The 72,089-nt window shown below is 33.8% G+C and overlaps 1 protein-coding gene across 3 annotated transcripts; it reads left to right on the top strand.

Moving 5' to 3' along the window:
* Positions 1–28,616: 28,616 nt before the first annotated feature.
* Positions 28,617–71,702, top strand: LOC143225636 (proclotting enzyme). Of its 3 annotated transcripts, none has more exons than XM_076455414.1 (8): positions 28,617–29,717; positions 58,153–58,258; positions 58,983–59,240; positions 61,913–61,989; positions 63,005–63,123; positions 65,880–66,157; positions 69,577–69,722; positions 71,299–71,702. In XM_076455414.1, the coding sequence occupies exons 2-8, from the start codon at positions 58,168–58,170 to the stop codon at positions 71,455–71,457; spliced, it is 1,128 nt and encodes a 375-aa protein (XP_076311529.1). In that variant the 5' UTR covers positions 28,617–29,717; positions 58,153–58,167; the 3' UTR covers positions 71,458–71,702. The 3 variants fall into 3 exon arrangements, with proteins under 3 accessions (XP_076311529.1, XP_076311531.1, XP_076311530.1); XM_076455416.1 differs by lacking the exon at positions 28,617–29,717 and adding an exon at positions 30,389–30,513; XM_076455415.1 differs by lacking the exon at positions 28,617–29,717 and adding an exon at positions 56,193–56,239.
* The last annotated feature ends 387 nt before the right edge of the window (positions 71,703–72,089 follow it).

Raw genomic sequence — 72,089 nt, 5'->3', positions numbered from 1 at the left:
TAAATAAGATACATTTGAGGAAGTAGAACACAGTAATTCTTAGTAAATAAGATACATTTGATAATTCTTAGTAAATAAGTACATTTGAACACAGTAATTCTTAGTAAATAAGATACATTTCTTAGTAAATAAGAAGTAGAACACAGTAATTCTTAGTAAATAAGATACATTTGAGGAAGTAGAACACAGTAATTCTTAGTAAATAAGATACATTTGATGAAGTAGAACACAGTAATTCTTAGTAAATAAGATACATTTGAGGAAGTAGAACACAGTAATTCTAGTAAATAAGATACATTTGAGGAAGTAGAACACAGTAATTCTTAGTAAATAAGATACATTTGATGAAGTAGAACACAGTAATTCTTAGTAAATAAGATACATTTGAGGAAGTAGAACACAGTAATTCTTAGTAAATAAGATACATTTGAGGAAGTAGAACACAGTAACTCTCAGAAGTAGAACACAGTAATTCTTAGTAAATAAGATACATTTGAGGAAGTAGAACACAGTAATTCTTAGTAAATAAGATACATTTGAGGAAGTAGAACACAGTAATTCTTAGTAAATAAGATACATTTGAGGAAGTAGAACACAGTAATTCTTAGTAAGATAATTTGAGGAAGTAGAACACAGCAATTCTTAGTAAATAAGATAAGTAGAACACAGTAATTCAGTAATTAAGATACATTTGATGTAAATAAGATTCTTACATTTGATGAAGTAGAACACAGTAATTCTTAGTAAATAAGATACATTTGAGGAAGGAAGTAGAACACAGTAATTCTTAGTAAATAAGATACATTTGAGGAAGTAGAACACAGTAATTCTTAGTAAATAAGATACATTTGATGAGGAGTAGAACACAGTAATTCTTAGTAAATAAGATACATTTGATGAAGTAGAACACAGTAATTCTTAGTAAATAAGATACATTTGATGAAGTAGAACACAGTAATTCTTAGTAAATAAGATACATTTGATGAAGTAGAACACAGTAATTCTTAGTAAATAAGATACATTTGATGAAGTAGAACACAGTAATTCTTAGTAAATAAGATACATTTGATGAAGTAGAACACAGTAATTCTTAGTAAATAAGATACATTTGATGAAGTAGAACACAGTAATTCTTAGTAAATAAGATACATTTGATGAAGTAGAACACAGTAATTCTTAGTAAATAAGATACATTTGAGGAAGTAGAACACAGTAATTCTTAGTAAATAAGATACATTTGAGGAAGTAGAACACAGTAATTCTTAGTAAATAAGATACATTTGAGGAAGTAGAACACAGTAATTCTTTGAGTAAATAAGATACATTTGATGAAGTAGAACACAGTAATTCTTAGTAAATAAGATACATTTGATGAAGTAGAACACAGTAATTCTTAGTAAATAAGATACATTTGAGGAAGTAGAACACAGTAATTCTTAGTAAATAAGATACATTTGAGGAAGTAGAACACAGTAATTCTTAGTAAATAAGATACATTTGAGGAAGTAGAACACAGTAATTCTTAGTAAATAAGATACATTTGATGAAGTAGAACACAGTAATTCTTAGTAAATAAGATACATTTGATGAAGTAGAACACAGTAATTCTTAGTAAATAAGATACATTTGATGAAGTAGAACACAGTAATTCTTAGTAAATAAGATACATTTGATGAAGTAGAACAGTAATTCTTAGTAAATAAGATACATTTGATGAAGTAGAACACAGTAATTCTTAGTAAATAAGATACATTTGATGAAGTAGAACACAGTAATTCTTAGTAAATAAGATACATTTGATGAAGTAGAACACAGTAATTCTTAGTAAATAAGATACATTTGATGAAGTAGAACACAGTAATTCTTAGTAAATAAGATACATTTGATGAAGTAGAACACAGTAATTCTTAGTAAATAAGATACATTTGATGAAGTAGAACACAGTAATTCTTAGTAAATAAGATACATTTGATGAAGTAGAACACAGTAATTCTTAGTAAATAAGATACATTTGATGAAGTAGAACACAGTAATTCTTAGTAAATAAGATACATTTGATGAAGTAGAACACAGTAATTCTTAGTAAATAAGATACATTTGATGAAGTAGAACACAGTAATTCTTAGTAAATAAGATACATTTGATGAAGTAGAACACAGTAATTCTTAGTAAATAAGATACATTTGATGAAGTAGAACACAGTAATTCTTAGTAAATAAGATACATTTGATGAAGTAGAACACAGTAATTCTTAGTAAATAAGATACATTTGATGAAGTAGAACACAGTAATTCTTAGTAAATAAGATACATTTGATGAAGTAGAACACAGTAATTCTTAGTAAATAAGATACATTTGATGAAGTAGAACACAGTAATTCTTAGTAAATAAGATACATTTGATGAAGTAGAACACAGTAGTAACATTTGATGAAGTAGAACACAGTAATTCTTAGTAAATAAGATACATTTGATGAAGTAGAACACAGTAATTCTTAGTAAATAAGATACATTTGATGAAGTAGAACACAAATAAGTAATTCTTAGTAAATAAGATACATTTGAGGAAGTAGAACACAGTAATTCTTAGTAAATAAGATACATTTGATGAAGTAGAACACAGTAATTCTTAGTAAATAAGATACATTTGATGAAGTAGAACACAGTAATTCTTAGTAAATAAGATACATTTGATGAAGTAGAACACAGTAATTCTTAGTAAATAAGATACATTTGATGAAGTAGAACACAGTAATTCTTAGTAAATAAGATACATTTGATGAAGTAGAACACAGTAATTCTTAGTAAATAAGATACATTTGAGTAGAACACAGTAATTCTTAGTAAATAAGATACATTTGATGAAGTAGAACACAGTAATTCTTAGTAAATAAGATACATTTGATGAAGTAGAACACAGTAATTCTTAGTAAATAAGATACATTTGATGAAGTAGAACACAGTAATTCTTAGTAAATAAGATACATTTGATGAAGTAGAACACAGTAATTCTTAGTAAATAAGATACATTTGATGAAGTAGAACACAGTAATTCTTAGTAAATAAGATACATTTGATGAAGTAGAACACAGTAATTCTTAGTAAATAAGATACATTTGATGAAGTAGAACACAGTAATTCTTAGTAAATAAGATACATTTGATGAAGTAGAACACAGTAATTCTTAGTAAATAAGATACATTTGAGGAAGTAGAACACAGTAATTCTTAGTAAATAAGATACATTTGATGAAGTAGAACACAGTAATTCTTAGTAAATAAGATACATTTGATGAAGTAGAACACAGTAATTCTTAGTAAATAAGATACATTTGATGAAGTAGAACACAGTAATTCTTAGTAAATAAGATACATTTGATGAAGTAGAACACAGTAATTCTTAGTAAATAAGATACATTTGATGAAGTAGAACACAGTAATTCTTAGTAAATAAGATACATTTGATGAAGTAGAACACAGTAATTCTCAGTAAATAAGATACATTTGATGAAGTAGAACACAGTAATTCTTTAGTAAATAAGATACATTTGATGAAGTAGAACACAGTAATTCTTAGTAAATAAGATACATTTGATGAAGTAGAACACAGTAATTCTTAGTAAATAAGATACATTTGATGAAGTAGAACACAGTAATTCTTAGTAAATAAGATACATTTGATGAAGTAGAACACAGTAATTCATTTGAGTAAATAAGATACATTTGATGAAGTAGAACACAGTAATTCTTAGTAAATAAGATACATTTGATGAAGTAGAACACAGTAATTCTTAGTAAATAAGATACATTTGATGAAGTAGAACACAGTAATTCTTAGTAAATAAGATACATTTGAGGAAGTAGAACACAGTAATTCTTAGTAAATAAGATACATTTGAGGAAGTAGAACACAGTAATTCTTAGTAAATAAGATACATTTGATGAAGTAGAACACAGTAATTCTTAGTAAATAAGATACATTTGATGAAGTAGAACACAGTAATTCTTAGTAAATAAGATACATTTGAGGAAGTAGAACACAGTAATTCTTAGAACATTTGATGAAGTAGAACACAGTAATTCTTAGTAAATAAGATACATTTGAGGAAGTAGAACACAGTAATTCTTAGTAAATAAGATACATTTGATGAAGTAGAACACAGTAATTCTTAGTAAATAAGATACATTTGATGAAGTAGAACACAGTAATTCTTAGTAAATAAGATACATTTGAGGAAGTAGAACACAGTAATTCTTAGTAAATAAGATACATTTGAGGAAGTAGAACACAGTAATTCTTAGTAAATAAGATACATTTGATGAAGTAGAACACAGTAATTCTTAGTAAATAAGATACATTTGATGAAGTAGAACACAGTAATTCTTAGTAAATAAGATACATTTGATGAAGTAGAACACAGTAATTCTTAGTAAATAAGATACATTTGATGAAGTAGAACACAGTAATTCTTAGTAAATAAGATACATTTGAGGAAGTAGAACACAGTAATTCTTAGTAAATAAGATACATTTGATGAAGTAGAACACAGTAATTCTTAGTAAATAAGATACATTTGATGAAGTAGAACACAGTAATTCTTAGTAAATAAGATACATTTGATGAAGTAGAACACAGTAATTCTTAGTAAATAAGATACATTTGATGAAGTAGAACACAGTAATTCTTAGTAAATAAGATACATTTGATGAAGTAGAACACAGTAATTCTTAGTAAATAAGATACATTTGATGAAGTAGAACACAGTAATTCTTAGTAAATAAGATACATTTGATGAAGTAGAACACAGTAATTCTTAGTAAATAAGATACATTTGATGAAGTAGAACACAGTAATTCTTAGTAAATAAGATACATTTGATGAAGTAGAACACAGTAATTCTTAGTAAATAAGATACATTTGATGAAGTAGAACACAGTAATTCTTAGTAAATAAGATACATTTGATGAAGTAGAACACAGTAATTCTTAGTAAATAAGATACATTTGATGAAGTAGAACACAGTAATTCTCAGTAAATAAGATACATTTGATGAAGTAGAACACAGTAATTCTTAGTAAATAAGATACATTTGATGAAGTAGAACACAGTAATTCTTAGTAAATAAGATACATTTGATGAAGTAGAACACAGTAATTCTTAGTAAATAAGATACATTTGATGAAGTAGAACACAGTAATTCTTAGTAAATAAGATACATTTGAGGAAGTAGAACACAGTAATTCTTAGTAAATAAGATACATTTGAGGAAGTAGAACACAGTAATTCTTAGTAAATAAGATACATTTGATGAAGTAGAACACAGTAATTCTTAGTAAATAAGATACATTTGATGAAGTAGAACACAGTAATTCTTAGTAAATAAGATACATTTGATGAAGTAAACACAGTAATTCTTAGTAAATAAGATACATTTGATGAAGTAGAACACAGTAATTCTTAGTAAATAAGATACATTTGATGAAGTAGAACACAGTAATTCTTAGTAAATAAGATACATTTGATGAAGTAGAACACAGTAATTCTTAGTAAATAAGATACATTTGATGAAGTAGAACACAGTAATTCTTAGTAAATAAGATACATTTGATGAAGTAGAACACAGTAATTCTTAGTAAATAAGATACATTTGATGAAGTAGAACACAGTAATTCTTAGTAAATAAGATACATTTGATGAAGTAGAACACAGTAATTCTTAGTAAATAAGATACATTTGATGAAGTAGAACACAGTAATTCTTAGTAAATAAGATACATTTGATGAAGTAGAACACAGTAATTCTTAGTAAATAAGATACATTTGATGAAGTAGAACACAGTAATTCTTAGTAAATAAGATACATTTGATGAAGTAGAACACAGTAATTCTTAGTAAATAAGATACATTTGATGAAGTAGAACACAGTAATTCTTAGTAAATAAGATACATTTGATGAAGTAGAACACAGTAATTCTTAGTAAATAAGATACATTTGATGAAGTAGAACACAGTAATTCTTAGTAAATAAGATACATTTGATGAAGTAGAACACAGTAATTCTTAGTAAATAAGATACATTTGAGGAAGTAGAACACAGTAATTCTTAGTAAATAAGATACATTTGATGAAGTAGAACACAGTAATTCTTAGTAAATAAGATACATTTGATGAAGTAGAACACAGTAATTCTTAGTAAATAAGATACATTTGATGAAGTAGAACACAGTAATTCTTAGTAAATAAGATACATTTGATGAAGTAGAACACAGTAATTCTTAGTAAATAAGATACATTTGATGAAGTAGAACACAGTAATTCTTAGTAAATAAGATACATTTGAGGAAGTAGAACACAGTAATTCTTAGTAAATAAGATACATTTGAGGAAGTAGAACACAGTAATTCTTAGTAAATAAGATACATTTGAGGAAGTAGAACACAGTAATTCAGTAAATAAGATACATTTGAGGAAGTAGAACACAGTATTCTTAGTAAATAAGATACATTTGAGGAAGTAGAACACAGTAATTCTTAGTAAATAAGATACATTTGAGGAAGTAGAACACAGTAATTCTTAGTAAATAAGATACATTTGAGGAAGTAGAACACAGTAATTCTTAGTAAATAAGATACATTTGAGGAAGTAGAACACAGTAATTCTTAGTAAATAAGATACATTTGATGAAGTAGAACACAGTAATTCTTAGTAAATAAGATACATTTGATGAAGTAGAACACAGTAATTCTTAGTAAATAAGATACATTTGATGAAGTAGAACACAGTAATTCTTAGTAAATAAGATACATTTGATGAAGTAGAACACAGTAATTCTTAGTAAATAAGATACATTTGATGAAGTAGAACACAGTAATTCTTAGTAAATAAGATACATTTGAGGAAGTAGAACACAGTAATTCTTAGTAAATAAGATACATTTGAGGAAGTAGAACACAGTAATTCTTAGTAAATAAGATACATTTGAGGAAGTAGAACACAGTAATTCTTAGTAAATAAGATACATTTGATGAAGTAGAACACAGTAATTCTGAAGTAGAACACAGTAATTCTTAGTAAATAAGATACATTTGATGAAGTAGAACACAGTAATTCTTAGTAAATAAGATACATTTGATGAAGTAGAACACAGTAATTCTTAGTAAATAAGATACATTTGATGAAGTAGAACACAGTAATTCTTAGTAAATAAGATACATTTGAGGAAGTAGAACACAGTAATTCTTAGTAAATAAGATACATTTGAGGAAGTAGAACACAGTAATTCTTAGTAAATAAGATACATTTGAGGAAGTAGAACACAGTAATTCTCAGTAAATAAGATACATTTGAGGAAGTAGAACACAGTAATAAATAAGATACATTTGAGGAAGAACACAGTAATTCAGTAAAGGAAGTAAACACAGTAATTCTTAGATACATTTGAGGAAGTAGAACACAGTAATTCTTAGTAAATAAGATACATTTGAGGAAGTAGAACACAGTAATTCTTAGTAAATAAGATACATTTGAGGAAGTAGAACACAGTAATTCTTAGTAAATAAGATACATTTGAGGAAGTAGAACACAGTAATTCTTAGTAAATAAGATACATTTGAGTAAAACACAGTAATTCTTAAAATAAGATACATTTGAGGAAGTAGAACACAGTAATTCTTAGTAAATAAGATACATTTGAGGAAGTAGAACACAGTAATTCTTAGTAAATAAGATACATTTGAGGAAGTAGAACACAGTAATTCTTAGTAAATAAGATACATTTGAGGAAGTAGAACACAGTAATTCTTAGTAAATAAGATACATTTGAGGAAGTAGAACACAGTAATTCTTAGTAAATAAGATACATTTGAGGAAGTAGAACACAGTAATTCTTAGTAAATAAGATACATTTGAGGAAGTAGAACACAGTAATTCTTAGTAAATAAGATACATTTGAGGAAGTAGAACACAGTAATTCTTAGTAAATAAGATACATTTGATGAAGTAGAACACAGTAATTCTTAGTAAATAAGATACATTTGATGAAGTAGAACACAGTAATTCTTAGTAAATAAGATACATTTGAGGAAGTAGAACACAGTAATTCTTAGTAAATAAGATACATTTGAGGAAGTAGAACACATTCTTAGTAATAAGATACATTTGAGTAGAACAAGATTAGTAAATAAGATACATTTGATGAAGTAGAACACAGTAATTCTTAGTAAATAAGATACATTTGAGGAAGTAGAACACAGTAATTCTTAGTAAATAAGATACATTTGAGGAAGTAGAACACAGTAATTCTTAGTAAATAAGATACATTTGAGGAAGTAGAACACAGTAATTCTTAGTAAATAAGATACATTTGATGAAGTAGAACACAGTAATTCTTAGTAAATAAGATACATTTGATGGAAGTAGAACACAGTAATTCTTAGTAAATAAGATACATTTGATGAAGTAGAACACAGTAATTCTTAGTAAATAAGATACATTTGATGAAGTAGAACACAGTAATTCTTAGTAAATAAGATACATTTGATGAAGTAGAACACAGTAATTCTTAGTAAATAAGATACATTTGATGAAGTAGAACACAGTAATTCTTAGTAAATAAGATACATTTGATGAAGTAGAACACAGTAATTCTCAGTAAATAAGATACATTTGATGAAGTAGAACACAGTAATTCTTAGTAAATAAGATACATTTGAGGAAGTAGAACACAGTAATTCTCAGTAAATAAGATACATTTGATGAAGTAGAACACAGTAATTCTTAGTAAATAAGATACATTTGATGAAGTAGAACACAGTAATTCTTAGTAAATAAGATACATTTGAGGAAGTAGAACACAGTAATTCTTAGTAAATAAGATACATTTGATGAAGTAGAACACAGTAATTCTTAGTAAATAAGATACATTTGATGAAGTAGAACACAGTAATTCTCAGTAAATAAGATACATTTGATGAAGTAGAACACAGTAATTCTTAGTAAATAAGATACATTTGATGAAGTAGAACACAGTAATTCTTAGTAAATAAGATACATTTGATGAAGTAGAACACAGTAATTCTTAGTAAATAAGATACATTTGATGAAGTAGAACACAGTAATTCTCAGTAAATAAGATACATTTGATGAAGTAGAACACAGTAATTCTTAGTAAATAAGATACATTTGATGAAGTAGAACACAGTAATTCTTAGTAAATAAGATACATTTGATGAAGTAGAACACAGTAATTCTTAGTAAATAAGATACATTTGATGAAGTAGAACACAGTAATTCTTAGTAAATAAGATACATTTGATGAAGTAGAACACAGTAATTCTCAGTAAATAAGATACATTTGATGAAGTAGAACACAGTAATTCTTAGTAAATAAGATACATTTGATGAAGTAGAACACAGTAATTCTTAGTAAATAAGATACATTTGATGAAGTAGAACACAGTAATTCTTAGTAAATAAGATACATTTGATGAAGTAGAACACAGTAATTCTTAGTAAATAAGATACATTTGAGGAAGTAGAACACAGTAATTCTTAGTAAATAAGATACATTTGAGGAAGTAGAACACAGTAATTCTTAGTAAATAAGATACATTTGATGAAGTAGAACACAGTAATTCTCAGTAAATAAGATACATTTGATGAAGTAGAACACAGTAATTCTTAGTAAATAAGATACATTTGATGAAGTAGAACACAGTAATTCTTAGTAAATAAGATACATTTGATGAAGTAGAACACAGTAATTCTTAGTAAATAAGATACATTTGATGAAGTAGAACACAGTAATTCTTAGTAAATAAGATACATTTGATGAAGTAGAACACAGTAATTCTCAGTAAATAAGATACATTTGATGAAGTAGAACACAGTAATTCTTAGTAAATAAGATACATTTGATGAAGTAGAACACAGTAATTCTTAGTAAATAAGATACATTTGATGAAGTAGAACACAGTAATTCTCAGTAAATAAGATACATTTGAGGAAGTAGAACACAGTAATTCTTAGTAAATAAGATACATTTGATGAAGTAGAACACAGTAATTCTTAGTAAATAAGATACATTTGATGAAGTAGAACACAGTAATTCTCAGTAAATAAGATACATTTGATGAAGTAGAACACAGTAATTCTTAGTAAATAAGATACATTTGATGAAGTAGAACACAGTAATTCTTAGTAAATAAGATACATTTGATGAAGTAGAACACAGTAATTCTCAGTAAATAAGATACATTTGATGAAGTAGAACACAGTAATTCTCAGTAAATAAGATACATTTGATGAAGTAGAACACAGTAATTCTTAGTAAATAAGATACATTTGATGAAGTAGAACACAGTAATTCTTAGTAAATAAGATACATTTGATGAAGTAGAACACAGTAATTCTCAGTAAATAAGATACATTTGAGGAAGTAGAACACAGTAATTCTTAGTAAATAAGATACATTTGATGAAGTAGAACACAGTAATTCTTAGTAAATAAGATACATTTGATGAAGTAGAACACAGTAATTCTTAGTAAATAAGATACATTTGATGAAGTAGAACACAGTAATTCTTAGTAAATAAGATACATTTGATGAAGTAGAACACAGTAATTCTTAGTAAATAAGATACATTTGATGAAGTAGAACACAGTAATTCTTAGTAAATAAGATACATTTGATGAAGTAGAACACAGTAATTCTCAGTAAATAAGATACATTTTATGAAGTAGAACACAGTAATTCTTAGTAAATAAGATACATTTGAGGAAGTAGAACACAGTAATTCTTAGTAAATAAGATACATTTGATGAAGTAGAACACAGTAATTCTCAGTAAATAAGATACATTTGATGAAGTAGAACACAGTAATTCTTAGTAAATAAGATACATTTGATGAAGTAGAACACAGTAATTCTTAGTAAATAAGATACATTTGATGAAGTAGAACACAGTAATTCTTAGTAAATAAGATACATTTGATGAAGTAGAACACAGTAATTCTCAGTAAATAAGATACATTTGATGAAGTAGAACACAGTAATTCTTAGTAAATAAGATACATTTGATGAAGTAGAACACAGTAATTCTTAGTAAATAAGATACATTTGATGAAGTAGAACACAGTAATTCTTAGTAAATAAGATACATTTGATGAAGTAGAACACAGTAATTCTTAGTAAATAAGATACATTTGAGGAAGTAGAACACAGTAATTCTCAGTAAATAAGATACATTTGATGAAGTAGAACACAGTAATTCTTAGTAAATAAGATACATTTGATGAAGTAGAACACAGTAATTCTTAGTAAATAAGATACATTTGATGAAGTAGAACACAGTAATTCTTAGTAAATAAGATACATTTGAGGAAGTAGAACACAGTAATTCTTAGTAAATAAGATACATTTGAGGAAGTAGAACACAGTAATTCTTAGTAAATAAGATACATTTGATGAAGTAGAACACAGTAATTCTCAGTAAATAAGATACATTTGATGAAGTAGAACACAGTAATTCTTAGTAAATAAGATACATTTGATGAAGTAGAACACAGTAATTCTTAGTAAATAAGATACATTTGATGAAGTAGAACACAGTAATTCTTAGTAAATAAGATACATTTGATGAAGTAGAACACAGTAATTCTTAGTAAATAAGATACATTTGATGAAGTAGAACACAGTAATTCCTCAGTAAATAAGATACATTTGATGAAGTAGAACACAGTAATTCTTAGTAAATAAGATACATTTGATGAAGTAGAACACAGTAATTCTTAGTAAATAAGATACATTTGATGAAGTAGAACACAGTAATTCTCAGTAAATAAGATACATTTGAGGAAGTAGAACACAGTAATTCTTAGTAAATAAGATACATTTGATGAAGTAGAACACAGTAATTCTTAGTAAATAAGATACATTTGATGAAGTAGAACACAGTAATTCTCAGTAAATAAGATACATTTGATGAAGTAGAACACAGTAATTTTAGTAAATAAGATACATTTGATGAAGTAGAACACAGTAATTCTTAGTAAATAAGATACATTTGATGAAGTAGAACACAGTAATTCTCAGTAAATAAGATACATTTGATGAAGTAGAACACAGTAATTCTCAGTAAATAAGATACATTTGATGAAGTAGAACACAGTAATTCTTAGTAAATAAGATACATTTGATGAAGTAGAACACAGTAATTCTTAGTAAATAAGATACATTTGATGAAGTAGAACACAGTAATTCTCAGTAAATAAGATACATTTGAGGAAGTAGAACACAGTAATTCTTAGTAAATAAGATACATTTGATGAAGTAGAACACAGTAATTCTTAGTAAATAAGATACATTTGATGAAGTAGAACACAGTAATTCTCAGTAAATAAGATACATTTGATGAAGTAGAACACAGTAATTCTTAGTAAATAAGATACATTTGATGAAGTAGAACACAGTAATTCTTAGTAAATAAGATACATTTGATGAAGTAGAACACAGTAATTCTCAGTAAATAAGATACATTTGATGAAGTAGAACACAGTAATTCTCAGTAAATAAGATACATTTTATGAAGTAGAACACAGTAATTCTTAGTAAATAAGATACATTTGATGAAGTAGAACACAGTAATTCTTAGTAAATAAGATACATTTGATGAAGTAGAACACAGTAATTCTCAGTAAATAAGATACATTTGAGGAAGTAGAACACAGTAATTCTTAGATTCATTTTCCGTTTACTTACGGATTAAACACATTTTATTACAAGTTACAATTTTTACAGTAGAGAATGTTACAGGTGGATTTGATCACTGGTGCGATCATTCTCAAATACACATGTACTCAGTAGTGTTAGATTGTTGGATGTTGATTTATGTACTCAGTAGTGTTTGATTGTTGGATGTTGATTCATGTACTCAGTTGTGTTAGATTGTTCGATGTTGATTTACGTACTCAATAGTGTTAGATTGTTGGATGTTGATTCATGTACTCAGTAGTGTTAGATTGTTGGATGTTGATTTATGTACTCAGTAGTGTTAGATTGTTCGATGTTGATTTACGTACTCAGTAGTGTTAGATTGTTGGATGTTGATTCATGTACTCAGTAGTGTTTGATTGTTGGATGTTGATTCATGTACTCAGTAGTGTTTGATTGTTGGATGTTGATTCATGTACTCAGTAGTGTTTGATTGTTGGATGTTGATTCATGTACTCAGTAGTGTTTGATTGTTGGATGTTGATTCATGTACTCAGTAGTGTTTGATTGTTGGATGTTGATTCATGTACTCAGTAGTGTTAGATTGTTGGATGTTGATTCATGTACTCAGTAGTGTTTGATTGTTGGATGTTGATTCATGTACTCAGTAGTGTTAGATTGTTGGATGTTGATTCATGTACTCAGTAGTGTTTGATTGTTGGATGTTGATTCATGTACTCAGTAGTGTTTGATTGTTGGATGTTGATTCATGTACTCAGTAGTGTTTGATTGTTGGATGTTGATTTACGTACTCAGTAGTGTTTGATTGTTGGATGTTGATTCATGTACTCAGTAGTGTTAGATTGTTCGATGTTGATTCATGTACTCAGTAGTGTTAGATTGTTCGATGTTGATGAGATGACGAATCACATCCTGTGGAATGGCTGTCCACTCAGCCTGCAAAGCTGCTGCAAGCTGAGGTAGAGTCTGCGGTTGAGGTTGTCGTCGTCGCAGACGTCGGTCCAACTCGTCCCAAAGATGTTCGATGGCGTTTAAATCTGGTGATCTGGAGGGTCAGGGAAGAACGTTGATGTTGTGGTGTCTCAAGAAGACAGTGGTGAGTTGGGCTGTGTGAGGACGGGCATTGTCATGTTGAAAACGTCGTTGACGTTCACCATGATGGGTTGCACATGGGGCCTAAGAATCTCGTCGACGGTTGCGTACGGTCTGATCGGAAATCCTACGCAGCCCTGGTATGGTTGAGGCAGTAGACGTCGCAGTGGTGGTCCTATCCCGAAGGTGACGTAACCGCATGTAGCGATCTTGTGCGGGCGTGGTCACACGAGGTCTGCCAGATCGTGGACGGTCACAAGTTGATCCATGTTGTTGGTGACGATTCCATAGCCTTGTGATGGTGCTTGGGTGGACATTCACAGCTCTGGCAACATCTGATCGAAATTCGCCTGCTTCCAAGCGACCAATGGCGTTGTGCTTCAGTCAGTCTTGGCGTATCTGTATTGCGTGTCGGTGGCTTAACACTGAGCTATGGAAACCGAGAACCCGTCACTTTTATAGGGATTTTGCACATTTTGCACTTGCAGAACATGCAGATCTCTCAAACAAATTTATTGGACACGAATGCGTTTTGGCGAAAAATCCGATGTTTTCCTCCGTTTTCAAAGTGCACAACTTTTATTGTCATTTTGGTCTGACAATCAGTGCCTTAACACGTGTAACATCACATACTCTGAGCTTGTAACGTTATTACATGTATATATTTTTAAAATAACGAAAATATCCCTTTTGCGTTTCTTTTTTTGAAGAGTATAAATGTGTGTATGTGACATTGTGTGTACATTAGACAGAAAGTCGGTGTAAGCGGGTGATATATAAGATGAGAATAGATGGAAGAGAAAGTTATGTGAAAATTCAAGTGTAATTAGAATTGGGTATTTTAAAACAATTTCAGATGTGTCACAAGCCTATTTATCCCTAAAACTGTTCCTTTGGTAAAATTCCACAAGTTACGATATTGGAATAATGGAACGTTAAACTCTGATTAAAACTGAAGCCATTTTTTTAAAAAGTAGCCCTAAAATGTGTATAATAATTCACGTAGTTGAAGTGAAATAAAGACATGTTCACTCTCAAAAATATGAAATAAAAATAATTCGGGTTCAAGTTACAGCATACTTAAAATACAACTTTAGTTCATAACCCTAATTCACAGTTCCTCAGATTTCACATTGCAATACGAATGTGCTATACGAAATAATTTACTAATAAAACACTAATTTGTTTAAATGCAGTATCTATAATTTTTGCTGTTATAACGACTGCGCTGAGTTCTTTTGAATTGGGCCCCGGCATGGCCAGGTGGTTAACTGGCACTTGACTCGTAATTTGAAGGTCGAGGTTTCGGATCCCTGTTACATCAAACAAACTCGCCCTTTCAGCCGTGGGGCCTTTATAATGTGACGGTCAATCCCACTATTCGTTGGTAAAAAAGTAGCCTAGCAGTTGACAATGGGTGGTGATTACTAGCTGCCTTCCCTCTAGTCTTACACTGCTAAATCAGGGACGGCTAGCGTAGATAGTTTTCGTGTAGCTTTGCGCAAAATTCAAAACAAACCAAAAACTACAGTTCACGGTGTTATTATGTTTTACTACAAATCAAACACTTCATAATTTCATTTCTATCATATGTATCATTTTTAAGAATAAAACAACACGATTAACATTTTGGATTAGCACGTGAATAAGTCTGACCCCTCTTCCCCTAAATACCTCATAGGCGAACCTACTTACTACCTTGTCACACAAATTCGTCCAAGATCGTACGACCCTGTTTTGTTTTCTTGCTTGATATGCAGTATACACTTAGTAAAGTGTTGTACAGGTAAGTTGTAATCATACAGTTTTCTAAGAGGAATGACTAAGTGGGTTAGGCACTTGTGTGCTACTTTAAGGTAAGTTGAGTTTTCGAAAGGGTAAATTAGGTAGGCGAGCTATATCACGCGAGGATCAGTGACGTAAACGGGTTAGTATTGTAAAGAATTCCTTTAACATCGACCCAGTCTCTTCAACAAAATAAATGGACTGGATACGAAATGTGATGCACAGTGTAAATAATCTTTAAAAATCATACTTAATTTTCGTCTGTTCTGAAAACTCACGCATTTTTTTCCTATCTCAATGGACGTAAACAAAAGACATATTAATATGGTAACGTTTAACCCTAGTTAAACTAAGGGAAAAATACGCAAGTTAAGTGGTAATTTGTCTCTTTATCGAATACAGGCAGTATTTAATAAAGGCTTAACTAATGTTAGGCCTATAACAAGAGGGTTTACAAATGTCGGCATCTGAATTAAAACGTGTATTATTTTAGAAACACTGTATTTAGAGAAGTGCTATTGAAATAAAGATAATAATTTGACCACAAATGTTTTGCTTGTCTGCTAGTCCTTACTAACTTCACAAACACAGTGTGTGTACTTCCGTAGGGCGCTCGGCTGTTGCTTTTCCTGGAGACGTGATGCGATTAGGCTGGCTCTAGTGAGCTCAGAGACGTGTTGTGTGAAAACTGCAAATACCTAGAATTAACGATAAAAAAAGTGTAAAATCAAATATTAAAATAAGAAGGAAAATAATGTATGGTAAAATATTAACACCACTCTGGACTCCAACTTCGTACTTGAAACACTGGTTACATGTTGTTGTTTTTTTGTAAGACTAACATTCGTGAGACCCTTAAAGGTGTTTAAAGTAATACATAAAATAAGCTCAAACATTAGTGTCACTTCACTTTCCACACTAATTATTTGCCCGAAAGGAGGCTCAAGACAGCCTGGAGGGGTCAAATGTTTTTACCACTTACATCAAAATACAGTAGTGTGTTGTCTGTCAGTCAGTAGACACTAAAATGACGTCATATAAGGGACGCTTGACATTGGACTATATACTGGATCACATTGGTTCTTTAAACAGAGTTTTAAAATCTATTTATACACCAGGTTCACCTGGATCCATAGCTTTATTGGTTGCAAAGTCCAAATCAACACATGAATCACGCAAAAAATGTGACAAAAATACCGTTGATATTGTAATTAATCGCGCTAATTATTGTTGATACTTTTCTGTACCACAGAATATAAGTGATTTCATCCAATTTATATGATCAGTTCTTTAGAATAAATGTTGTAACAGACAACAACATAAAATGACTCAAAGTAATGTATTATTTGGACCCCGCCGGTAAGGAGTTTAATTTGTTTTGAATTTTGTGCAAAGCTACACGAGAGCTATCTGCGCTAGCCGTCACTAATTCAGGAGCGTAAAAAATAACTTTCCAAATATCACAAGAAAATTAACTGTAAATAACAACTTGTTTCTTATTATATTTGATTTGTTTATTATACATTTTTATTTATAGAATGGTTATTACGAAACACTAATTTATTTATAAATTATTTATTTTGCTTACATTTTTAAGTGATTTAAATGATTCAATATACAGAATATAAATTGTCAATAAGTTTCAGTTTTGCATTATTTTGAAGTAAGACGAACTGGTAATTGCTTCCTTTATGCCATAGAAGAAGCTATTATAACATTCTGTATACATTGTTTTTTAAATACAAGTAAGAATGTGAAAGTTTATATTCAGAAAATTATTCACGTAAGAAGCATTTTATAGTTTAGAGAATATATTATATAACAAACATATTTTTAGTTAGAAATAAACCCTTTTATAATAGGAAAAAAGCTAAAACCAACTCATAAAAAGGAAGCGTTTTGGGAGTTGGAGTCCAGATTTTTCCCAAAAGTGCTTTAGTCCGCACAAGGTAATTACTGATTATGTGTGGTATAGTGAAGTACTTTCGTATGAATCAATTGCAAGTTCAGAACATCATATTTAGTTGATACTTAAAATAATTTTAACATATATTGAGGAAGCACTGCTTCTCTTGATTCCATGGACCATATTCCTTTGTAGGGGGACTGGTACTCGAAAGGTGGTTTCACTAGAGAGGAGTAAAAATGTAAAATTGTCCGATTACGTGCCACACTAATAAATATTCATTCGACGAGACGTACCTCTTGTCGTTTCTCATCAGATTTTGACAATTTAGGAAAATGGGTTTGATGACGGCTAATGGGGTGCTATGTGAACGTATTTCTTTAAACTTTTTTTTTTTAAGTTTCGCACAAACTACACGAGGGCTATCTGCGCGAGCCCTCCCTAATTTAGCAGGGTAAGACTAGAGGGAAAGCATCTAGTCATCATAACCCACCGCCAACTCTTGGGCTACTCTTTTACCAACGAATAGTGGAATTGACCGTCAAATTACAACGCCCCCACGGCTGAAAGGGCGAGCATGTTTGGTGCTAGGGATTCGAACTCGCGACCTTCGGATTACGAGTCGAGTGCCTTAACCACCTGGCCATGCCTGGCCATTCTTTAAACATTATTTCATTCGATTTTTTCAGTAAGCCTATAATCTCTTCTGATTGATTACACATAAATATAACAGTAAAGCGAGAAATCCATTAGTATAGGAGCTTATTTTAAATATCTTGTTTTTCTTTTCTCTTGGCTTTATTTATTCCAATTTCATTTCAAATGACGGTTAATGTTAAGGCAATTCTGTGCAAGTTCACAGTAAACTCATTATATGAATGTTCTAAATAGGGTACGCGCTCTATCACACGTTGTTTGTGTGTTTCAAACAAATTAACCGTTTTCGTGACTTAATAATCGAGGAATGAAACAGAAGAAGAAGAAACTATTTTAAATAGCCTAAAATAATTAGGTTTCAAGTATCAATAATATAAAATAATTAAGATAATACGCTATCTTTCTGTTGGCAACCCCGGTTATCCGAGTCCCATTTAATAATGCTACAAAATTACCGATAATACGACTGCACATATACTAACCAACGAGCTATTCATGATCGTCACCATTCGTTCACGAGACAGAGAACCACTCAAATTTATTTCGTTACCCTGTACCAGGAATGCACACTAAAAACACATTGAATCTTTCTAGAGAAATTCAAGTTGAAGTTGAATGTCCACGTCAGGAATCAGTGATGTTCTATTGCCGTATTACCTTGATGTGTTCATGTGGTACCAATACCACGGCAAAAAGATGCAGGAGACATTGATGCTCTACTGGAAGAAATTTCAGAATGGTATGTTGTACCACATTAATAATATTTATTATTATTAATAAATATATTCAAGATGGAGGTTAAGTAACTGTATTCTATCACTAAATAACGAGAAAGAGCAGTTTTTATTCGTGTACTCTAACTATAAGATTGGGACCCTTGATAATGTTAGGGCCCGGGATAACCAAGGTTTGCTTTTCTGTCTAATTAAGATATATATTACTCTTAGTATGAGTGGAGTCATGGGTTTTTCCATCCTTAAGTAAAACTTCAGTGTTTGTTTATGTATAACTAAGAACAACTTTTCAAATAGGCGAGTTTTTAAATGGAACTTTAGTATTTTTATTCTAGTTTTTTATTCCACAAATTTATATAGTTTTTCTTCTCTTAGTTTGCCCTTTCATGCGTTCCTTCCTTATTTTTTTTCTCATTTTAATATAAAGTTTCATAAAGTAAAAGTGTTTATAAAAGCACTTTCAAAATGATATCATACGGTTAATTTTTTTTTGGGGAGGTGGGCTGAGGTAAGGCTAAACATGATACAAAAATATAAAGTACCTTTGTTGTCAGTGGCAAGTTAATAATAATAATCGTAGAAACAATAAGTGGATTACTTTCTACCTTTTATAGTATTAAAATTCCAATGTTACTTTAATTAACTCATTGGTTTCCAATACATATTTAGAGTATACTTAATGGAATATTTATACGTGGATTGGGGATTATTAAAGCAGTGCATGGAAAGCATTTGGAAAGAGGGGGCGCGCCTACTCGTGACCTATGACACGATGTCTCTGAATTCAAAGGGTAGAATATAAAATAGTAAATCCTGACCTCTATGTGTGTTTTATCAAAGATGAGATGGCTGGGAATTTTATTCACGAAGTATTTCGACATAATGGGGAAACTTGTTTTCAGAATACGTTTTTTTTTTTTCTGGGAATTGGTGGTACTACACGAAATTTGATGCAAACAATATGCATCATTAAAGACACCACCGCCACCTTTAACAACAACAACATAAAAGGTAAAAAAAAAATCAAAGGAGTTATACGAATACACAGTATTTTGTCATCAACAATGTTGTTTACCAATCTTTGTGCGTTTCTTTAGCAAAGCCACATCTAACTATCTACTGTGTCTACCGAGGAGAATCGAATCCCTGAGTATAGCGTTTTGGCTTATGTTTATGTGAACGCTCCTGAAGAAGCTGTAAACCGAAACGTTGAGTATTTAATTAATTAAAAACAACATTTTAGCGTTCTGAGGTCATTTATTTCAAGTATCAATATGTTTTCTATACACCAATATGCATTACAGAAATTTAATAAATGTAACTTAGCTTTCAAAATGTTCCGTTCGTAAATAATTGTATGTTAAGTAATTAATAATTTGTGGTAATAGTTACTTTATTAGGACATCGTAATAGAAATCCGCAACTTGTTCCACATCAGTAAGTAAACGTTTCTGTATTTCTGTGATTTTGATTATTCTAATGGATCGAGTGAACATTTTTTTCAGAATTTTTCCTTTTTTTTTTAATTGTAATGACAAAAAGGAGATTAATCTTAAAAAATATTTATTTAAAATTCTGATACTTTTCTAAATTTTAAGTTAAAACCGTTAGGGTGCGAAATGTTTAGTAAATGTGGGCTTATCGGCTACTGGCCTGTGGTTTAAAGGTATTTTAAGTCCACTATTGGTAGCACTGGAAACACTAATTTGATTATGGTTAGCGAGGACAAAGCAAGTAGAGAATTTTTAACACATTCACTCCCAGGGTCATATTTAAGGAATTTCGTTTTCACTCAACTTCGTTTTTATATCAAACAGAAATATTCTGCTAGATTTAGGGTTATTAGGTATAAATATGGATTTTATTCATTTCAAAAATGATTAACATGGACTTCTATGAAAGTCAATTTACTTCTAGGATCATGTCACTTACGTTGTTTATGTCCTAACAAGAGGTATATTTCAGTTTTGTAATAAATAACCCTGAGGTGGTTAAGGTACTCAACTCGTAATCCGAGGGTCGCGGGTTCGAATTCCCGTCACACCAAACATGCCCGCTCTTTCAGCCGTGGGGGTGTTATTATGTTTCGGTCACTCCCACTATCTGTTGGTAAAAGAGTAGCTCAAGAGTTGGCGGTGGGTAGTGATGATTAGCTGCCTTCCCTCTAGTCTTACACTGCTAAATTAGGGACGGCTTAGTGCAGATATCACTTGTGTAGCTTTGCACGAAATTCATAAACAAACAATAAACAACTTAGTTGAGAAATAAGAAAAATAAAATCAACAATAACTTATATTTCGATTGTTTGTTTTGTAACACACACACACATAATTACTTTTTTGCATTGTGATATAATACACGTGTAAACAAGTAAGTGTTTTTCTGCCTAAACATTATTTTAAAACTATAACAAAAGCTTAAAAATAAGCCTTACGAACCAAACTCAAATAGCCCCTTACTAAGTATTGTGAAGCATGGATTTAACAGCACGTTGTGTATCACTCATATGTAAGTGACGTAGTACGTTACCGTAAAACCACATCTGCCATATACGAGAGACGCGGGGGCAAAGGTTTTAACAAGTACTATATGTAATCTGGGAATTTTTATTTGTAATTAAACGCATAGTTTCATAAAATGCTATCTGTGCTCTGTCCACGAAGGGGTATCGAAACCCGGATTTTAGCGTTGTCATTCCATAAACATACTGCTGTAGTTGTTAGGGGGAAGCAGGAATTTTTGCATGTTATTGTAGTAATTTCATCGTCAATGTTTTAAATATTCTATGTTCATTTTAATTAAACACTCGTTTAAATTAGTTTTAATTTAATACTGTTAGTAATAACTTATTTAATAACCTGCGTTTAAAAATCAAATTAGTTAGATAGAAAAACAAAACTCTAATATTCGATATTTACCTTTACTAAAAGTATAGATTTTAGACTTAAAATGCATTACTTGTTAGAAAGCATTTAGTTATTTTTTGGTTTTACAGTTATTATGTGTACTGAAATCTTACCACGAGTATATTCTTGTTATAAATAATAGTGCAAGGTGGAAAAATATCAGTAATTTGATAATAGTGCAAGGTGGAAAAATATCAGTAATTTGATAATAGTGCAGAGTGAAAACAAATGTCAGTAATTTGGTAACAGTGCAGAGTGAAAACAAATGTCAGTAATTTGGTAACAGTGCAGGGTGAAAACAAATGTCAGTAATTTGATAATAGTGCAAGGTGGAAAAATATCAGTAATTTGATAATAGTGCAGAGTGAAAACAAATGTCAGTAATTTGGTAACAGTGCAGAGTGAAAACAAATGTCAGTAATTTGGTAACAGTGCAGAGTGAAAACAAATGTCAGTAATTTGGTAACAGTGCAGAGTGAAAACAAATGTCAGTAATTTGGTAACAGTGCAGAGTGAAAACAAATGTCAGTAATTTGGTAACAGTGCAGAGTGAAAACAAATGTCAGTAATTTGGTAACAGTGCAGAGTGAAAACAAATGTCAGTAATTTGGTAACAGTGCAGGGTGAAAACAAATGTCAGTAATTTGGTAACAGTACAGGGTGAAAACAAATGTCAGTAATTTGGTAACAGTGCAGAGTGAAAACAAATGTCAGTAATTTGGTAACAGTACAGGGTGAAAACAAATGTCAGTAATTTGGTAACAGTGCAGGGTGAAAACAAATGTCAGTAATTTGGTAACAGTGCAGGGTGAAAACAAATGTCAGTAATTTGGTAACAGTGCAGGGTGAAAACAAATGTCAGTAATTTGGTAACAGTGCAGGGTGAAAACAAATGTCAGTAATTTGGTAACAGTGCAGAGTGAAAACAAATGTCAGTAATTTGGTAACAGTGCAGAGTGAAAACAAATGTCAGTAATTTGGTAACACAGGGTGCAGGTAACAGTGCAAAAACAAATGTCAGTAATTTGGTAACAGTGCAGGGTGAAAACAAATGTCAGTGTCAATTTAGTAACAGTGCAGGGTGAAAACAAATGTCAGTAATTTGGTAACAGTGCAGGGTGAAAACAAATGTCAGTAATTTGGTAACAGTGCAGAACAGTGCAGGGTGAAAACAAATGTCAGAAAACAAATGTCAGTAATTTGGTAACAGTGCAGGGTGAAAACAAATGTCAGTAATTTGGTAACAGCAGGAGTGAAAACAAATGTCAGTAATTTGGTAACAGTGCAGGGTGAAAACAAATGTCAGTAATTTGGTAACAGTGCAGGGTGAAAACAAATGTCAGTAATTTGGTAACAGTGCAGGGTGAAAACAAATGTCAGTAATTTGGTAACAGTGCAGGGTGAAAACAAATGTCAGTAATTTGGTAACAGTGCAGGGTGAAAACAAATGTCAGTAATTTGGTAACAGTGCAGGGGTGAAAACAAATGTCAGTAATTTGGTACAGTGGGGTGAAAACAAATGTCAGTAATTTGGTAACAGTGCAGGGTGAAAACAAATGTCAGTAATTTGGTAACAGTGCAGGGTGAAAACAAATGTCAGTAATTTATAACAGTGCAGGGTGAAAACAAATGTCAGTAATTTGGTAACAGTGCAGGGTGAAAACAAATGTCAGTAATTTGGTAACAGTGCAGAGTGAAAACAAATGTCAGTAACAGTTGAAAACAAATGTCAGTAATTTATAACAGTGCAGGGTGAAAACAAATGTCAGTAATTTGGTAACAGTGCAGGGTGAAAACAAATGTAATTTGGTAACAGTGCAGGGTGAAAACAAATGTCAGTAATTTGGTAACAGTGCAGGGTGAAAACAAATGTCAGTAATTTGGTAACAGTGCAGGGTGAAAACAAATGTCAGTAATTTGGTAACAGTGCAGGGTGAAAACAAATGTCAGTAATTTGGTAACAGTGCAGGGTGAAAACAAATGTCAGTAATTTGGTAACAGTGCAGGGTGAAAACAAATGTCAGTAATTTGGTAACAGTGCAGGGTGAAAACAAATGTCAGTAATTTGGTAACAGTGCAGGGTGAAAACAAATGTCAGTAATTTGGTAACAGTGCAGGGTGAAAACAAATGTCAGTAATTTAACAGTGCAGGGTGAAAACAAATGTCAGTAATTTGGTAACAGTGCAGGGTGAAAACAAATGTCAGTAATTTGGTAACAGTGCAGGGTGAAAACAAATGTCAGTAATTTGTGCAGTAACAGTGCAGGGTGAAAACAAATGTCAGTAATTTGGTAACAGTGCAGGGTGAAAACAAATGTCAGTAATTTAACAGTGCAGGGTGAAAACAAATGTCAGTAATTTGGTAACAGTGCAGGGTGAAAACAAATGTCAGTAACATTTGTCAGTAATTTAGTAACAGTGCAGGGTGAAAACAAATGTCAGTAATTTGGTAACAGTGCAGGGTGAAAACAAATGTCAGTAATTTGGTAAGTGCAGTGCAGGGTGAAAACAAATGTCAGTCAATTTAGTAACAGTGCAGGGTGAAAACAAATGTCAGTAATTTGGTAACAGTGTAATTTGGTAACAGTGCAGGGTGAAAACAAATGTCAGTAATTTGGTAACAGTGCAGGGGTGAAAACAAATGTCAGTAATTTGGTAACAGTGCAGGTAATTTGGTAACAGTGAAAACAAATGTCAGTAATTTGGTAACAGGTAACAGTGTCAGTAATTTGGTAGGGTGAAAACAAATGTCAGTAATTTAGTAACAGTGCAGGGTGAAAACAAATGTCAGTAATTTGGTAACAGTGCAGGGTGAAAACAAATGTCAGTAATTTGGTAACAGTGCAGGTAATTTGGTAACAGTGAAAACAAATGTCAGTAATTTGAAAACAAATGTCAGTAATTTGGTAACAGTGCAGGGTGAAAACAAATGTCAGTAATTTGGTAACAGTGTCAGGGTGAAAACAAATGTCAGTAATTTGGTAACAGTGCAGGGGTGAAAACAAATGTCAGTAATTTGGTAACAGTGCAGGGTGAAAACAAATGTCAGTAATGTCAAAACAAATGTCAAATTTGGTAACAGTGCAGGGTGAAAACAAATGTCAGTAATTTGGTAACAGTGCAGGGTGAAAACAAATGTCAGTAATTTGGTAACAGTGCAGGGTGAAAACAAATGTCAGTAATTTGGTAACAGTGCAGGGTGAAAACAAATGTCAGTAACAGTGTCAGTAATTTGTAACAGTAACAGTGAAAACAAATGTCAATAATTTGGTAACAGTGCAGAGTGAAAACAAATGTCAATAATGAACAGTGCAGAGTGAAAACAAATGTCAGTAATTTGGTAACAGTGCAGAGTGAAAACAAATGTCAGTAATTTGGTAACAGTGCAGGGTGAAAACAAATGTCAGTAATTTGGTAACAGTGCAGGGTGAAAACAAATGTCAGTAATTTGGTAACAGTGCAGGGTGAAAACAAATGTCAGTAATTTGGTAACAGTGCAGGGTGAAAACAAATGTCAGTAATTTGGTAACAGTGCAGGGTGAAAACAAATGTCAGTAATTTGGTAACAGTGCAGGGTGAAAACAAATGTCAATAACTTGGTAACAGTGCAGGGTGAAAACAAATGTCAGTAATTTGGTAACAGTGCAGGGTGAAAACAAATGTCAGTAATTTGGTAACAGTGCAGGGTGAAAACAAATGTCAGTAATTTGGTAACAGTGCAGGGGTGAAAACAAATGTCAGTAATTTGGTAACAGTGCAGGGTGAAAACAAATGTCAGTAATTTGCAGGGTGAAAACAAATGTCAGTAGGGGTGAAAACAAATGTCAGTAATTTGGTAACAGTGCAGGGTGAAAACAAATGTCAGTAATTTGGTAACAGTGCAGGGTGAAAACAAATGTCAGTAATTTGGTAACAGTGCAGGGTGAAAACAAATGTCAGTAATTTGGTAACAGTGCAGGGTAAAACAAATGTCAGTAATTTAGTAACAGTGCAGGGTGAAAACAAATGTCAGTTATTTGGTAACAGTGCAGGGTGAAAACAAATATCAGTTATTTGGTAACAGTGCAGGGTGAAAACAAATGTCAGTAATTTGGTAACAGTGCAGGGTGAAAACAAATGTCAGTAATTTGGTAACAGTGCAGGGTGAAAACAAATGTCAGTAATTTGGTAACAGTGCAGGTGAAAACAAATGTCAGTAATTTGGTAACAGTGCAGGGTGAAAACAAATGTCAGTAATTTGGTAACAGTGCAGGGTGAAAACAAATGTCAGTAATTTGGTAACAGTGCAGGGTGAAAACAAATGTCAGTAATTTGGTAACAGTGCAGGGTGAAAACAAATGTCAGTAATTTGGTAACAGTGTGGGGGTGAAAACAAATGTCAGTAATTTGGTAACAGTGTGGGGGTGAAAACAAATGTCAGTAATTTGGTAACAGTGTGGGGTGAAAACAAATGTCAGTAATTTGGTAATAGTGCAAACCGAGATGATAGAGAATTCAAAGTTCATGATTGTACAGGTCTAAATCATAGTATGAAATTGTTTTTTTCTTTCAAGAAGACCGAGAATATAATTGTGCAGGATGGAAAGTTATCTCTAAATGTAATAATCCTACAGGTACGATTAGTTGGAACATGAGGGTAACCTGAAAGAACAATTAAGGAACAGTTAGAAAAAAAACAACAACATTTAAGTTTTGTTACACATATCCGCCGTAAAGTGACAACTTGTGATTTAGTTTACATAGCTACAGTTTAGTTGTTAAAGGATGAAATTTTAGTATTTTATTTGGCATATTCTGAACGCGTAAAATCATCAACATTGAGCAGTTTTTATTCAGATTCTAAATTAAATATGATAGTCGTTCGAAGCTGACGTCAAAGCCAAGAAATTGATTTATTCATTAGAATACTGGGAACCTTTCATTTACTTAATCATACAAGTTATTCACTCTTTCATATTGGCAAACAATAATCAGACGTGAAAAAAACAAAAAAGTAAAAGAAACGTAACAATTATTATAAATAGTATATGTTGAAAGTGACTTTGAAGTGTGACGTCAATATTAAACAAGAGTGAATTCCCAATAGAAATAACACTTGAAATTCTTCTAGGCAGAATTAGAGTAAATCATTCTGCGAAACCTTTTTGTGTGGGCTACCAATTCCAAGCCTGGGGCTTCAAGTATACATGATTTTATTTTATTACTCATAAGAATCTTTACCGGCTTATCCACAAACTGAAAGTCTTTTAGAAGGCAGAATTATAATAATGTATGAAACCCTGGGCATAGTAAAATCCAACAGTCGAAATGGAACCCAAAACTACCTTTTAACCTGAAATCGGTTGAAAAATGACTGAGCTGTGAGTTTTAAAAAATTTCATCAAACATTGACCAATTCTATGAGCTGCGGATAAGAAATGTGGTGGAAGTTACAGGTAATGACGCTTGAGACAACAATATGTAGACGAAAATGACAGTACAGCAAAGTTTTATGAAGTATATGAAGCAATGGCGACCGATGGATTGATAAATATATACACGAACTTCACACTGTAGCTGGTAGCTTATCCAAAATACACTATTTGCATACATTGCCAACATAAATATACAAAAAAATCGTCTATACGTCATGACATACTAATGAAGTTAAAAAAGACATAATTTGATTGAGGCCACCGTAGTTTCTACCTAATTGCAATCAAAAGTGATTTCACCGTTTATAAAACTTGATGTCTCCGCCATTGCGATTTTCAAGTACTAAGACAAATCACGCAATATTATACTTTATTATCGAAAAATAAATAAATCACGTATACATTTGCTAATATTTGTGTAATATTTTTTTATGAGTAGAAAATTTTTAATGTTGTTTAAAATATGAAGAGGGACGAGAAATCAAGCCAAATAGCGAGTGATTCTCTAATAAAAACATTACCACAAATATGCCAAACGCAAAAAAAATGTGTAACTAGCTGTAACGCTAATACAACAATAATCATAATTATTACATTGAAGAATACAATACTAAACCTGATGTTAACAACGCTAAGTAGACATAACACGAGTTTGAAATGGCACATCATGATATATAAAGAAGCCGCGATTATTATTTTTTGAATGGCGGATACAACAAAAGGCTTACATTTTCGAATGATGACCACAGAGAAGTGGCGCATATTTTAGACTCGTAAATACAACAAAAGCTTACATTTTGGAATAATGGCTACAGAGAAACGGTGCATATTTTAGACTCGTAAATACAACAAAAATGGCGGATATTTTGGAATTACCCATATAAATAAATAGTAAATTTTCTGGTACTAACACTGAAGTCATATCAATTTACCCAAGCACAAAACAAACGGGAAGAAGGAGAAACAATAATGGTGAAAAAAAATCGATCACAAGCCGAACAAAATACGTATCTATTATAATTATCCCGAAAAAGAATTTCCTTAGCTGGAGTGCCCGAAATGATATGGCCAAGGTGTCGACATAGATAGTTTGTTATACTTCCCGTTGTGAGTGGAAATGGGTGTTTCTCGAGTGTAGTGCCCTTAGGAAAAATTGTTTTAATTGAAACTATAACTATTTGTGACTTTAACTGTTTAATAGAAACGCGTAAAAATAAAGAAGTCATGTTTCAAAATTACGAGAGAACTATTTTGTGGAAGAAAATATTTATTCGTGGGTAATTACTCAAAAATAAGTGTATCATAATTGGTTGTTGTAATGTAGGCTTATTACAAATTCATTTACACTTCTCAACAGACACACATTTGATGTATTAATCCTGAGCGTTCAAGATCATTTACGAACTACTTGCCATACACAATTGTGTTACGTTTAGCATTGCATAAAGCTTTCACTTAACGGTTACATGCAAAAACATCAGATGACTTGTTATATCGAATTAGATGACCACGGTGGACTCAGCAGATAGATAGCCCAATGTGGCTTTGCTATAAGAAAATACACCCACCCTTCCACCCACATTAGATGACCCTCGAGACTGAAGAATACCCATGCCTTAAAAACTGATTTACATGCAAGCATCTTTCTTGTTCAGCCGCGTATGTTTTGTAAATACCCATTAACTACTTCTTCATGTACTACGAAACCCATCATGGAACACAGGATGTGGCTGATTATAACCTAAATTTGAAGTTCAACAGAACCTAACTAAACAAATACGTCCAGTAAGTCCACGAGAAACAGTAACCACGTCCGAAAACTTATTACAACTACACTACAAAACATCCGGAAAAGGAAGCGTCCACATATGTAGACGTTTATCTTGTAGCGACTTTGCTATGTTACGGGTGACATTTTTTTTTATTATTATTCTGTTTTCACAGAAGACCAAAGTACTTCATCTGCGTTTCCACGGATTGATTATTGTTTACTGCCCTTCAGACGACACTGGGGTAATTCAAACATTACTTACGTCAGACTGAGAATGCGCATGAGCTAACGCAGCAAACAAGTCCTTAAAACCGGAATTATTACCTAACGCAAGGGGTTGTCCCCACTTTATATGAATCGTTCGCGGGATATAAGTTGTTCTACGGCGGTTGATCTGTACGTATTTAACTGCGCCGTCTGAAGAAACTAGCATTGTCTTTTTCTAAAATTCAATTTAATTGCAAATCTTTGTAAAAACATAACTTTTTTTTTTTTCTGTGTGCAAATTCCAGCTTCAGAAATTAGCAATACAGGCTACAAACATCTCATCAGACGCATTACCTGGTTGTTTAATTCCGCGAAAGCTTCACGAGAACAAGTCAAACTTAGCTTGTGGTCCCGCGACTGACTGCCTGGAAAGTAGTTCCCAAAATTGCGGCTTTATAAATCAACCTAAACAAAACCGTCCTGAAACTTTACCGTTCCACATCCACCGAGGTAGCCGGGTAAGTAGAGAATTGAAAGTTTTATTTAGTTATTAACAAATTTAATCGAGAACCGTCCTAGAAGAAAGAACTGTTTTTACAAATTGATAAAATCTATAAATATATTGCCAATATGGGTATAGTCGTTCATAAAAGCAAAGTGGAAAGTTTAGTTTCGAGCTAAGTTACATGAAAATTAATGTCTGAGCAGTGAACTTCGAAGTCAAGAAACCGGTTAAATGTAAGCTCAGTCATGTAAATAAATGTACTAAAATGAAGAGTACAAAGTGTAGTGTTAAAAAAATTCGGTCTTTGTATAACTCATTTATATGCTTTTCAGCTATATGTATTTCGTTATTTTCTAGACCTTAATATTATGTTATTATTGCTGTTTTGAATTAAGCACAAAACTACACAATGGGCTATTTGTGCTCTGCCCACCACGGGTATCGAAATCCGGTTTTTAGAGTTGTAAGTCCGCAGACGTACCACTGTGCTACTGGGAGGTTTTCACATCACAGTATTATCAAAAGGTTTCGTGTTAGTTTTTCCATTACGTTTATTATTCTTTCTATACTCGTACATTCCTGGTATCCTTAAGTGTAAGAAGCAATAACTAAAATATTATGCACAATACTGTGTCTAGAGATTTTTTTTTCTCCGAGTATTTGTTGTTTTTTTGTTTTTTTTTAGAATTAAGCACGAAGCTACACAATGGGCTATCTGGGCTCTGCCCACCACGGGTATCGAAACCAAGTTTTTGGCGGAGTGAGACCGTAAGCATAGCGATGTGCCACTGGAGGGCTTTTTTCTTAGTGTACGTAATAAATTTAACCTCTACGAAACTCTGATGAATGAAACAAAAAGTGAACGTTTTCTTGAGGAACCCAGAACGGGGCCACGTGACTAATTTAGTGAATATTTTTAATCCTTCAGCGAGTTCGTCACACGCCAGTGTGTAAATTTTGTTTTGAAATTTTGCGCAAAGCTACACGAGGTCTATCTGCGCTAGCCGTCCCTAATTTTGTAGTGTAAGACTAGAGAGAGAAGACAGCTAGTCGTTACCGCCAACTTTTGGGCTACTCTTTTACCAACGAATGTGTAAGAGTGAAAATTAAAAATGAACACCATAATGTTTATTATCAAGTTCAGTCTGATCGGGGGTGGCCTTGATGGTGAATCCGAAAATTCATGATTTGTGTCCTCTTACCACAAAAATGCGTCCCATACTTTGGAGTCGCAGAAGCTCTATAAGTGTAATTGTTAACTACCACTATTCAGTCGGACAAGAGTAAATAAAGAGTTGCCGATGGGTGCTGTTGACTAGTTGTTTTCTCTCTACCAGTCTAAAATCACAGATAACCTTTTGGCAGATTTGCGAAGCAATTCTAAAATTTAATCAAACAAATCCTATTCAACGTCTCTAGAGGTTATTCTGTTATTGTACTAGTTGCAGAATATTTTTACTTCTATGTAAAGTATTGTGTTTAATGTAATTTTAAATGGCTTTAAGAAACTTCAACTGTAGAGGTTGACAAGAAAACAGACGGTTTCATTAGTGTAAGATACAGAAATCAGTAGCTATAGTTTTGTGAATTATTCTCGCTGGTGTCTAATGATAATGGTGGTAATTAAACATTAATCATACAACTAGTAATAATAATGTAAAACAATGGATAAAAAGTGTTATGTTTAGTGTGTTAATATTCCTATCGTGCATTATTAAGGGTTATAATTTTCTTGAATTCGATTTTGTTGAATTTCGTAATTTGTAAACTTTGTATGGCCTGTTTTCCATTTCCAATGTGTATACAATGAAATACACTATTTTTGCATTATGTTTGACGCAACGTCGTATTCTGTGGTAATATTGCGTGAGAATGTTTTAATTTTATGCAACTAATACGTGGTAGCATACTTTATGTATCCTATCGCACTATTAAAGTTATCGCATTACAATTCGTGGTCTATTTGCACAAACAAAACAAAATGTTTACGTTCCTAATGTTTGGCTGTTAATCCTTTATAATGCATTAGTAAGTTTAATAAAAGGCCATATTTCTTAAATGATGTAAAAACGATATAGTTTTATTACGATAAAATTCAGGTAATAAAGCATTACATTCTAATGAAGAATGGAGTATCATTGCATTCAGTTTTTTTTTATACATTGAAGTAACAATCAATTAAAACAGTGTTATTGAACAGTAAAGTAACGGACAATTAAATCACTATAGTTTGTTCGTATGAGAAACCATTATAACTTTACATTCTGATGATCAGTGAAGTGTCAGTTCACTTGATGTGTAACAACAAACAAATTGTATAAGAAAATTAAAATATTTAACATATCGTTAGTTTGATTTGTTTATCGTGGAGAGACTTAATAAACGCACTTCATGTATATGTTAGACAATTAGCGTTTAATTCAAGTTTTAGCATCGCTAATTGACCAGGTTTTCAGCTGTGTGTTCCCTAATATCACACCATGTTTCTAAAGGAAATAGAACACACAACCATTAAACGGAAGATCGTTCTTCCTTCCTCATATTTGAAGAAGGAAGGACGATTTACAGATAAGACACCAGTTGTTCTGTGAGTTAACCGTGAAAATAAACAACTTGGAGCTTAGGCCTACACGTTACAATGTAAAGAGGTACAAACAAAACGTTGCAGTTTTATATGCTGTTATCTAATGCATGAATTCAGTTCAAATTTGTTTCGGTTCTTTAAGCACAAAGGTTCATGAAGTATCCATAATAGAGACCGTTAACTTTTGTAGCTTATTCCTAAGCTATTAAGGAGGGGTGTAATATGTATTGATGGTATAGTATTTTAAAACAAATATTAAAAATAATGTTCGAGCATTTTTTCACTGTTCTATTGCAAATTGGCGGGGTACACAAGTTCAGTTTTTATCAGTCTGACGAAATGATTACTTGTGTAGTTTTAATGTGCATCTGCTGTTATGCAGAAATTATATTGACGTCTTTTAGTGTTTTAAACATGTTAACATTTCAATTGAATGCTCATTAACACTTACTTAACAGTAATAATAGTGATAACAAATGTATATTTTGGCAAAGTTGGAGCCACCTTCAGCTAAAACAGTTTTATTTTTCTAACACTGTGGTTGGTCTTTGGAATGGATTGCCTTCGGATGTTGTGAAGATGGTATATTTAAATGGTTTTAAGAGAGAGCTTAAAGTATATGAATGATAAGGGCTGGATTTAATATTTTTTATTTATATGCAATAATTTCAGTTTAGAGGTTGGAACCTATTGGTCTATCTTAGCTGTCCCCAAACACTCTTATGTTGTTATAACCGAAATTCAAAGACTCGCAGACATGTGCTGTTGTGGACTTGTTCTCCATAAGTGCCCACTGATCCAAGCAATTGCTGCCCATTTAATTTTGTTGTTCGTAATGAAGACTGCCTACATCATCTATAAAATAATTGGTTTGTTTGTTGTAAAACGCAAAGCCACACAACTGGCTGTCTGTGCTCTGCTCACCAAATTTTTAGCGTTCCCGCAAACTTACCCGCTAAGTCACTGAAGTCGAAAAACATTTAGTCTCTAATAGGTATTTATATGTAGTTCATTCTCATGGTGCGAAACTAATTTTTTTTCGAAATAAGTAACTGAATGTCTTATGTTTCTATGCGTGTCAGACTTTACATATAACCAATGGAAGTTTCGAGTAATAAGAGGTGTGTGTGTGTGTGTGTGTGTGTGTGTGTGTGTGTGTGAAATATACGGTCGCACATACACAGGTTCTAGTAAAATATATAAAATAATTCTCATATGCGTATACCTGATGTTTGAGCTCTACATATTCTCGATAAACGACTAGAAATGCTTCCGATAAGCTCTTGAACGTTCTGAAAATACGAACAAGAAAAGAAAGGGCCGTAACTATGTTCCAGGATAGCAGGTAAGAGGGCTTTTAGAACTCTGAATTGATGGAGACGATTTATTGTTTGTTTGTTCTTTGAATTTCGCGCAAAGCTATTCGAGGGCTATCTGCGCTAGCCGTCCCTAATTTAGCAATGTAAGACTAGAGGGAAGGCAGCTAGTCATCATTACCCACCGCCAACTCTTGGGCTACTCTTTTACCAGTGAATAGTTGGATTGACCGTCACATTATAACGCCCCACGGCTGAAAGGGCGAACATGTGTGGTGCGACCGAGACTCGAACCCGCGACCCTCATATTACGAGTCTCGCGTCTTAACCCACCTGGCAGGAGAGGGTTTGAAAACTTGTATTACTATGAAGCCATTCAAAATATTAAACAACAACTTAGAAACCTTCAGTTTGAGGCTCATTATACAGAGAGATTTCGTGGGACTGAATCCATGGATTTACATAAATTTTTTACGCATGTAAGAGATTTTTAAAATGTTTGTAATGGGGCTTCGTAACTGGGAGGTGGGAGGAATCGGATGTAGTAAAGAATGTCAAGATTTATTTTATGAACTTACCCAAAAACATATTAATAATAATTAAAATTGTTATTATTGATTGTTTCGCAGATAATTTATCTCTCGTGGTACAAATTTTAAGTACTGATCAATAAGCCAATTGTTGATATAAGTCTCATACGTGGCGCCAACTTTGTATCCAAACTAAAGGTAACGAAACAATAAAATATTTTAAAGAAAGTGTTACTGAAATGTGTGTGTGTGTGTGTGTACTGAGAATTTTAAATCAAGTTTCACAGACTATACCGTTGATTGTGCAGTTGATTTAGTGATATTTATAAGTAAAAAAAAACAAACTCTGCGTAATTACTTGCTACTACGAAATAGCATTTTTACTCCAGATCAGGGGTCACCAAACTGCGGGCCGGATACGGCCCTCGAGGTCACTTTGTCCGGCCCGCCAGCAGCTAGCCGCTTGGAAATAAAAAGTGACATTCCATCAAATGTCCGACTGTCATAACAAAATAAATCGCACCGATAGTTGCTTTAGGCTGGCAAACACAAGACGTTATGATAAAAAGGAAACAAGGCTATCACGCGCATTTTTAACCAATAGGAAAATTCTTTCGTTCTTGCTACCCGTTTGTTCATATCAAGGCACGTATCTATGAAAGCATTAGGATTTCGAAAACAAGTACAGACTTAACCCTCGTCCTATTGACTCGTCTTGTAAATTCAGCGGCCTTGGGTTACCGCTTCAGCAAGCTCATTTCTCTTAGTAGTCGGGTTATGCGCTTTTCGTAACTCGTTCTTAGGTAAGTGTCATGGCAAACTACGTTTCAATATATTTTGTTTGCGCGTTCTTGGACCAGTACAATACTTTTCTCACAGCGTTTTGTGTTTTTCATTTTCAGATCCTGTTTGTTCGTTTTTTCACCCATCGTTATGGTTTTTAAAAAAAGAAAAAGTGGATTCTGAGTCTCGTGCTTTCAATGAAGAATGGGGAGAAAAGTACTTCTTTGTGGAAACAAAAAACCAGAAAGCTACTTGTGTGATATGCACCGAAAGTGTTGCCGTTTTGAAAGAGTACAGCCTTCGGCGTCACTACGAAACAAAACATCCATCAATATATTTGATATTTTCAGGAAAGTTCCATTCTGAGAAATTTGAATCGATGAAACGCGTTTTTGAATATCAAAAGAATCTCTTCATGAGAAAGTTTGCTGAAAATGAATCTGTCACTCGTACAAGTTACAAAATAGTGCATAGGATGGCAGAGCGAGGAAAACCTTTTTACTGACTGCAACTTCATCAAAGAGTGTATGATGGAAGCAGCAAATGATCTGTGTCCTGAAAAAAGCCAATTTCTTTGAAAGTATCAGCCTTTTAGCAACTTCAGTTGTACGAAGAGCAGAAGAACTTGGAGAGAACATCGCATTACAGATACGTCAAGAAGCTAGAAACTTCCTATGGTATTCTCTAGTATTGGATGAGTCTACTGATCTCTCGAGTACGTCACAACTTCTTCATTCGTGGAGTTAATTTGGACTTTCAGATTACGGAAGAGTTGGGATCAGGATGCACGGATGAACAACTGGAGAAGACATTTTCATGGAAGTGCATGAAACTTTGCAAGATTATAACCTTCAGTGGAATCAGCTTAAAGGTGTAACAGTTGATGGAGGATAAAACATGGCTGGAGTAAAGAAGGGTCTGATCAGGAAACAGTTGGAAGATCTTCAACTCCCAAGCGCTCTGTTCATACACTGCATCATACATCAGCAAGCACTCTGTGGAAAAGACTTAGATATTTCTTGCGTACTGAAACCAGCCATTTCTGCAGTGAACTTCATTCGGGGTCATGCACTTAATCATCGCCAGTTCAAGGCGTTTCTTGAAGAAATTGATTCGGATTTTTGTGACTTGTCTTATCACACGGTGGTGAGGTGGTTCAGTTGCGGCAAAGTTTTGTCTTGTTTTTATAAGCTGAGAAGATAAATAGATATATTTCTTATCGAAAAATATAGAGCCGATCCACTTCTGTCGGATCCAACCTGGTTGTCAAAGTTGTCGTTTTTTGGTTCACATCACATCCCACATGAATGAATTGAACTTGAAACTTCAGGGGAAGAATAACCTTGTCTGTGATCTCTATATGATCATTAAAGGATTTTGGAGAAAGCTGTCATTGTTTGAAGCACATTTAGAAGGAGAAAACCTCTCTCATTTTCAGTGTTTCAATGAGTTTCATGCTGAAATCACAGATGTCAACCAGAAGTTTCAGAAAAAGATTATTGGTGATTTAAATAAGTATTTTTAGAGAGATTTTCGGATCTCGACAGGATCGAAAGTGACATTCTCCTTTTTCAGAATCCTTTTGATTGTGTCATTGGTGATGTGCCAGTGGAACTTCAGCTGGAGGTCATCGATTTGCAAGGAAATGACTTGTTGAAAGAAAAAACACAGAGAGGGGCAACTTATTGAATTTTACAGCTGCATACCTGAAGATGATTTTCCAAAGCTAAAGCAGTTCGCATCTGGTATGGTGTCAGTGTTCGGAACAACTTATGTCTGTGAACAAGCATTTTCAAAAATGAAGAATGTGAAGTCGGCACATCGATCAAGGTTGACTGATGAACATTTTAAAGCAATTCTAATGATTGGATGCAGCAATTCAAAACCGAACATTGAAGATATTTTGAAATCCCAAGTGCCAATTTCATAAATCTCACTATTTTGCGGCTTAGTGAAATTCAGATATGTACTCACTATGTGCGATGTGACAATTGTTTATGCTAATGTCACCTTCTTTGATAACCTTTTGGTAAATAAAGATGTTGGTTGTATTTCTGTTTGTTTTTTATTATATGTGTGTATTGCATGTTTCTCCCACATGGCTAATGTGGCATCCTAAACTTAGTGTTAAGTCTTTTACAGAGAGCTTTCGTTCTAGATTATGAGTATTGAACATATAATGATCATGCAGCCCGCGCTTCTCGTTCTCCAAGTAATCTGCCCCTATGAAAAAAGTTTGACCCCTGCCCTAGATAATTTGTTTAACTTAACGCAGAATTACTTTGTCCACCTTGATGATCAAACCATGGTTTCTTGTTGTATAAGCTCTTATAGTTAACGCTGAGCCACTAGATAACCTTTAGACGGTTAAAACCAAAAATGTCAATACACACTTCGAAATAGGACAAAACAAGGTGTGAAAAGCAAAGTACGATGGTTAACTTAATGCATTGAATTTATAAGCACGATTATTGTTTCTTGAGATAAAAGTTGTAGGAATATACAACTACCTATAGTCTCAATATTGAAATTGAACAGCTAATAATTATGTATGTACGTTTGTTGTTTTTTTTCTAACATTTATCATTTACGTAACTTTTAACACAGTTAAAGTAATAACGTTTAAAAACTAGTGAAAATAATGACAATATAGTCTCGCACGTTTTTTTCTTTTCTTTTCTTCAAGCGAAACTCAAAACTCGTAGTAACTGAAAGCTTGCCAAATTTTATTTATCAGGTTCTAAGACGCACGTTTTCTTTGGCTTGAAGTCGAAGGATGTAATATAAATTATTGTTAGATGTGCTGTAATTTTACTATAATTTAAACTATGAATAATGCCGTCAGCCTCGCTGGATGAACCGTAGGAAGGGTCCCCTTGTAATAGAATATACAAAAATTAGTTTAAATGTGCAAAAACGTACATTTGAAAGTTGTGAAGTAAGAGCACCTGGTAATCACCATTATTTACCTCGTAGTTTTATAGCATTTTACCACTTCACATGTCACAAAAGTGCTTCACATTATTGACAACTGCTACACATATCAACTTCTACAGGTCGGTCTGATGAAAGACTGTCAATTTTATTGACACCATATTTTGATTAATATTCACACTTGAACACGAGTTTATAACGCAATTTAAAATTTATACGCACAACCTTGTAGAGAATTATAATAAAACTATTCCAACCTTACCCTGGTGGCTCAGAGGTAAGAGGCTTAGAATATAAAATTCTATGTTCGAGTCCCGAGACTGTTATGGTTAATAATGCTATATGTTCATGACAGGCTTGTATGGAACATTATTATATGTTACGCACAACGATGCACTTTTTTATCACAGCGTAGCCAGATGGAGCCGAGTTTTAGTCAGGTCGTAGGCGTTATTCATATACGCGTTATACATATTAACCCATACCATAAGATAGTTTTCTTTTGATATCGAATACTTGTCTATCTGTGAACGTATCTCCTCCTAAAAGAGCTGACCAACTGAAACTGATCTTAGCATGCTAACATAATAGCACAGAAGTAAACCAAATTCATACTAAACTTTCTTGTATATTGAAAGATAAAATTATTTGACAGAGTAACCCGGATACTGTTGCTACAGTAGCTGTTGTAAATAGCGAGAGTTCGAAACTGGCACGGCGGTAAGTTTACGGATTTACAACGCTAAAATCAGCGTTCGATTCCCATCGGAGTGGACTCAGCAGGTAACCACACACACTCTCTCTCTCTCTCTCACTCTCTCTCGAACAAAAGTAACTATAACATTCGACAAACCAAAGGATGTGGATAAAATGTTCACGATTGTGGCTTGTTTTCCCACTCTAAGCAAAATGCAGAGTAATAAAATATTCAGCTACAATTGATATATCTCTCCTAGATAGGTATTTGGTCATTGCACGTGATCTGGGAGTGTCAAATGCTATTAAGAATTCTTCCTCACTACAATTCGAACTGTATTTATCGGAATCTGGGAGAGTCAAGTTTCTTTTCACTTCTTATTCCCACCTACTGTGGTATTTTACTAGCTGAACATTCTACAAGTGAAGATGTTTCTTTCATGTATTGTTACTAGAATGATTATAAAAAACCATTATCAGGGCCATATTCAATTTATGTGCAACGTTTAACATTTGTATTGGTATACACTTCGCCTCATTTTTTGTTTTTTAACAATCCTTTGTATTTCACTGCTTGTTGATTTTGTAGTATATCTAGTACGTACTGACGTGGTAAAACGTTATTTTATTTAAATGCATAACGTGTATACTACACAAATGATATATTAGGTACGTCTAGTAGTGGGTGGCTGATTGCTATACTTATGATACATATTTAGGGGTGAGAGATATTTAAGTTTATTTCCATCATGTATGACAGCGATGATAGTAAACGTTAGTAATTCATTTGTATATATTTTTTTTCCGTAAGTGAGAATAGCTATCAGTTTGTCCATTTACGTGCAGAATATGAACTTGTTGTGCGTCAGACTTTATATGCACTCTTGAAGGTCGAGTTTTGTAATATTTGTAGTTTGATTTGATTTTGTGCTATGTTAATCCATACAGGGCAGGTATACTTGACTAACGACCGGCAAACTCTCTTTATCGGGATCTAAATCCTTTTTGGGATCTGGAATGATCAGTTTATGTGTTTTTTTAACCTGCCAGAAAATAAAAAAAAAATATTGTTGCTGTTTTGAACTACCTAACCCTTTCGATTCCTATCATTTAACCTTAGGTTTTTACTGAAGTTGAAATAAATGCTTAAGCCTAAATTAGAGAAGTATTTCATGATTAAAATATGAATTGGAAAATTTCTTTATTTTGATGTAGAATAATAGTTTTCAGTAGAAGCTGAATTCAGGATTATTGGTAAGTTTAATGTATTAAGTGTACCAAATTCAGACAGTACAAATCTTAACCACATCTCTACTGTGAAATGGACTGCTTTGAACAAGTGACGTAACTGGCTTGCCATTTCTGCCAAGTTTCTTGACTCCACTTCTACACCTCTTCACTACCGGACTACTTCCGTCTTATAACAAATTTTCTTGGCTTATGAACGGCACTGAAAATTCTCGGATAATTTGGTAAAAATGAGTAAACTGTTACGTATTTTCTACATTTCAAGAGAGAAAATATGAAGATGTGCAGTCTTCGTAAAATAATCTTCAAAACTTTCAAGGTAACACATTTAAAATGTACTACGAGAGTTTCAGAAAGAAAGCTTGTTATGGATTGTGAGTTCACACTTGTTTGTAGACTCTCACCGAATCTGTCAGGCTTTTACCAAGGGTATAGCTCAGTGTGTAATTTGGCTTTCAAAACGTGATTTAACTTGCACATCTACTTCATTAATGTTTTTTATAACTCGGAGGGGCAGCGGTAAGTTTACGAATTTACAACGCTGAAATCTGTGGTTTGATTCCACGTGGTGGACAGAGGCAGATGGTTTATGTAGATATTAACTAAATAAATCAAACGGGGGTTTATTTATTTAAGTTTTTTAACATGTGAACCGATACCATAGCTTTTTGTATATCTTTAGCACGTGATTATACGAATAGTTGTTTGTTACAGATATGGAATTACAAATATGAGTGATATTTTAGTGAAACATGAGGTTTAATTCTAAATCAACAGTCAGTCGTTAAGAGTATATAAATTGTAATACACCTTCTGTCAACTGCATTGTTTTTTTTTTTTTTTTTTGCCTCTGTGTTTATGTATTAAAATCGCAGATTAGATCTCGTATGCGATTTTAATACATAAACACACACGCAATACATAATTGCTCATCGTAGTCTCAAATCTTGCTTAACAGTCTCCGAGACTTTTATAAACACTAACTCAGGTTGTCGAGCTTTTCCAAAATTTAAGACTTTCAACTTAACCAAAAAACCTCGCAAAAGTAAAGTACAGGCGAGTAGCGAAACAGTAAAATGTTTTGCTAATTATTATGATTCTGGTCAGAAGGGCTAACTGGCCAATACTTGAAGTTGTTACACATAAAAATGTTGTATTTTAATCTAGGGAGTGAAGAAGCACTATTGCGTAGATATAATTAACTTCAGCCCATGTCTTTCATAGAGACAACTCATCACTACAGACTAAAACTTGTGTTTTCATAGCGACCTCTATTCATTATAAAATATTTATTGGAATAATTTTAATAAAGATAAGAAACAAATAATAAAAGGTAAACAGTAAATAAAGATAGTAACACCAGAAAGTACAGAAACAAGGTAGGAACGAGTGCATAAAAACCTATTAAGAAACCCCTATATAAAGTAGCTACTACGTCAATGGAACAAACTTATAGAGAATTAGTTATTTTAAGGCTATAGTATTATTCTGTGTAAATGCCTTAATTCCAACATGAATTCTTACAAATGAAAGAAATTTCAACATTCAATTGTAGATAAGTTTTTCTTGGAAAGATTTGGCTACTTTTTAGGGATTGTTATATGGTTTTGTTGAACGTACAAAGCCATATATAAAAAATCTTTGCATAAGCAGCCACTGTTATTTTTTGTTTAATTTTATATTTTATTACTTGCGTACATTTTCTTGTCACATAAAGATTTGTTTTTATTGGCAGTATAGGTGAATTACGAGGTTGAATATTAAGGGTGGATGTAAGCATGTTAATTATATATATAAAAAAAATTGATACGGTATTTGTACGTTAATAAATAATAGTTTTGTTTGTTTTTAAACTTCACGCAAAACTACTTGAGGGCTATCTGCGCGAGCTGTCCCTAATTTAGCAGTGTAAGATTAGAGGGAAGGCAGCTAGGCATTACCACCCACCGCCAACTCTTGGGCTACTCTTTTACTAACGAATAGTGGGATTGACCGTAACATTATAACGCTCCCACGGCTGAAAAGGCGAGCATATTTGGTTGTATGGGGATGCGAACCAGCGACCCTCAGATTACAAGTCGCACGCCTCAACCTACCTAGCAATGCTGGGCCCAATAATAAAGTTGGATTGAAGTTTTCTCTGGTTTGATTGTTAAGCGTGAGGCTACATAATGGACTATCCATGTTGTGCCCATCACAATTATCCAAACCAGGTCTTAGCGCTGTAAGCCCTCCTACTTACTATTAAGCCACTAGAGGGAGTTTTGTATAGAAATAATCTGTAAAAACTACATTTAGTATACGTAAAATTAACGTAACACTTATTCTGGTTGGTCATTTTCAGTTAACTTTCAGAATTTTCGCGCAAAGATTAATATGTAGTCCTTGTATATTTTCAATCACCGACAATACTAGTGTATTAATACAAGTATTAATTGTAGGCGAGAAAAACCTAATAACTAAAAATCATCGCAAATGCTAATTTCTTATTTCAAGCGCCCACCCTTCTGAATCGCAAATGAGAAATTATCAAATTATTATTTAATAATAATGTTTGTCGTCCACTTATTTTAACTGTAAACTGTCAAATTAATGTTTCATTATTACAAAAAGTGACATGTCATTGAACTGTGTAAAATCACAAAATAGCCAATCAATCGTAGAGGCTAACAAACTTTATTAGTAACTAAACAAGTTTAGTGATGTTGATTTCACTTTTCAAATGATATTCATATACTATTAAAAATGATATAATAGAAGACTGATTATAACGCAGCAGGCAGCCAATGAAGTTACATTTGAAATAACAAGAAAACAGTAGAACCTACCGGTTCAGAACGTACTTAACGTTTTAAGGTTGTTTAACTTTTCAGGAACACCAGTTAAAAGTCATTCTATTATTACAGTGGCGGAAAATTTATCATGGTTTAACTTTAATACAACATATAACAAAACAGTTGAACTAATATCTCTGTTTCTGCTATGGTTATTCTACGTATTTTTTACATCAAATTTAGCGATATTTCTGAATGAAATTTGACAACCAAAAACGACTGGTTCTCTCCTCTGAGGTCATCTGTTATCAACAACGCTTGTCTCGTGACAACATTATCGTTTTGTTCTGCCTTCAGTTTATTTCCGTGAACATTTTTGTGATTCAAGAGTTTGTAATATAATTCGTATATAGTCAATGTTCAGTTTCCTGTGCATCATTTTCCGTCGTGCTTTACTCTTGTCCTTTGCAGCTCATTCATTTTTACATGATCACAGCGCCATTTTCTTTTTATTTCTTCTATAAATGTAATATACACATATATATTTATTGTTGTCATTGTCCACTTAATTTTTACTTGTAAGCTTTTATATATTATTATTATTATTATTATTATTATTAATGTGGCGTTGTCTTACTGTTAATAAAGGGTTTCGCCCAGCATGGCCAGATGGGTTAAGGCATTCGAGTCATAATCCGAGGGTCGCGCGTTCAAACCCCGTCGCACCAAACATGGTCGCCCTTTCAGCCGTGAGGGCGTTATAATGTGACGGTCAATCCCACTATTTGGTGGTAAAAGAGTGGCTCAAGATATGGCGGTGGGTGGTGATGACTAGTCGTACACTGCTAAATTAGGGACGGCTAGCGCAGATAGCTCTCGTGTAGCAGGCCTGGCATGGCCTAGCGCGTTAAGGCGTGCGCTTCGTAATCTGAGGGTCGCGGGTTCGCGCCCGAGTCGTGCCAAAACATGCTCGCCCTCCCAGCCGTGGGGGCGTTATAATGTTACGGTCAATCCCACTATTCGTTGGTAAAAGAGTAGCCCAAGAGTTGGCGGTGGGTGGTGATGACTAGCTGCCTTCCCTCTAGTCTTACACTGCTAAATTAGGGACGGCTAGCACAGATAGCCCTCGAGTTGCTTTGTGCGAAATTCCAAAAAACAAACAAAAACAAACTCGTGTAGCTTTGCGCAAAATTAAAAAACAAACAAACAAATACAAGGTTTCGTTAATGTAGAGTTTCATCATGTTAACATAGTACTGATTTTTTTCACTATTTTTGTTCTATAACTCGGTCAGATTTTGATCAAACACATTGGGGAATATGTAAATATTTATCATTGTTCTATCAAATATTACTGGTGTCCGCTGAAAACAACGGACACATGGACACATTTTCGCATTTTTAGAGACTCTAACATGATCAATGCTGTGTAGCGGAAGTGTGTATTCTATCGAGTGAGTGTTCTTCTAGTGGAGATTTGTTAAGACTTGATACTTCAAAAAGGGTCGCCTAAAACTCGCCTTGAACGAAATTCAGATACACCGCAATGAATAATCAGTTTCTAATTCAAAGCGTTAGCCGTGTTCTAGTTTGCACATGTAAAAGTAGTAAGCGACGAGGCAACAAACATGTAATGTCATCTCTTTGCAGCATTAGTTTTGAATTAATAGTATAATATGTAACACATTAACATGCAGTTACATACCTCAACATCCCAGCATGGCCAGGTGGTTAAGGCGCTCGACTCGTAATCTGCGGGTCGCGGGTTTGAATCGCGGTCGCACCAAACATGCTCGCCCTTTCAGCCGTGAGGACGTTATAATGTGACGGTCATTCCCACTATTCGTTGGTAAAAGAGTAGCCCAAGAGTTGACGGAGGGTGACTAGCAGTCACCAGTCCTTCTAGTCTTGCGTTGCTAAATTAGGGACGGCTTGCGCAAATAACCCTCATGTAGCTTTGCGTGATATTCAAAACAAACAAACAAACAAAACAAATATATCTCAACTTCTTTTAAATTCAATATGCTAATACAGTAACTATGAGGCACGTCACTTGTTTTACCTTTCCTGTCAATTCAGAAGCACTTCCGGCTTTTCTAGTAGTAACAAGTGTCCAGTCTACTTTTCATCCTGTTTCTGAATTGAAAAAGGGAAGGCCACTTACAACGATGTTTTTTTTTATTATCATTTTGTTTTAGGCCAATAACCCCGTTGCATAAAATAAACTTCAAAAGAACTGAGAATTGTTCATGCAAGTGTGGGCGCTGTGGTTATCTGTATGGGAACACATTTTCCATGTTAACGTAGCGACTAACCTTTAAAAGTGTGCTGTGTCATAAGTAAATGACGCGGGTTCAACTCAAGGAAAAAACCTTTTTTTTTTTTTAGGAAAGTTAAAGCAAAATCTCCACTTTGTAATAGCATATGGTTCCATTTGAGGCTATCATTTCACAATAAATACACACACACTCGCACACCCACCTAACAATACAAAGAAACTGCCTCTGTGGCTAAAGTTTGTAATTATTGAAAGCCACTTAATGTCTATCTGTCTTTACTTTGTTATATATGCTTAAATACTGAATCTTAAGATACTTTCCAAAAGCAAATATTAATGAAATAACTTTTATAATGAGTTCAATGGTTTATTAAACTCCGACAGTAAGAAAATAAATACAAAAGAGAGTTGGTAATGGTTAGATGCAATTAATGAATTTAATTAATTTTGTCTTAACTTGTAAGTACTAACATTATTGTCTCTATAGAGAGGCATAATGTTTTTATTTCCTTTTTTATCGGATAAATAAAACTATAAAGTTATTATTAAACATTTACTGTTACTTCTTAATATTTTTATTTTGTTTATACCTATACACCTTGCAACAATTTTCTAATAGTTCTCGCATGCGCAGATCCATTTAGTTTTTCACTTTGTCTCTCTTTACATATTTATGATGAAAGAATCTGAGGGTCGCGGGTTCGAATCCTCATCACACCAAACATGTTCGCCTTTTTAGCCGTGGGGGCATATAATGTGATGATCAATTCCACTATTCGTTGGTAAAAGAGTAGCCCAAGAGTTGATGGCGGGTGGTGCTGACTAGCTGCCTTCCCTCTAATCTTACACTGCAAAATTAGGGACGGCTAGCGCAGATAGCCCTCGGGTAGCTTTGCGCGAAATTCAAACTAAACCAATCTAACGACAAATTAATTATTTCAACAAAAGACCCAAAATTCTTATTACGAGCTAAAATTGTAATATCATCTGTAAACAAAATTAGCTTTGTTACAAATAATAAACCTGTTATTTTGTGAAGATGCAATAAAAATAAGCGTTCCTAGTAGAGAGCTTCAAGGAGTATCTCCTGAATTTATTAGTTCATTGTAATATTTGTTATTATAAACTGTTGAGATTTTGTTTTTATAAGTAACTCTACAATCAATTTAAATATTTCACTTATTTTTATTTTTTGAACAATAACTTCGAATTTTTACAATCAAATGTTTTAGGTAAATTCAAAAACACTTTGCTCTGTATAATCAATAATTAGCGAACCCGTGGGTTTATGGCTTACATTTACACGGCTAATAGAATGCAAATTTAAAGACCTGAACTATTTTCGCTTTTCATTTTAGTTTTCAATTTAATGACCATTGCATGTATAATGCAGAATTAATTTCTTTTTAACTAAAGTTACGAATGGTAATTAGTAGGTCTACTTATTTCTGTGCCCTAATCTAAATACAAGTGTAGATTTCAAATTTTAAGGTCAGCTTTTGGGAAATTTCCTGAAAGTTTTCGCGGAATTCCCTGGTTCTCCAAAGAACTGAGTGAAAAGTTTTTACTTCTGTGTAAAAGTCGCGGGCGAAAAAGGATTCATTTGGTATCATTAAGAAGTATGTGGGTCCCAGCAGCTAAAAAGGGGATTTTAGGGGAATATCCGGGTACCCCAAGGTGTGGGATGTAAAATTTTACCTATGTCCAAACCTCGGTACTATACAGATAATTCCACATAACTGGAATAGCTTTTATACTCTATTTACCATTATTAAAATTAACACTAGCATTCAGACAGACAATCAAATTTATCAACAAATTCTCAAAGCGTAGTGCCAGTTGATTTACTTAACATTTGTGAGAGTTAAATTCAATTATTCATAAATTTACCATGAAAGTTTGGTTGTTACTGCTTTATCCGCGATATAACAGCTCCGAGTTGTGTGCTTAAAAACAACACTTGTCCTGGCATGACCAGGTGGTTAAGGCACTCGAATCGTAATCTGAGGGTCGGGGATTCGAATCCTCGTCACACCAAACACGCTCGTCCTGTCAGCCGTGGGTGCGTCATAACGTGACGACCAATCCCCACTATTCGTTGGTAAGTGTAGCCAAAGAGTTCGTGGTGGTTGATGACTAGCTGCCTTCCTTCTAGTCTTAGACTGCTAAATAAGGGACGGCTAGAGGAGATGGCCCTCGCGTAGCTTTGCACAAAATTCAAAACAAACCAAACCACGTACACACTTAGCTCATAGTTTTTGACCTATTTGAGATATAATTACAGTTTTGGACTGAGGAAATCAAACTCTTTGGATGATGAATTTGATCATGCTCAAAGTTTTATAGATTAGTATAGTCTTGCTTAAAAGACTTTGAATGCCGCGACTTTTGAGGATTCCCTTTTTTTCCGGGGGGGGATTGAATAATCTTCATAGATGTTTGTCTACAGCGCATGATTTCATTGGAAATTCAAGTTTGCGCGTTAGGGTTTTAACACAATAAGAGGGGACACCGTTGTTTATTAGAATATTCTATAATGTGGTTATTTCGGTAAGAAGAGAGAGAGGTAGTCAAAACGGACGTTATGTTTTGTTTAGAAGGCTTAGCGTAAAACTACATTCATACAAGTTCGGTATAGAACTGTTCAAATGGGTGTGGTATGTCTGTATATGTTTTACGATAAATTGATGCGGTAAACTGATTATTTAATTTATCGACTTGGATCTCAAAAAATTTCATTTTCTCACGCAAAATTATTATTAAGGTGCTCAGAATATAAATAATGTAAGATTTTTTTGACCAGAGCTAAAGAAGTAAACATGTGATCAGCATGTATTCTATATAAAGCCGGTTTCTACTCGGTGACACTGGAATCTGGCCAAAAACATTAAAAGTAACAGGGATATATGACAACGAGTAAAATTCTAAAAATGATTCAGTTGTCAGGCCACCCATTTCTATCATACAATTGACATTGAGGTCAGACTGATTATTTTTTAGTGTTTGTTTTGATTTTTGCGAGAAGCTACTCAACAACTATGCGTCCTTGGTTTTGAAGTAATACAGTAGGGTGAAGACGTATAGTTAACACTGTCCACCGCTAACTTTTTATCACCGAACAGGGGGATTAATCGTGAAATTATAGCGACCCCACGGATGAAAGGGCGAGCATGTTTTGGGTTGAGATTCTCATCTCCGACCCACAAATTGCAAGGCGAGTATGCTTATCACCAGCCTGTAAGTAATTCTTGAGCGAAAGTTTGAGTAACTCGTCGAACTACCGTGGTTAAAACTGGTTTACTTCTATGTTTACTGGATAATAGTTTCTTTAAGATTATTTTTCTTGTTTCCTTGAGTGCCATTGTACTGAGCAAAAAGATTTGATACCGAAGCTACAAAGTATTTAATGATCAGCCTTAGTAATTTTAGAAATGTCTAATGCAAAAGAGGGAATTTTTAACCGGATTCATTAAAAGTAAGTTAGTTTAGAAATCGAACAGGGAACTATTATGATTTGTAAGTACATAATTCAATGTTAGATAAAATGTCTTAAGGGTTTATTGTTTTTTAACTACAGGCAAACTCTACTTGAAATAATATAGGTTAAGGCGTGCGACTCGTAATTTAAGAGTCGAGGGTTCGCATCCCCGTCGCGCCAAACATGCTCGCCCTTTCAGCCGTGGGGGCGTTATAATGTGACGGTCAATCCCACTATTCGTTGGTAAAAGAGTAGCCCAAGAGTTGGCGGTGGGTGGTGATGACTAGGTGCCTTCCCTCTTACACTGCTAAATTAGGAATGGGTAGCAGAGATAGCCCTCGAGCAGCTTTGTGCGAAATTCAAAAACAAACAAACAAATAATATAGGTATCAAGAATATTTTTCGAAATGTTTAAAACGTTTTTAAAACTTTTTATAGGAAGAAAAAATGATCTTGAATCATTCAATATTAAGACTCTTGAATTTTTCTCGTTAATATATCACTCTGTTGTTGTTGTTTTTTTAGTGTGATTGTATTTATTAAGGATAACACCCGTACCTTTATCAGGTCAAGTGCCGACATTATTTTCATTGTTAGTTAATTACTTAAAGGCAATATATTGTTTGTGAATAATGGTGGAACCGGTTTTTATGGAAGTTGTAGCAGCGTTTCTGAATCTGGTTTTTACAAATATCTCTCTTTTAGTAACCAGTTTCTGTTGAAAATGGGATGATTTCAAGGTTTTGTAATTGCAGTCAAAGGGGAACAGGTGAACTAAAGCGTTTTTTTTTTTTTTTTTTTAGGGTTAGCCAAGCAAAATCATCACCAAAATATAAAAAATCGCCTTTTTAGGATCAACACTCTTGGTTTTATTATCATCTAGAATGAATTCCATTCAGTTTAAAATTCTACTGATATTCCATACAGAATGCACTTTTGTTATATCTTGTTATCAGGTTAAACAGATTATATTTGTCGTTCTGTGATACCTTATTCTTTAGTTCACTGTTCTCTGAAACGTATTGTTTCTTCCGAGTGAATTTTTACTTCAGTTATATTTCTCGAAAGACGACGTTGATATGAGAAACGGACAGAATAATTCTACAGATAATTGTTTGTAGTTTTGAAATAAATGAACTTGGGGATGACTTTATTTCTAGAGTTTTAGGTGTGTATTTGTGTGTTGTTATTTTGTTGTTTTGTTTTTTTCTCAAAAGATCGAAACAGCGTATGATATTTCATATTGCTGTTACAACACTTAACAAGAGATTCACTAAATGGGAGTCTAAGTTTTTAATGATAGATAAAAGTATGAAGGAAAATAAACTCGCATTTGACACTTGAGACAGCAACAGACATTTAATACAACTTTCAAATTCTTCAGACTCTGAAAGCAGCAACCAACATATCTTTAACACTTTCTAAGCCATCTTATTTGACATGCCAAATTTTACCCAAATATATTATCTAGTGTAAATTAACTCGTAATTCTAACTAATGTGTTCCTTACAGTTACGTTTATTCTGAACAACTTTTAAACGTCCGCTAAAAACTGGCTGCTGAGCTCTATATCTTATTTTTAAAACTTTTTTTTCCGTAATTTTACCTGCAAATGTAACACACTTCCTGTAGTAAATTTATTTTAGTGCATTCGTTTGTTTCAGTACGTATTTGTTATGCATGTAACGTATATTGCTGGATGGGTATTGCGCAAGTCCCGCCTGTTCTATAAATTTGTAGAAGCTTCTTGAGAGTATTAATAAAAAATATTTGTTTCTCGAAAATGCAAGTGTGAAACTCGTGTGATTCGCATAAAAGCAAAAGTGGGTGTTTTCTTATAGTAAAGCCACATCAGGCTATCTGCTGCTTCCACTGAGCGGAATCAAACCCCTGATTTACCGTAGATTTACCGCTGTACCAGCGATGGACGTACAAAAGTAACTACATAAAAGACGGTAATAGGAGATTATTATTGATCAGCTACAGTCATGGTGCTATAGGTCTCAGAAGATATACAATTGTGATCAATGCTTGTTAATCGGGAAACTATATAATTTCGCTAGGAATTTATATATTTTTTGAAACATTACAAACCGTTCAACTTCAGTGAATTAACTTCGGACGTTAGTATTTCCTCGTGGAGATTAAATATCTTTGTAGGAAAAAGTCAGCTTCTAAGGGTGTGAGGCCAAACAAGAATAGAGATAGCTAGAATTACAGTCAAATAAAGTTTTACTTATTTATCAACATAAGTAATTTGCAACTCGTGGACCTGGATCGTTAATAAAATATTAAGTTTCAGACAAGATATATAAGACTCTGTATTGTTTGTAAAATTCTTGTACATAATCCATCATCAGTAAAAACTATTATAAATTGTATTACTATTTGTATCTTAATATATGGTCTAGCATGGCCAGGTGGTTAAGGCACTCAACTCGTACTCCGAGGATCGCGGGTTCGAATCTCCGTTACACCAAACATGCTCGCCCTTTCAGACCCCGAATTCTAGCGTTAAAAATGCTGAACTTATCCCTGACTCACGGGAGAGCAACAATTATATCATCGATTATTTTCATTCGAAAATTATTCAATAATAAACGGCCCATGAGAAAGTTCTTAGGGCTTATCTTCAACCGTAAGCTGACCTTTTGTACGTACCACATATCAAGCAGCTGCGGGTCAAATGTACAAGAGCGTCGAACATCCTTTGTGTCCTCTCTTCCACCACTTGGATCGGGTCGATGCTCCATGCTAAAGATATATCGTCCTCTTATTCGATCGAAGCTAGACTGAGGATTACTGCTCTATGGCTCTGCCAGGACCACGGCCTTAAAGTTGTTGGAGCCCATTCACCATCAAGGACTTCGGCTCTGTACCAGGGCTTTCCGCACTTCCTCAGTTCATAGCTTATACATAGTCTCATGAACCTTCTTTGCACCTCTGCTGTTTGCAACTATCTTTACTATATGCTTCAAAACTTCGTTCCTTATCAGAGTATCCCACCTGGGGTTGTGTTTTCCTTCCTTGGTGGACCATGCTTATTCAGAACAGACGATCTGCCATTGCTCCTTTTGGTCTTCGTATCCAGGAGCATTTGGACGAATTGGATCTGTCCTTGAATAACATGGCTGTATCCACTGATCAGCCCATCCCACCATGACTTATTACCATCCCAATATGTGACCTTTCTTTAAGTCATATGAGAAAAGGAGACACTCTTATTGGAAATACTGTCTGTTATTTGCTGAACATCTTTCGAACCATCCTTCCATTTCTATTTATACAGGGTGTTCGGAAAGTCACTGTGCACTTATTTATTAACAGACAAAACTGCACAGTGACTTTCTTAACACCGTGTACAATTGGTTCGCAATCAGGTGACTGTGTGGGCTCTGCCATGGTTTGTTGTAGTTCAGTGGTTGTGCGTAGAATCCTCTCTATAGCTTCTGTGTTCACTGCTGAACTGTACGCCATTTCTCTTGCCCTGGATCACATAGAAGCTAAGCAGTGCTAAAACTGCACTATTTATACTGACTCACTTAGTTCTCTACTGACCCTGGAATTACTTCACCTTAGTTCTCACTCTGTTCTCGCCGATATTCAAAACCGACTGGTTCGTTTTTCTTTTGTTTAACATCTACTTGTATCCAATTTTTATGGATACCGGGCTACGTTAGTATTCGCAAGAACGGGCTCTCCGAAACAGCAGCTAAATCTGTCTGCTCTGGCACTGTCACTGCAGCACTTGTTCCGTACGTGAACTATGGTCCTGTATTCAAGGCTCGGTTCCGTGTCAGTTGGCAGTCAATTTGGAGTGAGCGACATGAAAACAAGCTTTTCTAAATAAAATCCTGTATTGGACTTTGGCTGTCTTGCTTCCCTAAGGATCAGAAAGAGGAAGTTGTTCTAACTAGACTACTCATTGGTCAGTTTTTAACTCATCGATTTCTTTTATCTGGAACTGATGCACCAATGTGTTGTCTGTGTAACACTCAGGTTACAATATGCCACATTTTACTTTCTTGCCGTTGTTACGACTCTCAACGACGGCACCATTTTAAACGTTTTTTTTTTTTATCTCTAGAATTATTCATAACATTAGACAATGTTATTGGTGATGGTGACACTGTTCACCTTGGAAATGTTTTTAGTTTGTTAAAAGCCATGAATCTTTTTAATGACATTTACGTTTTTTAATTTATACATTAGACCTTTTTTAATGTGATTCCCTTTTTTAAGAATCGAAGTCCACTAGTTCTAATTGAAATTAGAAAATGGCCATCACGTTAAATAACTTGAAACAAAGGACAACTTCAGGTCACTAACGCTGATTTTTGAATTTACCCATTAGTCATCCTGGCGAGTTATGCTACAGAAAGTCCTTTACAACTTGTGTTAATGTAGTTTTTTTCCCACCGCTGTAGACTACATGTAAAAATTTGGATTTAACGCTATTTATGTTTTTAATTCAAAAATTAATTTTTTGTTTTACCTTAATTTCCTTTTTATGAATTTTAATAATTTTACTTTAACTTTTTACCAGATGTTTGCTGCAGATACCCTAGTTGCTTTGCGCCATAAAACACCAAACCAACCAACCAATAATAAACTGTCAATCCACATTTTATATCACTCTACGAAAGGGTTATACTGTTGTAATTTATATTAGTAATATTTAAATTAAGAAGTTTGTTAGAGTGAACGTGTCCTCACGTGATGAGGATATTTAGATATTTTATGGACATCAAGGGCTCTACATGTTTTGTATGGTATATAACGATAAGAGTAACATATAGTTATTAACGAATCAATCGCGAATCCATTGTATTTATAAGTTGATTCATTGTCTATTAGTAACTTAGACAGCGACTTTGGTTTATTCGCCTACGATTTAGGCACCGTGTATTTTATCAACTGATTAGTATTGAAATTCTATAAGAAAATTTATAAGTTAAGCGTACATTCTGTCGAAACTTTCGTAATGTTAGGCCAACAAGTGAACGTATGCTGAAACAAGAAAAATAAATTGGCTATCGTTAGATAGACTGGACTGCGCATGCCAGCTCTATACATGATGAAGTTGGTCGACAGGAAAGACAACTGTATTTCACAATGTTACAAGATGTATTTCCTGTGAGAAAACAATGACTAAATTATTGTACTCGTGTGTACTGCAGAAAGGGAAAAGCTAGGTTTGGTTATTTTTGAATTTTGTACAAAACTACACGAGGGCTATCTGCCCTAGCCGTCGCTAATTTTGCAGTGTAAGACTAGGAGGAAGGAAGCTAGTCATCACCACCCACCGCCAACTCTTTGGCTACTCTTACCAACGAATAGTGGGATTGATCGTCACATTTTAACATTACAGCTGAAGGGGTGAGCATGTTTGGTGTGACGGAGATTCGAATCCACGTCCCTCGGATTACGAGTCGAGCGCCTTACCTACCTGAGTCGTTAATACGCGGAGTCGTTAACAAATAAAATAATAAAAAAATGTTCATTGTGGTAATAATGTGTCCTATGTAAGAGTTTTTTCCTTCAGATTTGAAAAATGTTTGTTTTACGAATTTCGCGCAAAGATACACGAGGGCTATTTGCGCTAGCCATCCCTTATTTAGCAGCGTAAGACTAGAAGGAAAGCAGCTAGTCACCATCACCCACCGCAAACCCTTGGGCTGCTCTTTTACCAACGAATAGTGGTATTGATCATCACATAACACACCCAGAGCTGAAAGGGCGAGCATGTTTGGAGTTACGGAGATTCGAATCTGCAACCCTTAGATTATAAGTCAAGTGCCTCATTTACCTGGCCATTCTGGCCCCAGGAGAAAGCTAAGTGACTTACTTGAACGACACAATCCAAAAATAAAGTGAATGAAAACTACGCCTGTTAACGAATATTTTGATATTTTAAATTTTCAACATTATTTCTGTAATTATTTTTTATCACTTTAGCGAATTAACCTTTTAAATTAATATACTCTAATCCTGCCTGAGAAATTTTCAAGTGCTGCGGCTATGAAAGATTCGCTTTTAACAACCATTTCGATATGTCACTTTTGAAAAACTTGCGAAACGTGCGTAATATAAATCTAGCACAATAAGAAATTATGTCCTACAGTATTGAGCATTACGCTATCAAATTGATTATATCAACGATATTTGCATTACACTCTACACATTTCTTGTCGCCATAAAAGATTTTTAAAACAAATTTCCAATGTTAGAAAGTTCCATAAAATTTAAATAAAGAGAATCAGTTTTGATGTCACTATAGTTTGTTTGTTTTTTCTCTCGTTTCATTCTAAGCTCTCTGCGTACTTTTATAGTCACACGTGATGTATAGCGAATAAAACAAAAGGAACTTACCAAAGTTGCATTTCCTAAAGCAACTGTTACTAGTTTCACGCAATGCTAGTTTTTAAAAAAATTGATAAGTTGTGCTATAAACTGTGAAAGGGAAGACAAAACTTCGTCAGGAAATCTGAATTGTAAAAAAACTAAAAAAACAAAAACACGTCAAGTTGTAAGACTTAAAGCTAAGTTTAACCGTTGCAAAGTGCATGTCAACATATAGTGGCTCAAATTTCTTTTGGCCGTTGACTTAAGGTTTTTTCTAATTTTCAAATTATAAACGACTTAAGCACTACTCGGATTTGACTTTTTTTTTTTTTCCCTATTCTCAGTTATCCACGATAGGTGCGTAAAAGTAAAAAATCTGATGTTGTTCCCTTGATGGGCACAGCATTGTGAAGCTTTATGCTCTAATAATAACAAATCAATATAAAGCTTCTTTTATATATATATATACAGTAGCATTCACCAAAACCTAACTTTCTATAAAACTTGAGAGGAACGACTCGTAACAAGACAATCAGTTCATAATTAGTCGCATTAATGGGTTGCTTAGCTTTATTCATCAATTAATTGTTTTTTATTTCGTTTTCATCAGTTACGATAGTTAGCACGAATTTTACTTTTCTTCTCTTTTAAATTTTAATTCCGTCAGAAATTAGGTTCTGCTGATTACATTTTAATAATTTGAATCAAATGTTTGATTACGGTTTATAGGAATTGTAGGATAGTTATGGAGTAGAGTTCGTAAGCTTAAATATCAATTTTTAGTGTTTTAATCTGAGACAGCACCTTGTGCGATATATAGGGCAAGTTAAAGTGTGTCCACCCCGAACTACTGACCATATGGGGAAGCCTGTCAGCACCAAATGAATCAAAACAGTGTAATTTAACTATTAAAAGGTTAAACTTTGAGGATTAACTGTCACAGTTATAACCACTTCACAGCTAAAACTACGTAGTGCTTATGGCAACACATGGTGAACCGAACCTTTGACATCCGTTTTACACCTCCCCACGCTATCCGTTAAGTTACCCATGAACCTTTAGAACAGTTGTTTTATATAAGATGGACAATTTTGGAAATTGTGTGAAATTATTTAGTAAAACGACAAATTACCCTCTTTAATACGTAAATAAACACGTTCAGTTCTACAGAAAAGGTTGTCTCATTTTGTTTTCTGACAAATTAATCGGTATTTCTGATTTTCAACAAAGCCATTAATATTTTGATTTTTTTACAAATAAGAACCTGTGGGTGTGTTCGTTGTGCTGTGGTAGAAGTAAAAACCTCACCCACGAAGGTTGCCATCAGTTTGTTGCTAATTTCTTCGTGGATGAATAATGGTAAAATTCTGTTTATAAATGGGTCCCATTGAGGTAATCCCCACTTTATTTTAATGCATTGTTTGTTAACAGTTTCAAGAAATAGTGAGTCACAGGAAACTTAATGTGTACCAAAGGTGTCTCTCTTCTGTATAAAAATTGAGACCGATTTCCTTTAAAGCAGTTTATCGAAAGACGTGTTTGTAGCTTCTATAACTTCTATATTGCAGTTGTGAGTATCAGCTTTGTATTTCACGAAGACATTTTTTGTAGAACTACTTTTATATTATTTTAAATGAATTAAACTAACTGTGGAGTGTCTTAAGGTTAAGAGTAATGACTTATCTTCCAATGAGCTGAAAAATTAATTTTTGAAGTGGTTTATTTTTGAACTTCCATAATGTCTAAAAAGGTATTCTAGCATTTTTCCCTTCTTTTAATGTAGGCCTAACTCTATAACGGGTTGTTGTTTTTAAAACATCGTGCTAATAAATTTCGCTATCTCGGAAAAATAATAAAATAATGATGAACCTTCTCACCTGACTTTGAGGATTTTATACTTGCTGTGGGACAGTGTAATTTTAATGTATAGGACCAGTTACATTTGCTTATCGTTTAAGATTTTCTGTGTTTATAGCCCGACCCCGAACAAATTGTACCGTGTTTCTCCGAAAATAAGACAGGGCTTATATTAATTTTCACTCCAAAATATGACACTAGGGCTTATTTTCGGGGGATGTCTTATTTTGATATATTAAAAAAATGAAGTTACAAAGTAAAACTATTAAACTAACCATTTAAAATAAACTATTATTAAACTATTACACTAACTGATTAATACTTAAACAAACTAATTAACTAACTATTAAACTAATTAATAAATTTTTTTTTTATTTCTTTCCTCTTCCTGCCACTCTTAACTTGGGCTTATTTTAAGGGTAGGGCTTATATTAAAACTGTCCCCAAAAATCACATTAGGTCTTATTATCGGAGAAACACTGTATATATGCACGATTGTAACTATTTGTTACAGACCTTGTCAACATGGTGTTTTTTGTTCTCAGGGCGTAGTCAGGTTAAAGAATCAACATATTTATTGTATTCCATTTTTGCATATAGTTTACGTAGAGGCGTAAGAGGAACAAAAATGTAGATATGAAAATAATTAAATATAATAACTGGGGGGGGGATGGGGAGGAAAGTAAGAAAAGTACAAAAATTAACTGATTAGTTTCAATTTAAAAATAAATCGTTGATAACTTAGTGCGTTTCTTTAAAGTAAGAAGATTCGAGTGTGCTCGTGGTTAAGGTGCTTAGACTGTGAATCTGAGGGTTCATGGTTTGTGGCTCGTTGTGTCGGACCATTGGTGTGCGAGGTGGGTGACTGGCACATCCTACTATACGATCAGACAAGATGGGTGCCGATGATTAGCTGCCTTTCGATTAGTCTATAAATCCCAAATTAGAGACGGTTTCGTGTGAGCATTCTTAAAAAAAACAAGTAAACAAAACAACACGAAGTGTTGACTATAACAATGATTTTTGCAAGTGTTCAAGTGTGAAACCAAAACGAATAAAATACAATTATTTTGATATACTTAACAATGTAGACTCTGTATCTAATAAGTCAATGATTTCATGTCTCGTAGGAACATTTTAACTGTTGTTTTTGTAAGTATGACGGCCAATTAAGATAATCTTGCATTAAAACAATTAGTTTCCATAAGCCATTTGTATTTTATCACTGAGATTCTTTTTAAGAGTTAAGTTGCTAATTAAATTATTTTATAGAACCTTGATTAAAAAATGAATATTTTAAGTTCGTGAAATTGCTGATAAACATTTAAACAGGTTTTACGTGGATTAATAGTTATGTCATTTAAATATTCCATGGTGGGTTATCAGTAAGTTAATGGACTTGCGGGATAAAACTCGTAGTTTGATCTCTCTCCTGGTCACGTGATGTAGATAGCAAATCGTAGGGCTTTGCACTATGAACAAACAAAACTCTAAATAGTCTGTGTGTATCAGTAGCTTTTTATCATATTATGCTCCTAACATGTTAATTTGTTGACTATTTAAGTGCTGATTTAGCAGCCACTTGTTACGTATTAGATACTGCTAATTTATTCTTATTATTCACAGGTCGTCCTCAGCAGTATGTTGGTGAATAACGTGTTTTCACTACTGTGTTTCCCACTCTTGATGTCTGTGGTTAGATGCAGTACTCTCAGCAGACAGCGTAGACAGTGTAAGTAAGATTACCGTATTTCTAGTCCGCTGTGATATTTAACCTTTGGCATAATCGAGTGGAGCTATGGATCCCAGTAGTCCAATCAGGATTTGATCATGTAATTTATGCAAATCAGATGAGGTTTTTAAGAGTTATAACCTACTTCCATTGTTTGTGTAGCTTATTGGTTCATCCACAGAACTAATCAAGAAAAAAACAACAACAAACGACATGGGAAACGACAGTCACGATTTTCTGTCGTACCACGAATAAACCTTATCCAGGCTACAGTTAACCACCGACATCAAATTAAAATTGACAAAGTTTTATCTTAACATGGAATCCTTAATAAAATGTAATTGTTTATTGATGTTAAGAGCTACTATGAACGAAACAAAAATGCTTTAAGTAAATTTTGCACTATGCTCTGTTTGCACTATAATTCTGGCTTTGTTATAATATACAAAGTCGTCACAATTATTTAACTGATGTACGTATAAAATGTATAGCAAATCATATAATTATCGGAGGTTTGGATTTGCTGCTTTTAACGCAGTCCTTTAACTTCATTAAAATATAATTATTTTCACTAACATATATGTTCCACCACCAAACATTTTTAAACGCATTCACTTACAGTTAGTTCTTCACGTGACAACAGCTTTGGCACATACGGTGTTAGGGCTCACATGAACGTACGCTCTAGTATGAATTATTCACTCCACTTTTTGTCCCTTTACAGTTGTTTTCCCTGACGAGGAAGAACTTTGCTCAAACCGATTTACTGAAGAAGGAACATGCAAAAATGTCTTGGATTGTAGAATACTTTTACAAAAAAATGATTATAATTTACTCAAAGAATCAATATGCGGCTTTGAAGGCATAACACCCAAAGTTTGTTGTCCGAAATCAAGCCATGTAATTTCAAGTACACAGGCACCTCCAGAAACCACTACGACTGAACGCCCACCAAAACAGATACCACCCAATCTTCCTGAAGGTAAGTCAACATAGGCCTCGTTTTCTTTTGTATTTTAAATGAAAATTCTATTTTTTTTTTTTTTTACTGCTGTTACGGAGCACCTGGTGACAATAACTTGAACTTAAAGCAAAGTCGTGCCTGAGTCAAAATCTAACTTCCACAGTATGTGCTACTAAAAAAACATGTAACTGTAACAATTTTCTGAAATTGAACAAAATTAGTTGGGTAATTTCACTTTTCATCATTAAGGTAGTATTCAATAAGTGAATAAACACAAAACTAGTGTGGCTAATACATATTCATTTTTTATGCATTCTGTATGCCTCCAATGACACAGCGGTAGTTGTGCGGACATGCAACGCTAAAAACTGATTTCGATACTCGTGGTCGAAAAGGAAAACAAATTGTGCTTTACTACAAACAAACAAACAAACAAACATTCTGTGTGCATAAACTGAAACATAAAATATATGCCTTACGAAATGTTTAAGAAATAGGATGCTTTGGAGGTGTTATAACTATAGTGACAAAGCTTTTAAGTTTTATAGGGCCGAATTCTTTACAGTAGGCGTCTGTGACTTGTTAGCGACAAATTTTAAGAATAAACAGACAGCACATAATCCACTTGTCTTAAAATGATATATATTCAACAGTTGTAACCATAAAGTTTAAATAATTCTCTTTTTCATCAGTGTCCACGCAGGGAGGTTAAATTACCTTGAAACACTCTTTGACAAAGCAAATTATTCTCCTCTATCTCTGTTATTACAAGCTATGATACTTTCACATTAGAAATTGCCACTAGAAGTTTTTTTATGGTGTAACAACACTCTCTTAAGAAGCGAGAAAAATTCGGAAGTTTCGAGTAACATGACGTCAATTCACAACAGTTGAACTACACAACAAACGAATCGTAACAAGTTACTTATGCAAACTTGCCATAATTCTAACTTTAAAAAAATAACATTTTAATAGTCGCGGTATATAAACAATTTAAGTCATAACGTTCACATTAGACTCAAAAACAGAATGAAACTGTTACGTTTATCTAACAAGCTTCTAACAACAACAACAAAATCTGATTCATTTTTGCTTTTCCTTGGAATTGCCTCATGGTTAAAGTGCACAAGTTGCAATTTAAGACTTGCTGGTTCGAAATTCCGTCACCGAACATGCTCGCCCTTTAAACCGTGGGGTCATTTTATTATGTAGTCAGTTTTAACTATTCGTTGGTAAATGAGTAGCACAAGAATTGATGGTAGGTGGTGTTGACTAGTGGCTTTCACTTTAGTCTATTACTACTAAATTAAAGAAAGCCCTCGTGTAACTTTGTGTGAACTTAAAAATAAACCAAAAGAAACTGTTTGTTCAGCAAATATTTTAAATTTATGCATCCGCTAACGTATAGTTCGTCAGAAAGATTTATACATTTATGTATTTACGCATTAAGGTACTTACTGCAAGGATTTAGTCATAATCAATTTCAGGCATGTATTACATGCACCAGCAATGATGATAATAGGAGATGGGGTGGTAAAGACAGCATCGTTGACCGCCCCAAAGATGGGATCATACCTATATAATAAAACTGTTAGAAAAATAAATTTATAAACAAGTTAACTTTTATTTTTTACTGGATTCCATGGTATCTTACGTCATTATTAAAAAAAAAAAACTTTCTCGACCTCACTGATAGAAATATCTCAAACCTGATGAGCCATGAAGCCAACGAGCAAGTTATTAAATATCTGTACACATCTGAAGAGTACAACTTACATTCACATCCCAAGTCGTGTCAAGTAAAATGTGTAAAACCTTTTCTAAGATGAAAGTCTCCCATGTCAATCATTATGTCCCAAGTTTTCTTTATCACACGACAGAAAGTGAAAATAACTTTTATTACTTACTTTAACGAACACTTGATCTTTTGTTTGTCATTTTAGCAACATAACCAGAATCTTGTATTTCAAATCATTTTTCCACAGATTTATTTTTGATAAATACAAGATCCATTATGCCATACCACTTCTCATTATAATACAAGATCCATTATGCCATACCACTTCTCATTATAATACAAGATCCATTATTCCATACCACTTCTCATTATAATACAAGATCCAAATACCAAATAATACAAGATCCATTATGCCATACCACTTCTCATTGTACACGAAATAAGAGTCAAAATCTCTAGCTTTAGAAATAAGCTCGAATACAGTTTGCGGTTATTTACTTAGATTTTTTATCACTCGTTATAAGCTGTACCTTTTTAACGACTTATTTTGTAACCCTAACTTTCCATGCAAATAATTTGTTAATGATAGTTTATTTTACCACATTTTCAATCAAATAATGAAATCGGACTAAAATATTTCTAAAAGTATAGACGCGCGTTCCATAAAGCTCCCCGCTAGTACGGCGGTGTGTTTACGGATTTACAACGCTAAAATCAGGGGTTCGATTCCCCTCGGTGGGCTCAGCAGATAGTCCAATGTGGCTTTGCTATAAAAAAAAACACACAAAACACGCGTTCCACAAGAGAATAAATAAACGCATATAATACAACACACAATATTACAAATACATTACAACTATTCATTGGAAACTTACAGAATATAAGTTAGTACCCCTAAATGATACATGTTTAAAAACTTCTCATTATATTTTCCTTGTTTGTTTTGCTTAAGTGTGTGGAATTCACAATACTACAACTACCAGGATTATTGGAGGTCGGGAAGCACCTATTGGAGCCTGGCCGTGGATGGTGAGTGCTCACGATTGTTCGGTTTACATTAATTTAAACATTCCTCGTAACTTATCTGAAAAATCATATGTTAAATGACTTAAAATAAGTTTCTAATTTTAATATGTGTGGAAAAATAAAATCTTTTGTGAAATATTCAAATGAAACAAGACACGTTTCATTAATATCTGTATCCAAACATTGTGTAGTCTGAATATTGTTGTAAACTTTTCCACTTCGTACAACAAACAATTTGTAGTCTGAATATTGATTGGTTGATGTACGCTGGTTTTACTACTGACAACAAACACTGTTTAGTCAATATTATAACATTAAATCTTCTACGTATAACAAACAATATTACTAGGAATAGTATTGCACACTAAATCTGTTACGTATACCAAACAATATTACTCTGAATATCATTGTTCAATAAGTATGCTACCTATACCAAACAATATTACTCTGAATATAATTGCACTCTTTTGATCAGTTGCTTGTACTGACCCAGTTAAAAATGAAATGCTAAGCCTTACTCTAATGTTTCGTTTAACATTTTGATTATAAAATTAAAAAAACGTATTTGTGAGTTCTAATATAGCTTTATAACTTAAACTCGTGAAAGATTCATAATGATCAAATTCAGCATGGTATGTCAAAGTATTCATTTTGCTTTTGCTTTTATAATTTTTTTAAAAGATTATATTACGTATAACGTAAGATAGTTATACTAACACTAGACAAATGTAAAACTTGTATATAAACATAATGCAAAAACAATATAATTGAACTTAATAATATTCTTAAGGTAACTGGGTAAAAGGAAAGAAATAAAATAAGCGTTTTGTTAAATAACGAATGGGTGAAAGATCTCTAACACAGGTAGCAGTAAGTTAGCCACTTGATGAAATGTTACAAACATAGAGATTTGATCCTTTGGTGACGAGAATTTGAGTGAATTTTAAACTTCTATTTTTCGTTAATATAATGATGATATATGATGAATATTGGTGTGTGTTTTATCTTTTCTTGTAAGACTGCTGTCTACATAAAACAAGGAGGAATCAGAAGTGTTCAGTGTGGTGGCGCACTTGTCACTAACAGGCACGTGATTACAGCTTCGCACTGTGTTGTAAACAGTGCAGGAACAGATGTGTGAGTATTCTGTTGTTGCTTAACTTTTATTCAAAAGACACACACACACACACACACACACACACACACACACACACACACACACACACACACACACAGACACAAATGTACGAAATATATTGAAGACGCTAAATGTAAGAACAGTCGACAAGAGTGGAAAATCCCCTTATTTAGCGAATGACATAACTGACGTGTTTTTATCCGTATTATATTAATCTATTCTTCGCCACACACAACGGCTGTGCTGCACTAAATATGCATTATGTATAGTGTCCGCGAAACCATACTGCACTACTTCATTTAAAGTTGTCATGATTGCGTCTGTATACGTCAGCAAGGATACCCTCACTGTCTATAGAGGCTCAGGCCAGCCTGACATGTTTACAAAAAAGAATTATTTCAATTAAGATATTTTTATTAAAATCAATTCGACTTCGAAAATAAATTTTATATTAACTTGAGCAGAGAATAATAAGTTTTATTGGACAAAATTAATAGAGGGCGAGAGGCGTTGCCACTCAGTCGCCCCAAGACAACAAGCATGAACATAAATGTTGGTGATGATATAGTTTTACACTGTTAATATTCATGTTTAACTAACAATATCGTACGATCTCTTCCTGAATTTTTTTTTTAAACGAAACTCTTTTTTTTTTTTTTTAATTATTAGTTAGACTATACGTAAGTACAAGAATGTATAGTTTGCGAGAGTTACAACAGTTACTGTTGCATAATTAAACTTATTTCATAAACTATCAATGAAATAGGGGCCGAGTGCACTCTAGTGGATTAACCTGCTAGACTATGAGTTTAAGATTGTTTCATGTTCCGTTACCGACCCTCTTCCCTCGAAAACAAATTTCGCTTCATGGCCTAGGACCCTCGGTATGTTTTATAAAAGTTTTGTCAGTAAGTTTGTTCTGATAAGCATAGTCCAAGAGATTGGGGTGTAGATGGTACCAACTCGCTACCTTCCTCCTAAGATATCATTTCTTAATCTGGGACTACGTGCCTTCGTATAGTTTTGCGAGAAATTCAGCAATAAACACAATCTACTATATATACTTGGTTTCGACCCATATGGTTAGGGTACTAAACCTTTAACCTACATATCTCGAGATCGAATCTTGTAATCGAACATGTTCGCTCTTTCAACCATGGAAGTGTTATACTGTGTTGATCATTCCCATTATTCGTTGGTAAAAGAGTAGCTCAAGAGTTGGCGGTGGGTGACGCTGACTAGCTGCCTTTCCTCTACTCTGGCCCGGCATGGCCAGGTGGTTAGGACGTTCGACTCGTAATCTTAGTGTTGCGGGTTTGAATCCCCGTAACACTAAACGTGCTCTCGTTTCAGCCATGGGGACGTTATATGTGACGGTCAATTCCACTATTCATTGGTAAAAGAGTAGCCCAAGAGTTGGCGGTGTGTGGTGACGACTAGCTGCCTACCCTCTAGTCTTACACTGCTAAATTAGGGATGGCTAGCACAGATAGCCCTCGTGTAGCTTAGAAGTGGAGAAGTAGATTTGTTTCTACATTTCACGCAAAGTTATGGGCGGCTGATGCAGATTGTCCTCGAGTAGCTAGCTTTGCGCGAAATTCGAAAAAAGAAAAGAAAAAAAGATTTGACGCCTTTATTTGTCTTCAGTAAATCGTAGATATCTTGATTGTGTAGGTTTTGATCGTAATTGTAATATAACAGATTACATGTTTCATGTAAAGTAAGGAGTGGAATGTTTTTTATTTACTCAATGTTTGTGAGCAAGCAGCCAAACTACACAAAAAATCAAAGACCAGTGCGTAATTTAAAACCGGGTATAAAGAGCAGGTGTAGGTTTCTGAAACACGTACTTCGTATAACAAGGTTTATCAAAAGGTAAAAACTGTCTCCAGTTAAGTGTTAACCTTAATTTCCTTTTTTATTATACCGTAAAATAAGACAGTGTTGCGAATATATATAAAAAAATGTAACTTATGTTAATTCGGAGATAAACATTCTGTTCAAATTAATTATTATAAGTACTTACTGTTTTGTATGACTGACAAAAACGCATGACTGACAAAACACTCGAAAGCCCGGCATGACCAGGTGGGTTAAGGCGTAATCTGAGGGTTGCGGGTTCGAATCCCGGTCGCACCAAACATGCTCGCCCTTTCAGCCGTGGGAGCGTTATAAGGTGACGGTCAATCCCAATAGTCGTTCATAAAAGAGTAGCCCAAGAGTTGGCGGTGGGTGGTGATGACTAGCTGCCTTCCCTCTAGTCTTACACTGCTAAATTGGGGACGGTTAGCGCAGATAGTCCTCGAGTAGCTTTGTGCGAAATTTTAAAAAAAACAACAACACAAACAAACAAATAGAACACTCAAATATTTTTATGGTCAGAATGTATTGTTACTATTAGTATTTTGTAATTCCCAATGTGAAATGCACACGATGTACCACTCAAAATATTTAATCATTTTTGATGATCAAACGAAAGATGTAACGTACATAACGTCTTAATCATATATTTTGCAAGAATGTTTTGTTTTCTTTAAATGTATTACCTTAGGTACCGCGAGATGTACCAGTATAAGAATATTTGTCGAAAATATATTTGATAATGTTGTAGATATTTAGATTTAGTAAAACAGACATCAACTTACTTTTCAACCAACTCGATTTGTGTTTTTGTTTTTTGTTTCACGTGTTTTAAGTTGGATGTGTTTGGACAAACGTGAAATGTTACCTCAAGCTGGCCATTGTGTTTTTTCAGGATGCCAGCTGATGTATTCTCGGTTCGTCTGGGTGAACACAATTTATACAGTACCGATGACGATTCGAATCCAATAGATTTTGCAGTTACGTCGGTGAAACATCACGAACACTTTGTACTCGCGACGTATTTGAATGACATCGCAATTCTAACGTTAAATGACACAGTTACGTTTACAGACAGAATTCGACCCATTTGTCTACCTTATCGTAAGTTGAGATACGATGATCTAGCAATGAGAAAACCGTTTATCACTGGATGGGGAACAACAGCATTTAGTAAGTTGAAAGCTCTGTCGTTTCATTTTCATTTATATTACAAATAGATTTATTAGCTAATATCAGTTAAAACGTAAGTCGTATTCTCAGAATATTCATCATTGAACAGCTGAACACAATTTAGAGTGAACCAAATCTACCAAACTTGTATTTAACTTCATTGTGCATACTTAGTTTTAAAATTCCTTAAGACTTATTTTTCACTTCTTAAACGTCAGTGTTAATTTATATTCGTGGCACTCGGCACACAACAGGAATGGTTTACTGTTATGTTGTGAACTCTTTTTTTCAACTCGTAATCTGAGTGTCGCGGGTTCGAATCCTGTTAACACCAAAAACGTGTTCTCCCTTTCAGCCGTGGGGGTTCGTTATAATGTGCGGTTAATCCTATTAATCGTTGGTAAAAAGAGTAGTCCAAGAGTTGACGGTGGGTGGTGATGATTAGCTGCCTTTCCTCAAGTCTTACACTGCTAAATTAGGGACGGCTAGCGCAGATAGCCCTCGAGTAGCTTTGCGCGATATTGAAAACAAACAAACTTTATGCTAATCGTTTCAACAATGATTTTTGGAAATACTAAAAAATACTTTTACTGTTTACCTATTTATTTGGACACTTGAAGTTGGAAAACTGAATCTCTTTCAACTTCTCATTGTGGGAAGGGTGTAACCTTGTAGGTATATGCTGAACTATGAGTCAAAGGTCCATGGTTCGCGTCCTATAAAATCGAACTCCGCACTTAGGAACTATAGATGCATTCTAAATGTGACTGTCGAATCTTGCTTTTCAGTTAGTGTAACCTAAATGTTGGCTGAAGGTACTAATGATTAGCTGTCTTCCCTCTAGTCTTACACTGTTAATTACGGATGGCTAGCGCAGATAGTCCTCATGTATCTTCGAGTGAAATTAAAAGCAAGCCAAACGTTCATGTTTAGCATTTGATTATAAACGCGATACTAATATCATTATAACAGGAGATATTTAAATAGTAAACATATTGTTAACTGCAACCAAACTAATTTAAAGTGAAAAAACGCTATATTACACACATACATTGATATTAAACGACGTCACGCAGACACATTTCGTAAGCACGTGGCACTGGTGACGTACTAGATGTTTTTCTGTGCTTTTACAGTATGTGTCGAAAATTCGTAAACTTCCAAGTATGAAAAGATTTCGACAGCGATCATCTTCCTGTCTGGAGCATCTTGAGCCCCACCCCCATATTAATAATAATAAACAACAAAAAACCCGGAAAATTCAACTATATAAGGAAAAAAAAACTACATCGAATACCAATCAATTTAGATAAAACTTTACGAATATAAAATATAAGGAAAGTCGTGAACGTATCAAAAATAGATCTTTATTATCATCCAATCACCGAGTGCCTTATCACAGCAGCAGAACAAACAATACCGAAACATAAACTATTATTACAAACAAACAGCTCAGACATGGAAACCACATGCACGGATAGTAAATCCGATTAAAGAACGACGGAAACTTCGTAGATAATACTTATAAAGTAGGGACCCCACACTCGAAACTCGGATACGCTAAAAAAAAAAAATACAGAAAATGAAGTGAGAGAATTAAAACAAGTCTGAGTGGATCGTTTCTGAAACAAATTTCAGGACAAAATGGATCTACAATAGTTCTGGGCACACTGAAAAAGATTCACAATCAGTAACTAACCACTTCTTGAGACACAAAATAATATAACATACTCAAACTCTGAAAATGTGGAACTACCGATAAACAAAGAACACCTCGTAAATATATTTAAAGCACATCACGAACCTTACATTAATACACGCTTTTACAATGAAGTCAATAACCTTATCGCTCAAAAAACCATGTGCCTCCTCAAATTCCTTGCCGACACTGTAAATACACTAATTAACATCGATACCAATGAAGAATCCCACTCGCATATCAACTCCAAAAACATAAATTATACCAAAAACAAAACGTCAAGAGAAGACTGCATACAAGTTATCCACGTTTAAAAAAAAAACCCCAAAAAAAAAACGCTCGTAGATCGTATTAACATGTAACTGCACTATTTAACCCATCTCTGAACTCCGGATATAATTCCGGTTTACTTGGAAGCAAGAGGCTGTACTAATGTTCCATAAAGAAAAGCCAGTAAATAAACAAAAAAAAACCAACAAAAAACCAATAACTACCAATCGATCAGTTTCACAAGCTGCGTAGGGAAAATTCTGGAATAAATAATTAATAACTCTTAATTTATTTAGTACCTCAAAATTACTGGAAACCCAAGATGGGTTTAGAAAGTTAGACAAACAATTGACCATTTGGTCTGATTAACAGAAACCACTTTACGGAGTTATAACAAACTAACGTACTGTTGATGTTTTCTCGTTGTCGAGAAAGCAGTTGTTTGACTCGATGTCGGTTCTGCATGACTGAAATGGACGTACCACGAGGAATTATTCACTGGTTATCTAACTTTATAGAAACCAGAAAATGTAACATATATGTTATGTGAATTTACTTTTAGCTTTTTACTACATAAACAGGCGTCCCCCAAGGAAAGGTTAGTTAGCCCTATTTTGTTCACACTGAGTACATTCATCACAATTCATGAACAATGTTGTGGTCTGGATAAGTGCCCCAACCCCATCTATTGCAGCTACATATCTTTAGCCCCTATTAAACAAAACAGTAGAATACTGTAAAGATATCGAAGAAAAATTAGTATCCCCAAAAATGAACTATAGTATTAAAAATAATTCTCCAAAATTATATATGAATGGAACACTTCTCTAGACCATTAGCAAATTTGTTTTAGACATAACCTAAAATTCTAAATTAACGTTGGTTAAACGTGTAACTAATATATCAACAAAAATTTGGAAACGAATAAATTATGCAAGAAGTCTGATGGGCTGTGATTATGGAACCACACCGTACAATATTATCGAAATGGGTTCAGGAAGTTCTGGGAAACTACAGATCATTTAGTTAGGCTAATTAATGCCATAATATATGGTTTTAATAATAAAATAACTGCATTATCGCTTGCTTTCTCAATGCAAAGAAAGCATTCGACATTGTATGTCAAAACGGCTTAAGATATAAATTAAAACGGTTAAAATTGCCAACAGGTGTTAATCGTCGGATGTCTACTTTCTTAAAGTAGAAAGTGCAACATAGACGTGGAATACTTTACTCCTGGAACCGGTGTTTTTCAGGGAGGGGTAGCTGTTTTCTACTGTGTGTTTTCTTCAAATTACGTCGGGGAAAATACTGACATGAAGAAATATCGTGATTATCTCGCGTCGCAGGGATCCCTGTATTTTTCACAATATTTAATAAACTTTTCTTTGTGAGAATAACACCTCGTATAAAAATTTGGCGTAAATTATGTTTCCTTCCATTTATTCAGACGGCCCATCTAGTGCAGTGTTGAGAGAAGTACAGTTACCAATATGGGAACACGAGGCCTGTAGACAGGCCTACGAGAAGGATTTAAATATTACAAACGTGTATATGTGTGCTGGCTTTGCAGATGGCGGGAAGGATGCTTGCCAGGTGAGTTTGATTTTATATCGCAAAATTTTTCCATTTCTATTATAATGTTTTTACAGACACACAAATATTTTACCATTGCACATTTTGTAAAAAGAGCAAATCAAAACAACTATTTCATGAACCACGACACTTCCTTCTTTTTACATACCTTAGACGGTTGTTTTTTAGTAATTGTCAAGATACACTACATGGCCAAAACTATGTGGACACCCCTTTTGATTAGTGGGTTCGGCTATTTCAGCCACATCTACTGCAAACAGGCGCATAAAATCAAGCATACAGCCATGCAATCTCCATAGACAAACATTGGCAGTAGAATGGGTCACACTGAAGAGCTCAGTGACTTTCAACGTGGCACTGTCATAAGATGTCACCTTTCCAACAAGTCAGTTCGACATATTTCTGCCCTGCTAGGGCTGCCCCTGTCAACTGTAAGTGCTGTTATTGTGAAGTGAAAACGTCTAGAAGCAACAACAGCTCAGCCACGATGCGGTAGGCCACACAAGCTCACAGAACGGGAACGCCGAGTGCTAAAGCGCGTAAAAATTCTCTCCATAATTACAGTACTCACTACAGAGTTCCAAACTGCCTCTGGAAGCAACGTCAGCACAAAAACTGTTCGTCGGGAGCTTCATGAAATTGGTTCCATGGCCGAGCAGCTGCACACAAGCCTAAGATCACCATGTGCAATGCCAAGCGTCCGCTGGAGTGGGTATAAAGCACACCGCCATTAGACTCTGGAGCAGTGGAAACTCGTTCTCTGTAGTGATGAATCACGCTTCACTATCTGGCAGTTTGACGGATGAACCTGGGTTTGTCAGATTCCAGGATAATGTTAACTGCCTGAATGCATAGTGCAAACTGTAAAGTTTTGTGGAGGAGGAATAATGGTCTGGGGCTGTTTTTCATGGTTTTGGCTAGGCTCTTTTGTTCCAGTGAAGGGAAATCTTAATGTTACAGTATACAATGACATTCTAGAGAATAGTGTGCTTCCAGCTTTGTGGCAACAGTTTGTGGAAGGTCCTTTTTTGTTTCAGTATAACAATGCTCTCGTACACAAAGCGAGGTCCATAAAGACATGGTTTGCTAATGTTGGTGTGGAAGAACTTGACTGTCCTGCACAGAGCCGTGACCTCAACCCTATCGAACACCTTTGGGATGAATTGGAACGTCGACTGTAAGCCAGACTTTCTCACCAAATATCAATGCCCGACCTTGCTGATGCTGAATAGGAGAGAATCCCTGCAGCCATGTTCCAAAATATAGTGAAAAGCCTTTCCAGAAGAGTGGAGGTTGTTATAGCAGCACAGGGGGGGTGGGACCAACTCCATACTAATGCCCATGGTTTTGGAATGAGATGTTCAACAAGCACATGTGGGTGTGATGGTCAGATGTCCACATACTTTTGGCCATGTAGTGTCTAGTTACTAGTATTAATGGAACAGTGTTCAACAGTTTGAATTAAAGCCTAATCCAATTTACGTTCAGTAGTAACGTATAAATTCATTCAGAACACGACATTCTGTCTTCAGTCAGAAAAATAATGTTAGATAATCAACCTTTTCAAATATTACAGGGTGATTCTGGAGGTCCAATGATGTTGCCTGTTAAAACCGGAGAGTTTTATCTCATTGGAATTGTGTCTTTCGGAAAGAAATGCGCATTGCCTGGATTTCCTGGGGTTTACACAAAAGTGACAGAGTTTTTAGATTGGATTGCAGAACATATGGTGTAGACTAAAGCTGTGAATGACTCCATTTCGAATATTTAACCCATACTCGCCTGTAGCAAAACGACTGAAGAATCAAGCAGGGGACAAAACCAACTTTTTTTTTTTTTTCTTCAATAGTTCTACCATGTATTGAAAACCAACATAAGACAATCAAATAAATCATTAACAAAATCTGGATCATTTAAATCTAGGTTAAGCGGACATGCTTTACTTTTTTGTCATCAATAAATATTAATTGGAAGTGTTAATTTTTATACCTTTTTTTTGATTTACTTTCCTTGATTACGTCAGACATCACTGTTTAAAATATCATTTCAATTTTCGTCTTGTTATAATTCGATGATCTTTCTGAAGATACGAGAATAATTGAAACATATAACTACTAACTTAGTTGGTTACGTCACTATTCAATCTTTTCCAATATTATTCGCCCCCTTCAGGTTTATTACAACAGCTCACTCACCCGAATTCGAAACGAGACAAATTGTACTAAATTAAAGAGCAAAATTCTTTTATTATAACAAATATACATTAAACTAGAACTAGATTGAATGCAATATAAAATGTTTTGTATCAAAACTACAAGTAGGATAAATAATAACTGACTTTTTTGTTTGCTCTTGATCTCTAACCCT

The sequence above is a fragment of the Tachypleus tridentatus genome, chromosome 9 (assembly GCF_004210375.1).
Source record: "Tachypleus tridentatus isolate NWPU-2018 chromosome 9, ASM421037v1, whole genome shotgun sequence".
Lineage (NCBI taxonomy): Eukaryota > Metazoa > Arthropoda > Merostomata > Xiphosura > Limulidae > Tachypleus > Tachypleus tridentatus.
The sequence above is the reverse complement of the archived record's forward strand: the minus strand, read 5'-3'. Positions and strand labels throughout refer to the sequence as shown.

Bases quoted from the DNA above. Each gene is read 5' to 3' on its own strand.
- LOC143225636 (XM_076455414.1), top strand. From the start codon at position 58,168: ATGTTGGTGAATAACGTGTTTTCACTACTGTGTTTCCCACTCTTGATG. The intron at 61,990-63,004 runs GTGAGTGCTCAC...TTTTCTTGTAAG, and splicing joins TTGGAGCCTGGCCGTGGATG to ACTGCTGTCTACATAAAACA. The intron at 63,124-65,879 runs GTGAGTATTCTG...GTGTTTTTTCAG, and splicing joins AACAGTGCAGGAACAGATGT to GATGCCAGCTGATGTATTCT.